The 72,089-nt window shown below is 34.8% G+C and overlaps 4 protein-coding genes across 10 annotated transcripts; 2 read left to right on the top strand and 2 right to left on the bottom strand.

The window, feature by feature from the left end:
- The first annotated feature begins 552 nt into the window (after positions 1-552).
- Positions 553-16,859, top strand: LOC107011581 (cation-chloride cotransporter 1). Of its 4 annotated transcripts, XM_015211133.2 has the most exons (13): positions 553-905; positions 2,853-2,999; positions 5,038-5,116; positions 7,752-7,843; positions 8,401-8,515; positions 8,795-8,895; positions 9,068-9,129; positions 9,331-9,558; positions 10,579-10,693; positions 10,847-11,041; positions 11,675-12,075; positions 13,094-13,255; positions 15,580-16,859. In XM_015211133.2, exons 1-13 carry the CDS (start codon positions 742-744, stop codon positions 16,656-16,658), a joined length of 2,940 nt encoding a protein of 979 aa, XP_015066619.1. In that variant the 5' UTR covers positions 553-741; the 3' UTR covers positions 16,659-16,859. The 4 variants fall into 4 exon arrangements, with proteins under 4 accessions (XP_015066619.1, XP_015066620.1, XP_015066621.1 ...); XM_015211134.2 differs by lacking the exon at positions 553-905 and having other exon boundaries at positions 2,869-3,006; XM_015211135.2 differs by lacking the exons at positions 553-905; positions 2,853-2,999 and adding an exon at positions 6,137-6,194.
- A 2,426-nt stretch (positions 16,860-19,285) lies between these two features.
- Positions 19,286-24,705, top strand: LOC107011849 (cationic amino acid transporter 1-like). 2 transcript variants are annotated; one of them, XM_015211513.1, is made up of 4 exons: positions 19,286-19,471; positions 19,938-20,368; positions 22,995-23,645; positions 23,721-24,705. In XM_015211513.1, the coding sequence occupies exons 2-4, from the start codon at positions 19,951-19,953 to the stop codon at positions 24,464-24,466; spliced, it is 1,815 nt and encodes a 604-aa protein (XP_015066999.1). In that variant the 5' UTR covers positions 19,286-19,471; positions 19,938-19,950; the 3' UTR covers positions 24,467-24,705. The 2 variants fall into 2 exon arrangements, with proteins under 2 accessions (XP_015066999.1, XP_027770569.1); XM_027914768.1 differs by lacking the exon at positions 19,286-19,471 and adding an exon at positions 19,578-19,602.
- A 1,732-nt stretch (positions 24,706-26,437) lies between these two features.
- Positions 26,438-29,006, bottom strand: LOC107010806 (cationic amino acid transporter 1-like). The gene is made up of 3 exons (XM_015210082.2): positions 28,948-29,006; positions 27,596-28,502; positions 26,438-27,502 (listed from the first exon to the last, which is right to left on the bottom strand). Exons 2-3 carry the CDS (start codon positions 28,494-28,496, stop codon positions 26,613-26,615), a joined length of 1,791 nt encoding a protein of 596 aa, XP_015065568.1. The 5' UTR covers positions 28,497-28,502; positions 28,948-29,006; the 3' UTR covers positions 26,438-26,612.
- A 1,800-nt stretch (positions 29,007-30,806) lies between these two features.
- On the bottom strand, positions 30,807-63,798 carry LOC107010976 (187-kDa microtubule-associated protein AIR9). 3 transcript variants are annotated; one of them, XM_015210261.2, is made up of 38 exons: positions 63,657-63,798; positions 61,868-62,798; positions 60,400-60,471; positions 60,018-60,083; positions 59,813-59,884; positions 59,659-59,724; positions 59,444-59,506; positions 59,296-59,361; positions 57,919-58,018; positions 57,690-57,791; positions 55,650-55,882; positions 55,449-55,563; positions 54,247-54,367; positions 53,953-54,128; positions 53,381-53,516; positions 51,724-51,824; positions 51,601-51,648; positions 50,816-51,000; positions 50,581-50,698; positions 50,364-50,491; positions 49,268-49,436; positions 48,431-48,549; positions 48,186-48,354; positions 47,871-47,955; positions 47,708-47,781; positions 47,516-47,647; positions 46,663-46,858; positions 46,422-46,543; positions 45,760-45,967; positions 45,436-45,509; positions 44,028-44,166; positions 43,468-43,649; positions 42,170-42,325; positions 34,696-34,827; positions 33,688-33,746; positions 32,887-32,919; positions 32,663-32,794; positions 30,807-31,268 (listed from the first exon to the last, which is right to left on the bottom strand). In XM_015210261.2, the coding sequence occupies exons 2-38, from the start codon at positions 62,768-62,770 to the stop codon at positions 31,092-31,094; spliced, it is 5,229 nt and encodes a 1,742-aa protein (XP_015065747.1). In that variant the 5' UTR covers positions 62,771-62,798; positions 63,657-63,798; the 3' UTR covers positions 30,807-31,091. The 3 variants fall into 3 exon arrangements, with proteins under 3 accessions (XP_015065747.1, XP_015065746.1, XP_015065748.1); XM_015210260.2 differs by lacking the exon at positions 63,657-63,798 and adding an exon at positions 63,363-63,635; XM_015210262.2 differs by lacking the exon at positions 63,657-63,798 and adding an exon at positions 63,363-63,634 and having other exon boundaries at positions 47,516-47,635.
- Between the last annotated feature and the right edge of the window lie 8,291 nt (positions 63,799-72,089).

The following is a 72,089-nucleotide window of genomic DNA, read 5'->3' as shown; positions in this document are numbered from 1 at the left end:
GAAGGAAATGAAAAAAAAAAGAAGGAAATTTAGTCATATTTTAATATAGCTGTCAAATACAATGTAGAAAATTAAAAAAATAATATTTTTTAAAAAATCAGTGTTTAAATGTAGAAATTTCAATTCATGTCTGGAAATGCATTTTAGTTTTGAAAAGCAATTTAGAATTAATTATCACTATTTTACTTTTAAAATCATATCCAAATACATAATAACATAAAATATTTAAATATTCTTTATGAAAAAAAAACAAACACAACTCAATTTTCATATCAAATAAAATTAAAAAAAATTTAAATTCAATGGCCAAACATGAAACACATACTAGCAAATCAAATGTACATTAAATTTATAAGATTATGTTAAACCAATTTACCAAACAAATAAAGTCAAAGATGTCAACCATGGTCAAACGAAATAGTCAACGAGTGTCAAGTTTTTTTCTATCCCATTTCCCCCTCGAAGTCTTTGAACCTTTCATTTTGGTCCAAAAAGTTATGACTTCGTCAAAAAAAAGCCCTCATATTTTCCCTCCGTTTCAATTTCAGTCTCCTCTCCCAACTTGTCTCTTCTCTGTCTCCCTTTCTATCTCTCTACATATAAATAAATCATGAATTGTCAGATCTCTTTCTCCTCATTTCCATTTTCAGCACTGAATCGCAGCTTAAAAACCCCTTTTCTCGCGTTTAACACTTTCTGGTTTGGGTAGTTCAGACTTGACTGCTTTGAATTCGGGAGGCAATGGAAGGTGGAGAAGAGATTGAGATTGCGGAGGAAAATGAGTTCCCTTCAGTTATTGGACGAAAATACAGTCCAGTGGTGGCTCATGACAATGATAGTGCAGTTATTGAGATGTCTTCTGTTCGTCCCGGATCTTCCTCTTCTCTCCCCAATCACGATCTCAAGTAATTTCTCTTTCTCTATGTTTTCTCGTTTTGACTATTATTGACTAGTAGTGTACTAATAGCTCTGGGATTTGATGGCGCTGAATTATGAAATTTTTTACTTTGTTTTTAAGCATTTAAGAACTTGAGAACAATTATAGAGACCGTAAGTATTGATGTTAAATTTATGTGTGAGCTTACTTCTAAGTGTGGATTTGGGTCAACATTTCTTCCATTTATCAAGTCTATTGTTTTCCACTTTGGTTGTTAGGTATGAAAGAAATTGTTTTTCATGAAAATATTTTCTAAGAAAATAAGTGAGTTTTTTTTTTTTGGTATTATATACAGCAAAAAGTATTATCTTAAAAGTGTTTTAATCTAGACAAATACTATATGGAGTTGGGGGTGGAGAGTGATGGATGGGGATGGGAGCTATGGGGAAGGGGTGAAGATGAGGTGAGTTGGAAGCGGAGAAAGGACACAATCTTGTGAAACTTGTTTTTCCTACTTTTATTGGGGAAGTCATTTTCCTTCTTTGTTTTTTCTATAAAGAAAATGTTTTCAAAAATACTAACGAACCAAACATATGAAAATTGGAAAATATTTTCGTCTGTACAGAGCACATCCTCAATGTACATAGTTTGTCTTTGCCATGGTTTGGACATTGTATTGTAGGTAAATGGGTCAGTGGAAATACTACTGAAATCTATGGTTAGGCTTTCATACTAGTCTAATTACTTCGAATGTTGTGGAACTATTTTCTCATCCATCCTCTCACTTATGTTTTGAAACTTCAAGGGCATAAAAGATTAACAATTTGACTCAAAGTCAATTCTCCTAATAAACTTTGAGGAATTTGAAATATTAAGTATCTCTATTTAAATGTTGAGTATGTTAAAATATTTCATTACTATTACTTATAAAAAGTTGCATTAATATGTACAAAGAGTTCTTTTTTTTTGAAATTGGCAACATGTTATATTCATCAACACCCCTATAGGCCTGGTATATCATATCTACAAATACAGGCCTGGACAAAAACATACAAAGAGGCCAAAAAGTCTAGTAATGATTCTGCATCATCTACTAGCTGTTCTTTACACCAAAAATAAAAAAGAGAAATGCAGGAACTCCTGGTCTTCTGTATTGAACTGCTCTTGCTCTCGAAACATCTTGCATTCCTCTATTTCCAAATTGTACACCATATGCAAAGAGTATTGGCTCAATTGGAAATAGTGACATTCATCTATCAGTTATTTATCAACTAAATATACTAGTTCGGATTTGCTTCATTTGTGCGTTGTAAAGTAGATGCTGGTTCTCTCTGGGAGTGCGAAACAAAAAAGTTTCATGGTAAACTAGACCCATTAGCTTCCATTTGATAACTCACATTTTAACTCTTTGATACTCTCTTAATGGAAGTTCTTACTTTCTTCGATCGCTCGAACATTATCACTTAGGGTTAAGAATATCTCAAAGCTTGCCTATGGATATATTTTTGGATGTTTGATAGCTTTCTCTACAAGTTTATAAGTTAATGTTTTAGATATTCTCTGCTCCTTGACCCCCCCCCCTCCCCCCCAAAAAACAGAAAAATCGTAACAGGGACAAACCAAGAATTTTAATTTTATGGGTTCGAAATGCCACTTAACCCCCCGACCATGGTTAAAAATTTAATATTTGTACACATTTAGTGAATTTCTTTATTCATGTACATGGTTTGAGCCAATACTACTGGTTCGGCTGTACCACTAGCTAATACTATAGATCCGTCCATGGTGCTCAACTGCTTTCTCACATGCTCCAATACTCTGGATAGTTAATATGCCAAAATTGGCTACATCTGCATGCCCACCATTTTTTTTAATATTAAAGGGTTTGCAGATTTCTAGACAAGAATTTTGTTTTGTCCCTTTCTTTTCTCTGGGAAATCATTTCAACGTTTATTCTGATTACACCATTTTTCAGGAAAGTCAAAGTAGGTGTCCATCCAAATATGGCATCTGAAGAAAGAGATGAGTCATTATCCAATCATAGTAGCAATGGTCCTCAAAGAGAATCCAAACTGGAATTATTTGGCTTTGATTCTCTAGTAAATATTCTAGGTCTCAAGAGGTAAGAGGTACAAATTCTATGTCTCTTTTGTTTTATTTTCCACAAACTTCTATTCGCTGGTATGATATATTTCAGGAAACTCGGCTCTCGTCATTTTTTACTTAATACCTTTCTTGAGATAGTCGCATTTTGACATCATTGGAGTAAATTTTAAGTTTTCTGGTGGGCAATGCAAATCAAAGTCAAGACACCAAAGCTCTTCCGTCTATCTAGAACGTACTTATTAGTGCTTCCGGCTACCATCTCTGTTAGTCCAGCATGCTTCCCTCTCAGCAATGTTTCCTCCAAATTTCGTATATCTTTTACTTTCTTAGTCATATCGGGCTCTCAAAACTTTATCTGCGGATTTTCTTTAAGTGATTATTTGAGTTTCCTCATTTGAAGGTTAAATTTTTGATATACAAAGTATTCTTTCTAGCTAGAAAGCAACTAAAAATGTACATCAATAGTTTTCGATCACATTCTTGTACATATTTTGGTAGGGTAAATTTTTGTGTTTTTACTCATATTTCCTGTTATTCATTTTATTGTCAAGACTCAAAATGGAGAGGAGAATGTCCTTTTCCTAGTTGAGATCATGCGAGATTCTAGAAGGCAATGCATGTAGATTCAATTGGTCTGAAAGAAGAATAAATTTTGTTAGTAAAATAAATTTAGGATGCAGAAATTTTTTGGGTTTCTGAACGCACTGAGATCAGTCAATATCTAATTCCATTCAAAAAATAAATGGAAATGCATTGTATCTCTATTTTTTTGGTGCAAAGAGCAGTGTATAGAGGACATAGATCAACTTGTAGATTTGTTAGGAACTTTGTTACTTTTTAGTACCCTTAATGCTAGGGATACAATTTACCAGTTTCACAAAACAAAACAAAATATGAATACAACAATTTATCAAAGCATATGCAGTGTATAACTAACTCGGAGCTCAACAGGTTTTAAAACTGTACTTGCGAATGAGGTTTATGCTCAACAAGTGTCAAAACTCAGCCAATGCATGCTAATCTACTCAAATAATAGTTCATGGTGTCAAATACACCCAAACAACTTACTACCGAACTTGGCTGGTTTGCTTTATGTGGCTGGTTACAAACGGTTCATGCGTCACTCAACACAACTTTTCGGAAAGAGGGTTATTTATATGCAGTAGGTGTTTCTCTACCTTCACAAGGTAGGGAAAAGGCTGCGTACACATGACCATCCTCAGAGCCCACTTGTGGGATTACACTGGGTATTATGTTGTTGTTGTTATATAGTAGGTATCTCCTGTGCAGCAGTGAGGAAGCAAACTGTGACCCCCCTCTTCTTCAATGCCTAGTGGCAGATCAGATACCATCACTATATCGTAATATATTCAGGATACCTTTTGTTATGGCATGCACAGTAAGGGAGCTATTTACCAGCTGGGTGTTGGGGGAATCAGAATATCATCTAGGAAGGTTTGGAACACAGTGCATGCGTGTGTTTGTTGGGTATTGTGGAAGGGAATGAATGCCAGATGTTTCAAAGGGAAACGAGGGGTGGTTTCAAGACCTAGCAGGCTCTTGTTTCTGTTGATTAGGATGATGAGATCAAATATAATAGATAGCTATCCTGGCCAAGAATGTGTCTGATCGCACCCTAGTTAAGAAAAAGCCATGGAGTCTACTGTAAGGAAAATGAACTAAAAAGAAAGTAGATTATGGTTTACTATCCGAGCTTGCTTGCTTTAGGTAATTTGGACAGACAGGAGTCAATCCTAATGGAAAAGCAGAGTCAACTGGTAGATTTTGATACAAATGCTCTTTTTATGGTCGTTTTGGTTTAACATTCTGGATGTATATGGTTTACAGTTTTTTTTTGGTTGCCAAAGCTCCGCTTTTGTTTTGTGGGAGACTGGATTTGTACTGCAGTATTCTTCCACCTCTTGTTTGCTTTTTGTATAAAATAAAAATGTTTACTTGTCAAAAAAAAAATGTCCTTAACAACTACTTTCTAACTTCAGTTTTCTCTCAATTTTTGTGGTTTTATAATGTTCTTATCGATCTTGTTGTTCCAGTATGACAGGGGATCAAATTCCCGCACCGTCTAGTCCAAGAGATGGTGAGGATATAACTCTCACGCTTGAGCAACCTAAGGTACTTGAACTATTTTGTTGAGCATCATTTTGATTTCCCTGAAGCTTTCTGTGCCATGCACAATTAAGACTGTATCATGTTCATAGAAGTCCTGAAGTAGAATTCACTTTCTTGATTCCCGTGGATTCATTTTCATCTCCTATGCCTATACCTAGTGGGAAAAATTGGGGACTTCCCTTTTCTGAATAAATAGTAAAGGACAGTAGGCTATATAGGGCTGTAAAATGGAGGTTATAAGAAGACAACAGTATGTAATACTTAAGGTTTTCGACTTAGAGTGTCACTATATAATTGTCAACTTTAAATCACACCATTCCAAATTCATTCTTTTATAGAAGTGTTAACATACAATTACTCCCATTTTCTTATGAGAGAATTTTCTTCTTATTGATTTATGAACATATTCGAGGTGATTTAAACTTCCTTTTCAAAAAAAAAGGAAGAAAACATTGGAGGTAATTTAGATGTCCTTATATAAAAAAAAACATATTGGAGGTAATTTAAACTTTAAAAGCTGGTTCTTTGATCCCTGATATAATACAAAGTTACCATTTTTTTTAAAGAAGAAGCTGTTTCGTTATGATAGCTAGGATCTTTTCCAGTAATGTGGGAAACAAGTGGAGAAAAGAAACAGGATATCTTTAGTTTAGCTGTTCCTAGGTTTAGATTAATGTTTAAGTTGTTTAGCTGAGCAGTAGTTTGCTAGTTTTTTCATTTTTTCTACAATTCTGTGGAGAATTTATCTTAGGTGTAGATTAATGTTTAAGTTGTTTAGGTGAGCAGTAGTTTGCTAGTTTTTTCATTTTTTCTACAATTCTGTGGAGAATTTATCTTAGGTAAGTTATCTTTTGTTTCCCTGGATATCTGTAATCCTATTTGTCTTAGGAGTTCAGTTATAATTCAAACAATTGGTTTTATCCTTATTAGAAAAAGGATTTTAGTCAGCTCATGAAAAAATATTCATATGGTGTTTAATTCTGTATGGGGAATTTTACTTTGATCTCCCAATGGTTTTCGCAGAACCTTTTATTGCTTCTTTGGTGCTTTATGCAACCTTAACTGAGGAGGTTATTCCTAGGTAATTCTAGCTTCTTTGGTTTACTGCTTTATTGCATAGGTGCTTGAATGCTAATGCTTGGTGAATCCCCTCTATCCTCCACCAGCTATTGTTGGCTCACACTGAACTTCCTTAAATCCATTCTAGATTTAAATACATAGCTACTGCTTAGTTCTTTTTTGTCATCCCTCTATCAATCAGCCATTTGTCTCGCACTGACTTCCTAAAGATTATTCCAGCTTTAGATATGTTGATAACTATGTTGTTGCATTATTCTTTATCTTGTAAAGAAGAGGAAGTGTGATTCACATGTTTGTTTCCAATAAGAGAGGATAGATGTGGAACTTGTTGATGAGCTTTCGGTATGCAGCTAATTGCTTAGTTGCACTTTTCATTCTCTTGCAAAGAAAATGAGAGTGACTGTCAGATGTTTGTTTCCACGGAGAAAACATAGCTGTGAATTTTGTTGATGTATTCATGGTTTCATTGATGCTTGATCATTGTGGTTGGCATGCTTCCTCTGCGGACACCATTTTTCCTAAATAAACAAGCTGAGGTTTTAGATTTTATTGCAAAGAGGAAGATGTTGGTAATCAGAAGAGAATAATAGAACATTCATAAATGAGTAACAATATGAGTGTTATCATACATCACTTTAATGACAACAAGGCCCCTAAAGGCATCTTTGATTTAGCTAACCATCTCTTATTATCACTCGGATTTGTTTCTAAAAGTAATTTCAGTATTGTTTCTAAAATTCTAAGTGATCGAAGCATCATAGGTTTCTTGTCCTAAAAAATAAAAAAATTGATTGGGGAGGGTCGCAAGCCTCTTAATCACACTATCAAGAAATAGAAAAAATTGCTTGAACTTAGAAACTGACGGGAAGAGGTATTTCCTGATTGGATGACGAGATTCTTCTTATGTTGTGCTCAAACGAGGATTTTTGGCCTTGTTGTGGTATTGGTATATAAACCCTTGCAGAATTCAAGAAAGACTCGAACAGATGTAACGGTCACAACAGGTCCCAATGCTTCTTTCCCCGGACGTTGTTGGTGAATGCACAAGGAGTAGTTTCTTAGAAAGACTTTGATATCATGTGAGGAAGAAGTTCTTTTGATGCTTTTACTAGCTTGCTTTGATATCAGATGATTTTTTTTTGGTTCAGAAATGGAAATCTCTGCATCCTACTATAGTGAAACACAAAATTTGAACATTGTTATAACTTATAGGTTATCTACCCTCTCTCTTGCGTGTTTCCCTCCGATTCTAGCTTCTTTTGCTGATGTTTATTTATGGAGTTACTTTTTCCTGCTAAATACTGAACACAATGCAATATAGAGTTGTATATATCTGCAGTTTCTCGTTCAATCTTCACTTAATTTCAACTTTTTATCTCCTATGCTGTCAATTTGTCTTATAACCTTCACATGTTCTTTTTATCTTGTGCGTCAACATTTAAAAATAAGACTTTGACAATGCTTGGACGTACCTGGACAGTTAATTTTTGTATTGATGGGTTGCTTAAAGAAGCTCTTGAGTGCATTTTTATCATCTCTATATGTGAATTTTTTGAAGCCAACTGCTGATAAATCTGGCACGCTGATGGGAGTGTTTATGCCATGCTTGCAAAATATTTTGGGGATCATCTACTACATTAGATTTTCGTGGTAAGTTTGCTTACTATCTAATGTATCATGTGATTTCTATCAAACTCTTTTTTGGTTAGAGTTTCATGCCTTAATAAAAGTGGACCGGTTCTGTATTTCTAAACTGGCACCTCAAGGACTATGGTGAACCTGCTTTTCAGTTTCAATATTACACATTTTGCATGTTATACTTGCATCTTGCTGGTTTCTCTTACTATATGGAAGTTTGGTGGGTGATGTTCAAGCAATTTAGTCTACATTACTATAGTACCAATCAGCTCTTCTCATTACTCCAGAAAGGCGTGGTTATATTGGTATCATGAAATACTCAAACTGATCTGCTCCTGCCCCCACCTTTGACATTTCCTAATATAGAAATTAATTACTGTGAGTAGAGATAGAAGGGGAGAAAAGTTATCTTCAGGTAAGATAAGGAAGTGAAAAGGAACAGGAGAAGGGAACAATGAACAAATGCACCCACTACCTATGATCTACTACTGTTAGTTTGATGATATCCTTTTCGCTCCAACTCAAATAACCACTCCATTTGTGTTGGTTTGTTTTTGTGTATACTGCAGGATTGTTGGTATGGCAGGCATTGGCGAGTCATTGTTGCTGGTTGTGTTCTGTGGATCATGTACATTCCTGACCACAATATCATTAAGTGCTATTGCAAGCAATGGTGCCATGAAGGTGGGGAAAAAAATCAGCAGATACAACTTCTGTGCAGATTAAAAGGACAGATTTTTAATTTCGTTTCCAGTATAAGAAGCTTGCTTTGATATGTGTATCTCTGTTGCCCAGCATTGGCTAGACAACAATATGGATGAGTTCTGTGTCTGTCATTCCATCTTATGTAAAAGCTCAACCCGTTAGAGAGAGCATACTTTTAATTACTTAACTATGTGTTTCAACGATCTCCTTGTAGCTTATTTGTTAAGTGATATCCTAGATTTGTTTTCTCTAATCTAGGGTGGTGGCCCTTACTATCTCATTGGTCGTGCATTGGGTCCAGAAGTTGGTGTCAGCATTGGGCTCTGTTTTTTCCTTGGGAATGCAATTGCTGGTGCAATGTGAGTATACATCTGATGTTATATTTTTGTATGAAGGAACTACTTAACTTAGCTGGGGGGTGGGGGTGGGTGGGTGTGTATGCCAATGTAGGTTAAGTTGCTTTCAACATTTCAAACTATCTACAAAAAGATTTTGTGTTGATGCCTGCTCTTATATGTTCCTGCCGGTTAGGTATGTACTGGGAGCCGTAGAGACTTTTCTAAATGCTGTACCAAGTGCGGGCATCTTTAGAGGTATTCCTTAAATGAGATTGAACTTTTATGATTTAGAAAAATGGCTTGGTGTTGTCTGTACTTCTATGGTAAAACCATCTGATATCCTTCTGGCTTTATCATAACATTGATACAAGTAACTTATTGTTGATTTTTGATGGATAGTACTGTATTATTTTCAAATTCATTTGTATATCTGAACTTCATTTGTCATCAATGCAGAAACTATCACACGAGTTAATGGCACAGATATTGCAGAGCCCATTACAAGTCCAAGTTTGCATGACCTGCAAATTTATGGGATTGTTGTATCTATTCTTCTCTGCTTTGTCGTGTTTGGTGGAGTAAAAATGATCAATCGCGTTGCACCTGCATTTCTTGTCCCTGTTTTGTTCTCATTGCTTTGCATATTTGTCGGCATCTTTTCTGCGAGGCATGATCATCCAGCAGGTTTATGTTGTCTATGCCTTATTCTTGTTCTTTCCTGTCTTACTTGAGAGGTTTTTTTTAAAAAGTGTGTTATTCTTATGTGCTATACACTTCCCTTGCATACTCCCTCTGTTTCATTTTTGGTGACTTACATTTTTTAATTTGTTTCGGAAAGAATAACAACTTTCTCGGTTTGGAAATTCTGTAACTTTAAACTTCCTATTTACTATTAATTACATTCTCTTATTGTGGGAAAATTGTCCGAACATGTTCAAGACCACGAATTCTCAAGTACTTTTGGTATGTGACAAAAGTTCTACTTTCTTTCTTAAATTTCTTGCCTAGTCAAACACCACATTCATCAGCTTTCGCTCTGTTAGTGGAGTCTATAGTGTACTGGTATTATTGAAATGGTTTTTAATTCTTGATCTTAATTTGATATCTCAACCTCGTGTATTTTCACTATTTTATGTTGCTTTAGTGATGAGCCTTCAGTAGTTCATACACCGATCTAGTTAATTTTATTAGCTCGAGGTCATCATGGAGTATAGTAAAGTCAAACATGTTGTTTCTTTCCTTTGAACAAAATTGCATCTTTGAAGCCATATATGGAAGTCAAGGGCTACATAGTATTGATAATAAGCTGTAGAATACCAATTAATTACTGGTTTTGCTAATAAGAATAATGATTCTGAAGAACTATGAATCCAGGCAAAATATAGCTAACTTGGAAAGTCAATCAAGTAACATCAAAATCGTAAAACCACTACAAAAAAACTAGAGAAAGTTACCCAAAAGTAGTATAAAGTAAAGTAAAGATGGGTTCCTGTGTCATGATATCTCGAGGACTGGTGTAAAGTAAAGATGATTTAATTTTTGTGAATTATCTCTTTATTAATGGATATAGAAGATTCATATGGTCAATCCCAGAGGTATTTGCAAAAGTGTTACGTATGTCTGTTCTCCCTGAAGTTTTAATACTCATGGTTGTCATTTCTCATGTGACACCACTTTTTTACTCTGTTGCTATGCATGGTACAGTGGGGATCACAGGGTTGAGTTTGGAATCTTTCAAAAACAACTGGGGGTCTGCTTATCAGATGACTAATAATGCTGGAATTCCAGATCCCAATGGCAACATATACTGGAATTTTAAGTAAGTCATACAATTATTTTTGTTGGTTCCTTCATTTTGCACCATCTTTTTGCTAGGATTAGTTATTTGTTCTTCTTTCTGCCGTTTACTTCAATGTGCATACTGAAAGCATTTAGAACCAAGTCTTAACATTTATTTCCTTCTCCATGTTAGTGCATTGGTAGGTCTCTTCTTCCCTGCTGTAACTGGGATCATGGCAGGTTCAAACCGTTCGGCATCTCTAAAGGACACTCAACGTGCAATTCCTGTTGGGACCTTAGCTGCAACTTTGACTACCACCAGTTTATATCTGGTTTCCGTGCTACTATTCGGAGCTGTTGCAACTAGAGATAAGCTTTTGACTGATAGGTAAAATGAACTTATGAAGTACTTAATGATACATTATCATACTTCTGGTACTGTCCTTGTTCCTATCTACACATTGCAGTTTTGAGTGATGAGGTTATTTAAAATGAGTGTTGGGTATAATTGGTGGAGAAAGATATAGTAACAACAACTCTAAGTCAATTCCAAGCAAGTTGAGATCGCCATATGGATCCTGGGTCCTCTTTAGCCATGTCACTCCATGTAGTGCAATTTCTAACTTTATTCTAAATTCAGTAGGGCTGGCTGGCTGGGGAGTGGGTAAAAAGTCTTAAGATACCTCTTCTTCTAAAGTGGAATCATCAAAATACTAAGATACTTTATTTCTTTTAGAAGTTCTAAAACTCGGTTTAGCGCTTGATGTGAGATACTTTTAAGAGGAACACCTCTCTATAGTCTCTCCATTTTTGGGAAGGAAAAAGAGGAAGGTATGAGGTGAGGAAGTTAAAAAAAAAAGGGAAGGTAAAGGTTATTTCCCTTTACGCAGCAGTTGCAAATGATGGCATTCTACCTGAAACTGCATCTAACTGATTATTTGAGGATGCTTAATGGTATTTAGTTCACTGATCAATAAAATTTAAATTGGTATTCACTGCATTACTAAAACTATTTGTGCAGGTTATTATCTGCTACAGTTGCCTGGCCATTTCCGGCTATTGTTTATGTTGGTATAATCCTCTCAACCTTGGGGGCAGCCCTTCAAAGCCTTACTGGCGCTCCACGTCTCCTTGCAGCAATTGCAAATGATGAAATTCTACCTGTTCTTAACTATTTTAAAGTGGCAGATGGACATGAGCCTCATGTGGCTACTCTCTTCACTGCCATCATCTGCATTGGTTGTGTTGTAATCGGGAATCTAGATCTTGTCTCACCTACTACAACAATGTTTTACCTCGTATGCTATGCTGGCGTGAACTTATCCTGCTTCCTTCTGGATCTGTTAGATGCTCCCAGCTGGCGACCTCGGTGGAAATTTCACCACTGGAGCCTCTCTCTTGTTGGAGCATTACTTTGTATAGGTATCTTCTTAGCTGCAGCTGTTGTCCAATAGTTATATTTTCTTAATTATGGATAATATAGATGGAAACAACTAAATCATTAATCCTAATGGGGATTTCATTGACTGTGTTAAGGGCCTCCAAAGGATTTCTATAAGAGTTTTGGTTTGCTTTGACCCCTTTGACTTAAATATTATGTAGAAAGTTCAATTCTAAGCTATTTACTGGTCGAAGATTATGGATTATCTCAATTTATAAGTTTCAAACAATTTTATTCTTTCGACCACGGACCACCTAAAAAGTTTCTCTTTGAAATTTTTTTCCCGTCTTAGCATTTCATGATCATCTGAAATGTTCATGTTTTTTTTCAAACCCCCCCTTCTTTTTTCTGGATACATACGCTAATCAAATGTCCCTATGGTCATTGTCACTTCCATACTTTTTTTAACTACAAGTAGGTCATTTTGATGATCCAAATAAATTAGACAGGGATCTTATTTATATCCTCATTGCTCTTCCTTCCTTTACTACTTTTATTTTGTGGTGTTTATTCTATCCTTTTCTCTTCTATTTGTCATGTGTGATACTGCCGGAGTCCTGCTCATCCTTTTTGTTTGAGAACCTTGTGAAATGACCTTGTTGCTCTCCCTTTCTGCCTCATATACTGTAGCATTTGGGCTGGCTTCAACAGAATTTATTATGTATTAAAACATTTAAATGTCATTCTTGCTTGGGTAAATCCTTGCCAGGAGAAGATAATTCATTCTGTTGAGTGGCACTTCCCAGATTATCAAATCTTCATCATGTTGTGACCTTCATTTGCTAAACTTGACTTTGCACCCCTGCTACCCAATCCTAAAATTGATTTAATAGTGAAGACACTCTAGTTTGCTTTCCTATGATTTATCCTATATTTGCACTTTTTGTTGTGAAGTTGGCTAGAGTAGGCTATAGGACAAGCTACAGAGGTAGTCACCATACCTTGAAATCAATGTTTTCACTCATCTGATTTCTTTTCTTTTCTACTGTTCATTTACAGTGACCATGTTTTTGATTTCTTGGGCATTCACCATTGTATCACTTGCCCTAGCAAGCCTCATATATTATTACGTTAGTATAAAGGGGAAAGCAGGAGACTGGGGTGACGGTTTTAAGAGTGCGTATTTTCAGCTTGCTCTTCGCAGTTTGCGATCTTTGGGAGGTATGTATGAGTATCTTTTTATAGTTTAGACAGCTCACATTTTTTTGTACTGCTCTTTTCTTGTTTTCTCAGAACTCCCTGTTTCCTCCCCTGTCGTGTCATCTATATTTGGGGAAGATCGAGTGAGGGAAATACAAAAGCTAAGATTTTCATTGAAGGGGCCATAATGTACTCATTGTGACAGTTTTTTTTTCCTATTAGTTTATGAGGAACTGCATTTTGTTACATGTCCAGATCGTTATGTTGCATTTTTGTTCCATTTGATATAAAAATTCAAAATTGTATGAGAGAAATATGAAAGGACATCATTATCAAAATAAGAAATATGAAAGGACATGTGAAACTCTCACCACCTCTCATTTAATTGTTGATAGAGTTAGGGCAATTGTGGTAATTTGCAGTTTTCATATACTCCCTTTGTCCAACAAAAGTTATCCACTATACTATTTTAGGATGTCCAACAATACTTGCCCACTTTATGAAATCAATGGATAATTTTTCACTTAGTTCCTGCTTTATCCTTATCATTAATTATAGTCATTTCCCTATTAGATTTTTCAAGACACTGTTTTTATTATATTCAAAGGGTATTATAGTAAAATTACTCTTCTATTTATAGTTTCTTAAGAAGTGTACAAAGTCAATAGTAAACAAGTATTGTTGGACAGAGGGAGTACTTTGCTTATGAGTTAAAAATCTGAAACTGTGTGACCTTGGGTCACTTACTTTGTAGTGGTTATTCCTCTCTAACAAAAATTCAATAACAACAGTAAAATCCCATTGCCCTGGTTCATATTATAATTAACTTGTATTACCTATTATATGGAGGTACATAAGCTTAAAAAAAGAAACAAAAATAAAATATCCCTTTTGTCACCACCGCTAAACCAAAAGAATAGAATTTATATTGTGGAAATTATATTTTTCAATTAAGTGGAGTCTCCATTTAACATCTCTTTATGTGGTTACAATAATCTTTCACCCAAAAAACATTCTAGGAAAACTGTACTTTCTGATAGAAGAACTTTGAGAGGTTTCAGAAATAATATAGCTCGTAATTTTAACAAGAAAACGAGCGATGCCACAATAACAGGAAAAAAGAAATATTAGTGATTAAACAAGAGCATAGATGTCTTTTTTATGGGTATAGTTTTTGCTGTAAAGTAAGGAAAGGAGCCTTATGTGCGCATATTAGAGCAAGAAGGGGTATTATTGTATGTAATGTTGCTAAAGTAAATAATTAGTACCTGTAGTTTAGCCAAAATTATATCCCTCTTTAGCTGAGGTACAAAAGAGTTGGAGGCCTAAATTTGTGAATCATAATTCTGGCTATGGGACCACTTATACTATAATATACCAATGATGTATCTATTTTGGAGATGGTGATCATTTTGTTACTTATCTGTTTCTGCTCTAATTCTTGTTCGTTGTGCGATTGTATGAAGTCTAGTTAGCTAATTAGCAGCGTGAAGATTAGATGACTTTTATGTTATATGTACAGGCATGGCTTATTTATTGGTTACTCCCTGTAGAATTCTGAATCATGGATTTTGGCATCATACAATTTCTGTCTATGAAATTAATGAATTAGCACCTTTTAAAAAGATTTAAGTGTCCGTTTGAGTTATTCTTGAGCCATTTCTGTTCTTCACGTAGACACTGCTTGGTCGGTCCTACTGCTATGTAGTGTGCAAATGAACTTCTAAGATTGATTAACTGAATGTGATATAATATAAGTTTTAGGGTAAGTACATCGTCAATCCCTTGAATCTGCTAATAAATATCATTTAGACACTCGGAACAATGACATGTTCCAATTGAGCACCTAAAGACATGATAAAGTGTTCCTATAAGATATCTCCGGCTCATTTTGAAAAGTTTCTACATGTGTTCACAAACATCCATTATGTAGATAAGTTGATCACATAAAGTGTGCATCCTTTTTTAATTATCCATATCAACATCGATGAAAATTGCATAAGGAATGTGTGAATATATTGGCTATTATTTGATTAAAAATGGAAAATAATGTGTGTGAATATATTGGCTAATACTTGATTAAAAAATAATAATAGGTACAGACTTTAAATGGCAAACCTTCTTTTATTCTTCACTTTTTGTATGGTTATTGGAATAGACTGAATCACTACAAATCCACATACTTCCCTTGAGTACTTTAATGTATTAAGTTATTAATTGTACGAAACAGAGATTGAAGACTGCAACTTTATCATTCAGGAATTTCTTTTCTTGGTTCACTATGTTTAAATATGTAAGATTTTATATTTGTATGATCCTATTGAAACATTATATTGCATATGCAGCAAACCAGGTACATCCGAAAAACTGGTATCCTATCCCACTTATATTTTGTCGTCCGTGGGGCAAGCTGCCAGAAAATGTGCCTTGCCATCCAAAGCTTGCCGACTTTGCCAACTGCATGAAGAAAAAAGGCAGGGGAATGTCCATCTTTGTCTCTATTATCGATGGAGACTACCATGAACGTGCTGAGGATGCTAAGGACGCTTGCAAGGAACTAAGTACCTATATTGACTACAAGCAATGTGAAGGTGTAGCTGAGATTGTTGTTGCCCCAAGCATGTCTGAAGGCTTTAGAGGCATTGTTCAGACTATGGGTCTCGGAAATCTCAAGCCAAATATAATCGTTATGCGGTACCCTGAGATTTGGCGACGTGAAAATTTGACTGATATTCCTGCTACCTTTGTTGGAATAATTAATGACTGCATTGTTGCGAACAAGGCTGTTGTCATTGTCAAGGGTCTCGATGAATGGCCAAATGAGTATCAAAGACAGTATGGTACCATCGATTTATACTGGATAGTGAGAGATGGTGGTCTCATGCTTCTACTCTCTCAGCTCCTCCTTACAAAAGATAGCTTTGAAGGCTGTAAGATACAGGTGTTCTGCATTGCAGAGGAAGATTCTGATGCAGAGGGATTGAAGGCTGATGTAAAGAAGTTTCTTTATGACCTCCGGATGCAAGCTGAAGTTATTGTCATTTCCATGAAGTCATGGGAAGCCGAAGGGGAGCAGCAAGAATCTGTTGAAGCATTCAGTGCTGCACGACGGAGAGTTGCCAGTTACTTGGAAGAAATGAAAGAGCAAGCACAGAGAGACCGGACTCCGTTGATGGCTGATGGAAAGCCTGTGTTTGTTGAAGAACAGCAAGTAGAGAAATTCCTTTACACCACTCTAAAGCTGAACTTAATGGTACAGAAATACTCGAGAATGGCTTCCGTCGTGCTCGTAAGCTTACCTCCTCCACCTCTCAATCATCCTGCAACCTTCTACATGGAATACATGGATCTGCTGGTTGAAAATATACCAAGACTCTTGATTGTTCGTGGATATCATAAAGATGTTGTCACTTTATTCACGTAGTTCTTGTTCATGTACTTGTATAATTTTGTTGCTTTAGCTAAGAACTCCCAATTTATTTGCCTTTAACATTTTCCTTTTTTTTTTTTACTGCCCTTCACAACCAAGAGGGGTATACAATTGTATAATTCTTTATATTAAGGGGCACACTGGACCAAAATTTTGCTAGCGATGAGATCTCAAGTGGACTATTTACTTAGACAATATATTCCTCATCCTGTATACAATACTCCCTCTGTTTCAACTTATTTGTCCAGTTTTGACTTGACACGAGATTTAAGAAAGTAAAAAAGACTTAAATCTTGTCATTCAAATTAAAGATATGTGAGATGTATCAAAATGTCTTCAATTTCATGATTTTAAACATGTTAGGCGGAAAGTTAAAACTAAAAGTTGTCAGTATCGATGTATTGATGATCTTATCAACAAGCTGAAGTCCAGATTTGTGACGAAAGGTCAAATGCTACAAGGATGCTTTTGTTCCTTTTTTGAACCAAGTAGGATTTAATAAATATTTATTAACAGTGAGTTGTATATTTTAACATTAAAAGGAAAAGGAAAATAACTAAATGGTCAACACAGTTGAATTGATAAGGTAATTTATGTCTTTTAATTTAAAAAAAGGTTTAATACGTAATAGGAATACATCTTAATTTGCGTCTGAATGTAACAACTAACAAAGAGGGTGTAAACATGGAAGTCTATGATACATGTTATTCCAACTGACTAGACAAGCATAAGTATTTCAATCATAGCTTCTCTTTGGATTTTTCTAATTTTTAATATTATTTCATTTCAAGGGATTTTGGAGTTGACTCTAGGATAATGGTCCTCACATGTTTCTCTTCCTTTTTGCATATCAAATATTTGTGTTTTATTTATTTTATACACTCTTATTTGATCTAACTTTTTATTAATATATGAGTATGTTCGTTTAGGAAGGAAAATATTTTACGCGATGATTTTCCTCTAGTAGTCCCTTATTTTTTTTTATTGTTTGGTAAGTAAGTAAGAAAATATCATCCAAAAACATTTATATCTTATCTAGTAAAATGTTATGGAGACGAATGTTCGGATAGGAATGAGGAGTGGTGGTTCGGGGGAATGGGATGGTCAAGGGAGTGAGGGTTGGGTGAGCACGGAGGAAATAACAAACTTGGAATGTCAATTATGAAACTTATTTTTTCTACTTTCTGGAAGTATTTCCTTCTATACCAAATACACCCATAGTGTGGCTCTATGCGGAATGTCACTTATACAATTTGTTTTTCCTATTTTCAGAAAATATTTTCTTTCATACCAAATAAACCCATAGTGTGGCTCTATAAGATCTTGTTTGGACATGATTTTAAATCAGTTTTTCAAAATTATGTTGAGTTAAAGTGAGTTTATTTGAACATTGTAATTTCTCTCGAAAATATAAACGCCTTATAATTTGTGAAAACTATCAAAACTCATACAATCTTTACCAAATGAACTAATCATACTCCATAAACAAAAGTATCAGAGTATTCTAAGTAGAGCCGTCAATATGAGCTAGGCCCGTTGGGCCGGCCTAGCCTAACCCGGGATGTAGTAGAGCTGGGCTATGATTTTTGGAGCCCATTTAAATAAAGAACTTTTTAGCCCGGCCTGAATAAACCTATTGATTTGAGGGGCTTGAGAAATATCGGTAGGGCCGGCCCGTGGGTCAAAAAAATTTAATTAAAAAATATAATATAGTATTAAAATTTAAAATTAAAGAGAGTCCCAACTCAAAACAATAAAGTTAATATTTCTATTTAGATATTTATACTTAAAAAACTTAATATTTTTTTTTAAATGGTAACTTAACTTAATAAATATTTTGTAAAGAGAATTTTATTTGTGAATTTGATTATAACATTAACATCATGTAATATTGTTTTGTCGATATTTATAATAATATTTTCAAATTATAATTTAATAATTAAAAAATATATAATTTTTTAAAAGGGAAACTTACATAAATATACTATAAATATCAAAATATTTACCATTTATAGCAATAATATTTCTTTTTCACTTGATCTCTTTTTATTCATTTATAATACAAGTTTAATTCATATTACAAAGAACAATTTTTTATTCATATATAATATACATTTTTAATGATAAATAATTCATTTATCACACATTTTAATTCACTTATAATACAATGTGTCAAATTTTTACCAAACAAACATAATATATTTAAAAAATAATTATAATTCATATATATTGCATACATAATTCACTTTTAATACATATGACATATTTAACATAGGATTGCTATAAATGGTAATAAATAAAAAGTATTGTAAAAATTAGTAATTATTTATTAAAATTTATCAATTTATGTAATTTTTTCATTTTTAAAAGTGGTCTGGCCCGGCAAGCCTGTAGTCACCTACTTGTGGATTGAGCCGACCATTTTCCGACCCACAAAAAAAAAAAAGCTAATCCAACCTGACCCATAAAATATCAAAACCTGTATGAATTAGCTCGAATGGGGTGGGCTAGCCCATATTGACAGTCCTAATCCCAGGACACCACATTAATAGATAAATACTCAACAAACTTGAAAACAAACACTGATTTAAAATCAAAATTTAAAATTTGGATACCAAATTTTACGGCCAACACCTACTCATATATTTCCATAAATATGCATACTTAGTTTCTTACCATTTACGGCAGAATAAAGAAGATCTTCTTCACACACACATAAATACCTCTTTATATATAGTACTCTCTACATACATTGCATTTTACCAGTGTGTCTCTTCAAATTAAATTCATTGCTAATTAATCACCAGGTATACATTTCATCTTCCTTTTATTCTCTGTTTTTCAATTATTCAGTGAAACCAATTAGGTACTTTTGTTTTGTTTTGCATATTTTGGGATCTGAGATATGATTTTTTTCCCTTGTTTTATGAGTTATGAAGTAAGTTAAAATTATTTCTCATAGTTAAAGTCTTTCTCCTTTCACACAGATTTTCTCGGGAAAACATCTTATTCTGTTTCTTTAATCACATGTCTCGAATTTTTTGTCTCTGGATACAGAGTAGTCTTTGTTAGGGATCTAGGAGTACCAAACACTATCCATGTGTTTGGCAGAATTCTGTTAAAAATCTACCTAATATGTATAAATAATTTATAAAAATTAATTGAACTGTTTTTTTTTTGTTAGAATCTAGAACTCATAAATTCAAAATTGTCGGCTTGTAATGTAATCAGTTTTTATGTAGTACTGCTAATTAGTTTTTGTAAATTATGCAGAAAGTGAAAGAGCATGGGGATAGAAAGTGAAGTACCGGAATCAGGAGGAGGAATCAGGCGAAGAAATTGTGTGTGCACAAAAGACGATTTTCTGCCGGAGGAATCGTTCAAGAGCTGGGGAAATTACGCGAATGCGCTGAGGCAAACTCCAACGAGGTTAATCGAACGGGCGTTGACGCGATCGAATGATGAAGCAGAGCTGGAGGCGAAGTCACGGAGTCACCATGAAATGAAGAAGACATTGACATGGTGGGACCTAATATGGTTTGGGATGGGAGCGGTGATTGGAGCAGGAATCTTCGTACTGACTGGGCTTGAAGCGAGCCAGGACGCTGGCCCTGCTGTTGTACTGTCATATGCAGTTTCCGGCGTCTCCGCCTTGCTCTCTGTCTTCTGTTACACTGAGTTTGCCGTTGAGATCCCTGTTGCAGGTATGTTTTGAAATCTCGATTAATTTGAATTTGTCTAAACCCTTTTCTTTCAAATTCAGTTGCTTTGGACCTTTGATTCATTTAAATTCGTGTCATGTAAGATTAAAAAATATTTTCACGCTTTATTCTCAAAACACGAGACTTCTAATTAAGAGAAAGTTGATTTCGTGATCAAGTTACCTTCAGATAAGAATTTTCCACTTATGGAATAGTAACTTAGAGAATAAGGCACGATTATGTAACATGATATAATAAATTTTACACATATTATTTTCTTAAAATCACTTTTCATAAGCAGGTAAATTGTTGTCAAGATAAAAGTTAATTTTTCTATAAGAAACTGTACAAAAGGAGTTTTGATTTTAAGTTGATATTTGTTATGACGAAAAGTTAAATTTTGTGAATATTATGCAAAGTTCTCCGTTGGACTTACGAGACTTGAAAGATAGTGACAACTGTTTGATTACTAAGGGCATTATACGTTTATAACATAATTTTTTATTTTTATTTTTGCCTGTATTTGTGTGTTTCTTCTTCTAGTTAGCCAGCGATGGTATTAATATAAAAGAAAGTTTGGATTAAGAGTGTTTCGTCGTTGTATAAATGAAAATAATACTGTAGTAAATTAACAGCTAGCTAGTGTACACATGCATTTGTCAATAATTTGCCTTTCATATTTAAAAATGTTTGAAGTTTATTATTTAGTTGACCGAATTGAAACAATGGATCCTAATAAGTAGGAGTAAATAATTAATAAAATGTCTACATCTCTTAATTAAATTATCCCACGCCCAGTCGCTCTCTGCAGGTCACCATGTCCCTGATGACTAGGGATCGGTTCGGTTGGTTTGAGAGATAAAAGTATATAGTTATGGATTTTTTTATTTAAGATAAAATTATAGTGTTTTGTTTGATTATTATATTCGAATAATATATCTCATCATTTATATTATTGCAGTGTGATAAACTATTTAATACACATGGTAAATAAATTATCTCAAAGTAGCTAATTCTAAATTAATTAATTTCTAACCAAACAATTAGTGAATGGTAGCTAAGGCATTAACTTAATAGGGGTATGTTGTCACGAAGCTATTAAGTTTGGATATTTCTTGCTTTTCCAAATGAAGTGGACACATTTGGTGTAATGGGTTAAAGGAGATAATCCTAAGAAAAAATTTTAGTACCCAAAAAATCATAATACGTTTTTTTGATTATTACGTTTGGAGTATTGATGTTGATATTTTTAATACCCATCATAACTTATCTTCAAATCAATCACCGTAACGTTGTGAGTTGTGTACAGCCCAATATGAAAATGTAATGAACCAAAAAGTTGTGGAATTGTCTAAAAGTTCTGAAATTTCTAAAGTCAGCGCCAGCAAAATAGAAATTTGAGTCTCTCTTGCAGTCCCCACTAAGCAGTTATGGCAATGGGTACTGGGGCCAGGGTTGAAGATTCAACGTTCCAGGTTGGAAACACAAGGCTAACGTAATATTTTCGGCTGCATTTTTGGACTTTTAGGATCGCTAGTTACATTTTACTCTATGAGAATTATTCTTTAGAATTAAATTAGTTTGATATTTTCAAATTTAAAATCTAAATATCCATAAAGTTATAATTATTCTCATATATTAATTCAGGAAAAAGATGCATCTTGCAATGCAATAACGTCATTTTACAATTAGGTCAGAGTTCATATAGATTTTCGTTGATTTTTCTCCTTTTTGTGGGACGACCATAGGATAAAACTGTGGAATATTGTTTACTTTGGGAAGCATGAGATTGAAATTTTGAAGCATTTGCTTTATTGGTAAAAACACATCATGTAATTTGCTTTAGTGGTAAAACACATCATGTTGAGTAAATTAGGTGCATGTCACAAATTAAAACGTATACGAAAACTTCATATTTAAGTAGAAAAAGATAGAGATGTGGATCAGTTATTATCTTCTAATTTAAGTAGAAAAAGATAGAGATTTGGATCAGTTATAATCTTCTAATTTAAGTAGAAAAGATAGAGATGTGAATTAGTTATTATCTTCCAGTATAAAATCCTATACTGTTAGACCTCTTGAATTTTTTTACCCTTTTGGCACATTTATATTCCCAGTGCACACGCCCATTCAATGTCAATTTTGTTTTTTTGGTATAATTTAATCTGTATTTTGTAAATTTACTATTGTCTGAATTATTTCGAACTAATTGTAAAATGTAGATACTACATTATGATCGACAAAATAAATCATTTTGTACTATATTTCATTGTTTTATCACTGGCAATCATTCAATACGTCTTATTAATATTGTATAATCTCATCTACTCTGTTCATTAAAACATTAGCTAACACATGCATGCTAATTATTATTATTACTACATGAACAGTCAGGGGTTTAAAATGAAGCCTTGATCAGATCAACTCGTTGAATATGCTCGATAAGTTGAAATTATAATCAGCAACTGCAAATTAATGTTTGTTTAAGTGTATGTGTATATGTATGTGGAAAGCTTAAACTTTTAAAATACATATACATCACACTTTTATTTACTTAATTATAATTTCAACAATGTTGATGTAGTTTTTATTAAGGAGTATGTACTAAGTTTTAAAATGATTATTTTAGGTGGTTCATTTGCCTACTTGAGGGTGGAGCTTGGTGACTTTGTGGCCTTCATTGCTGCAGGAAACATCCTTCTTGAATATGTGATTGGTGGTGCTGCAGTGGCTCGTTCATGGACCTCATATTTTGCAACTTTGTTGAACTTCAAGCCTGAAAAATTCCTCATCACGGCTCATGGTTTAGCCAAGGGCTATAACCAACTTGACCCAATCGCTGTTGCGGTCTGCTTCATCATCTGCATCATTGCCATTCGTAGTACGAAAGGCTCTTCTCGTCTCAACTATGTTGCCTCGATCATTCACATTCTGGTGATTGTTTTCATCATCATCTGTGGCCTAATCAAGGCAGATACCAAGAACTACACCCCCTTTACGCCATTTGGAGTTCGTGGCATTTTCAAAGCTTCTGCGGTGTTGTTCTTTGCTTATGTTGGTTTTGATGCTGTTTCGACTATGGCTGAGGAAACTAAGGATCCAGCTCGAGATATCCCCATTGGCCTAGTTGGATCTATGGTGATCACCACTACTGTGTACTGTTTATTGGCTATAACACTCTGTCTTATGCAGCCTTATCAGAGCATTGATCCTAATGCTCCGTTTTCTGTGGCGTTCAAAGCTGTTGGATGGAGTTGGGCGCAATATATTGTAGCTGCAGGTAGGGGCGGAGCTACATACTCATGAAAATTTTGAACACATTTAGCGAAATTTCTGACTTTGTCACTAATTGCAGGTGCGTTGAAAGGAATGACCTCAGTGTTGCTTGTAGGCGCGGTTGGTCAGGCTCGTTATCTCACTCACATTGCGCGGACTCACATGATGCCTCCGTGGTTTTCCTATGTTGATGAAAAAACAGGGACGCCCGTCAATGCCACGGCGGTCATGATGTCTGCTACTGCAATCATCGCCTTCTTCACAAAGCTCGAAATTCTCTCCAATCTCTTGTCAATCTCCACCCTTTTCATCTTCATGCTCGTGGCCCTCGCTCTCCTCGTTCGTCGTTACTATGTGAGTGGTGTGACCACAAACGCAAACCGCAACAAGCTAATTATATGCATATTGCTCATCCTCGGGTCCTCAATCGCCACAGCTGCTTACTGGGGACTTAGTGAGAAAGGATGGATTGGATACTGCTTCACTGTGCCTATTTGGGTTTCAGCAACTGCAGGGATTTGTATTTTCATTCCTCAGGCTCGTAATCCTAAGCTTTGGGGTGTGCCTCTTGTGCCTTGGTTGCCATCATTATCAATAGCTATCAACATTTTCCTACTAGGCTCGATAGATAAAGATTCGTTCATCAGATTTGCTGGCTGGACAGGTTTTCTTTTGGCGTATTACTTCTTTTTCGGGCTACATGCTTCTTATGACACAGCAAAGGAATTCGAAAAGAGCAAAGGGTGGAAGAACAATATTGAAGAAGGAAATGGTACTTCTAATGTGGTTGTTAGCAAAGATGTTCCTATTGCTCCTGGTAACTGAATTAGTTGTGTCTAAATGATAGCACAATGTTACGTTTTTAGCTATACTCCAATTTTATTTGTCTTGATATATGCCTATGATGTTAGTCCGTTCGTACAGAGTCTGTTTCTAAAGTAGACAAGTAAAAGTTGCTGCATTGTTCTAGTATTGAACATTGTGCAGACTATCTTACGATGGCTTTGTACCCTTCTGGCGTATTGGATTATAAAGGAGATGGGAAGGTTACTTAGATTGCGCAATAGCTTGATTCTGATTTTATATTCTCTTATGCGCTTGTCTTGTATTGAGATATACCAATGAAAGGGATTGCTAAATGAGGTCAAGCATTTGAAACACTAAAATTGAAAGGGTAGAAATCAAAGTAACTTAATCGAGCTCATGATGAACACATCAATAGCTATACTAGCATATGGAAGCCAAGGCATCAATGGTAATCCCCATACCCTAGGCGTTCGCAGCTTCCTTGAGTGTTAAATTTAGCCCCAATTGTGACGAAATACCAGACTCCAATGATCAAAGTGTTCTCACTGATTGCTCAGAAAACACTCGATCCAATCGAGGATAGTGAGATCAAAACCAAGAACAGGATGAGTTTGTTCCTATACTTGTCTTGTGTAGTACTCCACTTGCTCATTTTCAAACTCATGGTGTGTACATGTAATGAGTAGTGAGGATCTTGCACTTAAGAGATCCCTTTGCCATACAGGTAATATAGTAGGCGTTGAAGCTCCTTTGATAAATTCACCTTTGACAAAATTCAGTTAACGCGTTTAGAGACAATTTCATGCCATATGCATCCGTCGTAGTGTGTGATTAAAATATAGAGGTTATATTAGGTAAATTAATTAAAAGAACTTTAATGGTTATCGGAAGCAAAATCATAGCACCAAATTCTTGGCACACGTCGATCAATGAAGTATAGATATATAATCATCCAACTTAGTTATTAAGATTGTCCGTTTATAATCAATTATGTCATATTATAAGTTAATGAATTAGTCCAATGTTATATTATTGACACTTCTTTTTCTATGTCATATTATAAGTTAATGAATTCGTCCAAGGTTATATTATTGACACTTCTTTTTCAATCACTCAACTATGCATAGTTGCGTACAATACTACATATATACACCCCACACAAGCGTTATCGTGCAATTTTTGCCTATCAAATTTTAGACACATATCTAGAGTATTTCTACACCTTAAATATAATTTTTGTTTTTATTTTCATATTATTATTTATGAAACTTTGTTCGTATACCCGACTTACATTTTTGATAATTAAACTGTAATTAACACCTTATATTGTTTCAAGTTTGATATGATGGCCCGTATGTATCGATCACACAACAATATTTTGTTAAGATGGACACTGATGTGTCCGTGAAACAAACAATATGTGGGGATAGTGATTTCAATTTTAAAAAAGTTATCTCTATCATGTATAGAAGATTTAGCCATTTATAAAAATATTTATATATAATAAAATAAAAATTTACCTATACACACAGTACAATAATTTTTTTAACGTGGGGATGCAATAAGAAAAACAAATTAAAGTTTTGTAGACTAGATCAAGTCTGATGACTAATTTCTTGATAAATGAAGGAGAGAGGAAGCTACACTTAGTGAGCTTTATAAGGTCAACCACTACATAAGCTGTTGATGTAAATATAAATCTCGAAGAGCTTTCCTTCATCCATTACTAAGACACCTAGATCTCCGAGTCAACCCTACGGCTTGGCAGGCTTTCCTTTAAGCCGGAGTTTCATGGGCATTATCCCGTTCCCCAATCAGATATTTGGATGTAAGCTATACTCTACAAGGAGCCAAGCGGGTGTTCAATGGGGAAGGGGGCAAGTACATCCTTTGTTCTTAGTTCGTGGGAATTACTTCCATCACTAACCAGTTCAGCTCGACTAGTGGGCTTTTGTGTTCGAACCTCAGAATCCTTTCCTATTGAATCCCTAAAAATAAATGAGACATTTATTGGTAACTTGAAATAAATGGTAAGTAACCTTGTCCTTGCTTTGATAAAGCTAACAATTAAACTAAAAGGTTAGAAAACTAAGTTAGTATTTCACACAGGCATAAATACTTGCAAAATCAACCTACCACTATCTTTTATTCCTAATTATATAAGCTACTTATTGGCATTTGTCCTTGCACTGGCTTCAATGTCAGTAGTATTTGTACCTTTGCTCTCAATTTCCTTGGCTCCATCATAGGTAGCATGCAATCCTACAAGCAAGTAGTAAATGAGCAAAATCGCGGAGCAAACTGAAAATCTCACGAATGATGCACCATCAATCGAGCCCATGATGAACACGTTAATAGCTATACTAGCAGATGGAAGCCATGGCATCAATGGTGTTCCCCACACCTTAGGCTGTCGCGCTTCCTTGAGTGTTAAATGTAGCCCCAACGTGGTGAAAAACCAGACTCCAGCACAAATTATGCACCCTAACCAAGTGTGCTCGCTGATTGCCCAGAAAACACCCGATCCAATTGAGGACAATATGATCAAAACCAAGAACATGATGAGTTTGTTCCTATCCTTGTCCGGTGTTTCCCCTGACACGTAGTAACGTCTCACTAGAAGTGCTACGGGAACCAAAGAGTACACGAACAACGTGGCAATTGAAACAAGGTTTGCCAGTATGTCAAGACTTGTGAAGAAGGCTATTATGCAATTCGCGACAGTCATTACAACTGTAGCCGTGACAGGGGTCCCTGTCTTTTCATTGATTACGGAAAAAAATGGAGGGGCCATATGAGTTCTTGCAATGTGCGTAAAATACCTAGCTTGAGCAATAATATTGGCCAGCAGAACTGTTGTCATCCCTTTCAATGCCCCAAATGCAACTATGAACTTTGCCCAATTCATCCCTACAGCTTGAAAGGCAATGGTAAAAGGGGCATTAACATCCACTTGATTAAAAGGTTGCATAAGGCACAACGTCGCGGCTAGAAGGCAATATGTTATGATGACCACCACCATAGAACCTATTAGTCCCACAGGAATATCCCTACCTGCAGTAGCGAAGCAAGGAATTTTGTTTAAGGGTGCTTACGATAATATATACAAGTATAGAACTTTCAGTATTTCCGGCTCGATCTGCTTACCTGGATTCTTGATCTCTTCCCCTAGAGTTGTGATACCATCAAATCCAACATAAGCAAAGAAGAGCATAGCTGATGCTTTCAGGACGCCACGGGCACCAAAAGGTGCAAAGGGTGAAAAGTTAGCCACATTAGCCTGACTAAGGCCAACAACAAGTACAAAAACCATGACAGCAACATGTAGTATGGTCAAAATGGAGTTGAATCGCGAGGACCCTTTCATGCTCACGCAAGCACATGCACAAATGAGCAGTGTGACAACAACTGCTACAGGATCTAAGTGGTTGTAACCCTCAGAAAGACTCGAGACATTGATACGGAAATCATCAGGCTGGTGATTACATAGAGTCGCGAAATAGGAAGTCCAGGATCGCGCTACGCTAGCACCAACCACAATGTACTCGAACAGAATGTTCCCTGCAGCAATGAAAGCGACAAAATCGCCAAGTTCCACTCTCAGATATGCAAATGATCCACCAGCAACAGGGAGTTCAACTGAGAATTCTGTATAACACAACACTGAAAGCAAAGCAGAGAGGCCTGATATAGCATAAGACAGTAAAACAGCAGGGCCAGCTAAGCTTTTAGTAGCTTCACCAGTTAGTACAAAAACACCAGCACCCATAACTGCACCAATACCAAGCCAAATCAAATCAAACCAGTTCAACGACTTCTTCATCTGATGCTGGCTGCTATCGCGTACTTTATGGAGCTCTGATTGGTCCGAAGAACGAGATAATACGCGGTTTTTAAGCCTTGCTTTTGTCTCAAGTAATGCCTGACCATAACTTCCCCAGCTCGTAAACGATTCCTCTGGCAAAAAATCTTTTTTGCTGCATCCACATCCCCTCTTCGTCAGAGTACTATGCCTTTGATCAACATTTTCGTTATTGCTATTAATCATTTTGTCCTGCAAATTATGAATAAAACTAATGCCTCAATCAAAATCAGTTTGCTTCATAGGATTTGTTATCTAACCACTTAAGTACACCAATATTTCCTTTGAATATCATATCAAACTTAATTCTTTAAACAGAGGTCTTGGGTTCGAGAAGCGTTCTAAATGAGTCTTTAAGCTTTAATTTTAGCAAAAAGGAATAACCAGGTACGAGGTAACTCTATTCGCCTACGCTAAACAGATGAAAAGAGTGTCTCTTTGTCGATTACATACATGTTTAATTTATAAATAATCAACTCTCCACTTACAATGTATACAATTAATCATGCAATGTTGAGGATACTTGAGACCTATTTATCAATATATTTCAGAATTCACTGATAAATTAAGCTGATTAATAATAAAATACATTCAAACAAGATAAATTTATGAAGAAAAGAAGAGCTAATGACAAAACCTGGACTCAATATGGTGATCGTCTAATCTTCCTCAGGTTGTTAAAACCCTATGTATTAAGGATATTTGATTATATATATTTATAGCACTATGATTTTGTAAAAATAAAAGTTTGTCCTTCAAAAAAAAAAATTTATTAATGAACTAGTAAAACTAGCCGCGGTACGCGCTGAAATTTAGTATTCGCGCTGAAATTTAGTATCACAAAATTTATAAAATAATATTTAAAAATTATCAGTCATTGAAATTAAAAGACTATATTATCTTACATATAAAATTACATGATAACAAACATTAATAATATAAAGGAAAATTAAATTTATTGCATCTTATTATTTATCCTTAAAAACAGACGTATAAATTAATGATCGTAAAAATATATATCAAGATTTATAACATAAGCAATGATGTAAGTGAGTCAACATGAACAAAGTACACTAATATTTATTTGTGAAGAGGAGGAGGAGGAGGAGCTTTATAATTTTCGTTGTTTTAAAATGAGAGGAATGTCTCTATTTATAGACAACAAACGGTAGCATTCACAAATATTTATTGTGTTTTATCAGAAATGTCAAAACTATTTGGAAAGTTGCAACCCTTCGGAAAGGTCACAATCATTCATAAAAGTCACAACTTTTCACAAAATCGCGACTCTTAATCAAAGTCGCAACTATTTATAGAAGTCACAATTTTTCATAAAATTTACAAATCTTCATTGAAATCACAACTCTTCAAAAAAGTCACAACTTTTCATAAAAAGAGAAGCCTAATTTTAAAAATAAATTAATTTAAAAAAGAATTATTATTTGTGGTGGTACCACATAGACGGACATGATATTTTCTTTTATATATATATTATAGGCAGAGTTTGACTTTGTCAGGTATCATATCATTCTTTAGTGAGAAATTATCAAATTTGTTTCTTTACTAACCCAAACTAAAACTTTGCCCTTTATCAAACTTCTTATCTAATACTCCCTCCGTCCACAATTATTTGTTACGGTAAGGTCATTTAAATTATTTGTTAGGGTAAGGTCATGCATTTTTCTTAAGAAAAATTTAACACAATGTGTTATTTGACTAATATAACCTTTCTATACCAAGAATATCAAAAGTCTACATAACTTTTTTATGGAATAAAATTGAGTAATTATTAGGGATAAAATTAGAAAAAATGACTAATTATTTCTTAAATGTTTAGATTAACAATTAATCTTAAACATCTCTTTTTAATATAATTGTCAAACAAATATGGACAGACAAACTGTTTTAGAAAAAAGAATCTTCCAAGGATACGTATGTTTTTTCTTAATTATTAGAATTAATTATTGTTCTTGAATATAACTTGCTTGAAGTGTAAATGTTTCAAACTGTTGCTATTAAAACAATATTTTATGCTCTTGCTTCTATATCCTAAGATCTTACTAGAATTTTATTTCTATTTCCTTTATAGTAATACGAAGAATAAATCTACAAATTTTGAAAGTTGAATCCTTAATTAAATGTGTAATACGTTGAAGTCTCAAATTGAATTTTATCACTTTTTTACACACGCACATTAAGAAATCATAAAGATAATTTTACTAATTCACCCCTACACAAACTTCTTAAGAATTTTACTTTGAATAAAAAAATTCATTACAAGAGTAATATAGGAAAAAATTAATCATTGTTTCCTTGATTTAGTAAGATCGACAACAATTTTTAGTAAGATTAGCAACTAAAATGGGACGGAGGGAGTATATATGATCACTTTAATATGTGACTTTAAATTAAACGTTACGATTCACGGAGTGCAAAAAGCTAGTAAAGTTTTCCATAATCATGTATTGTACATTGCACACATGACACATCTTGCTAGTAATGCTGAAGTTGAATGTTCAATATAAAGTAATGACACTATTTTGGTGAAATATCACACAATTTCTTTGTATTTTCATGCACAAGGGTATGTCGCATTTACATAGACAATACCAAGCTGACTTACATAGGCATAATAAGAAACAAATGAAAGAAGCAAAATGCATAGCCAGATGAAACTCAATACCTCACCAGAAAACAGAAACAAAAAATCAACACCAAACTACTGGAGTTAGAGACAGAAAAAGACCAACTAATGTACATAACAAGGAACATGATATGATGCTAATTCTCTATCTTGAGAAGGGAATTGAGTGAGGTGCTGTTAAACCTCTGTGCAAGACCTCGGATGACAAGGACGACGATATCACGGAGGTGCCGAGTCTGTACCAGCAAATCCACTTCACTCTCACTGTCCACCACAATCCTCAACCGGTGTTGATCATTTCGGAACAGCTCCACCTGTACAATGGCATGGATGAAGAGTTAATCTTAAACTCCGATCATTATGCCTTATATTTCCTAAAACAACCCATTTGAGTACATGCTTCTAGATTGGAAACAAACTGAACTGTCATTTATTGAACTAGCATATGGACCTTTTACTTCCTTTTTGATACTGGTGTTCTTACGACCATCTTTTGCGCATCATGAATTATTCTACTAGTCACCAACACAGGTGTCAGATAACTTCGTACACTATTCAAGACTCGAGCAGATGTGAAGAAACAACCTAGTGATTTTCATCTCTACTGGAATGTGAACTTTACTTTTAAGGTTTGCACCCACTACAGTGACCTAACTAGGTCATACTCTTGAGTGCTATCTGAACCTTTACTACTGAATGGCTTATAGCACATAATCTTTCTAATGGGAACAGCATATATCTAAGGTCTTCTGAATGCAGGATGTGAGCCTCTTCAACAGTGATGTTAGTACCCAATTAGATAAATCCAGGCTATGCTCATCAGTTCTCTGTTTTTTTATAGGAGAACCATGCAACATCAGTCACATACATAAGACTCATAAAATACTATGGATAACATCTGATAGAGTAATTGTTTTATGGCGAAAAGTTGAAAAAAAAACAAAAAGAACTTCAACAAGTGCATGTGTTCTCAATCGACTAGGGTTCAAAAGCTTGTTGCCAGAGGAAACGTTCAGGAAAACCCAAAGGCACCTCGAACATTCAAGATCTGCCCAAGCCTGTAAAATTCCACAGCCCGTGGACTTACAGGCAGACTGATTTTGCCACTCTAGTATGGATATTTAGGACACCATAATAGGGTACTACGCCATGCTCATGAATCAACCACAAGTCTGAATGAGCAATAGTGAAGGCATAGCATCCAAGAGAATATCCTAGTGCGGTTTAGTTAGTTTGTAGTGTCTTGCCACTCCAACGTTGTATGAGAACATATATCAACAAAAAATTATTTTCCAAGAGGATAGTAGGCCTAGGTAACATATGTGATTCTCAAACAATTCTACTATCATGAAAAAGTGGTAGAGAAATGATTGAGGAAGTTGTTGAGATATAAATATTAAGAGGCTAATTGTAACTAGTTCAATAGAAGCTTCTACTACTCAACACTTTGTTACAAGTCAAAAGCTTATAGTTAGTAAGCTTGTTGAGATCAAGAGAAGTCGGTTAGTGAAAATGTAACTAGTATATATACTAGGCTCATATCTCTTTGTAAATACAAGTTGTTACTCAAATTTTAATTAAGTCATCTTCTCCCTCTACATTTTCTTTATTGTTTCATCAATTTACAAATTTCAGTAATCCCTTCGGAGGCATATGTCCAAACCTATATTTAAAACAGAAATCGGAAGTCAGATATAGATTTACTTACGTGGAATGGAGGGGCATATGTTCCTCGAACCTCAGTTGTGGGAAAAGAAGTCTTAGAACCAGGCTTCACCACCTTTACCCTCTTTTTGTTGACTTCCAGAATTCTTCTTTCAAGATTCCCCATAGCTGGAACCTGCAAAGTTGCAACTATAATTAGTTTATCCCTCATCTTTCTTACATATGATTTGGAAACTGAAATTGAATAATGAATTAAAAGACACTAACTTTCTTTGTAGATTGATCCTTGTCACACAAGGCCTGCATTAATGACATCAAAGTAATTTATGTCAACACCTATATATTCATATATATATATTGCTGCAAACATAAACAACTGATGATGAGATGTGATACCAAACTAATTTAAATTCCAGAGATGCAGTCTAATGCAAGATGTGAGCCAATCTTATTTGAATTGAAAAGGTGCTAAAACAAACAGACAGAGCCTCACCACTTCAATGCATTGGAGAAAAACTAGATACGCTCAAGCAATTACAAATTTTTCATCAATATAATATCATTGCTTTGGACAATCTACAGCATATTTGATTTGGGAACTTGAAGCCCTTTGCTCGCAAGCAGATGTTTGAATTTTGATGATTACATTCATCTTTAGCAACTTAAACATCCTTTAATGACATTATACAGGCTTTATCACAACCCCCGTCCTTCTTTTATCAATTTTCCTTGTGGTTTTTGTTTTATGTTAGAGAGCAGAGATATATTTTAGAATACAAGCTTGACATGCACTGTTAAATAATTAATTTTACCATATCTAAAGGCTGAAGCTACTCCCAAGGAGACATTCATTTACTTTTATAGAATGATTAAAACCTATTTTAAGACTTTTAACTATAGTGTGATAGCTGGTGAACCACAAACAACTTTCATTAAATTAAATCCCAAACTTTCAAACGATTCATATGGATTTATGTAAAAACAAGGCGTTGTAGGGAAGTTCAAAAGGTGAAAAAGAAGTCATCACACACAACAAGATCTGGGAAATTATTTCAAGAGATGTATCACCTCAAACTTTACAGAACCAGTCTCAAGCTTCTGCTTTACTTCTTTAAGAACATCAGGCTCTGCAATGAGGAAAAGGAGAATAAAGCCAAACATGAACAGTTGATAAAGAAGAAACAAAGACACCAATGTGAAAGAAAAAATATCTCAGTAAGATACATATGTAGAGGTAGCCCAAAATCATTAAGATAATAACCAAAAGAGCAAACAAATGATTTCATTTTCCGTTGAAATATTTTTCTTCCCTCCGTTGTTTTATAGGTTTTGATTTTACCAATGTCCACCCAGACACTGGAGTTAAACTTGATGAGAATGATCAAGGTTATATTGGTAATACTGCCAATTTAGAAACTTAAACTACAAGAATGAATGGTGGACTACTTAATATTAAGATGGCTTCTATGGAACAAAAAGTGAACGGAAGAGTCAGTATAGTGATTTACATGCTAATACACCAAAGTGTCTGAAGATTCACTTATCCAGGACTGGTGCAACAATACCAAATTGACATTTGATGAGGTTTTTTCACTTCTTGAAGAACTTAGTGGATCCTTATAAAGTCGAAGTTTCAGTACTTCCATATAATCCTACCTGTTTTTACCAATAATACTTCTTACACCTAAAGTATATGTTCAATATGTGCCAACAGAACAAAGAGAATCTGCCAGATCTCATGTACTTTAATGGGAGAAGAGTATTTGATTAACAAGCTTGCACAGGTTCAGCAAGAGAAATGCTACTTATGTGATTGGGAAAGTCAAGTATTTACAGCTATCATCCATCATCATAAACTTATGCTAATTAGAATTATATTCAAGACACAGAAATAGATGGAAAGATACAGGAAAGATAATTGCATTCAAAAAATCCAAAAAAACTGATGTTACCTTTATCAACAAAAAAGCCAAAGAAACTGTAATCAGCTACTAAAAGAATCCTTATAAAATTAACGATCAATAAAAAATAACTCATCATAAAATTACTGTACGGATGTTCTACACGATTATTTACCAATTGCAATTGGATCAGTAGAAGCAGAAACAGGATGCCCCTCAACTCCGTCTTCTCTTACTGGTGTATATATCACGACCAGCCTATAACCCACGTCATCAACATTAGCTTCATACATTCTTCCTGTCTCCCCTGCAACAAAACCATCTTCTTTTAGAAAGTTCCTATCAATTTTACATGGTGCTATGCATAGATGAGATTTCCAAATATAAAGGACAAAATATATAAATGTTCAAGAACTGGTTCACCCATTATTTGGTTTTGAAACAATAGTTTCCTACACCAAAGGTTTAATTGCTTGAAAGGTGACAAGGTAACAGTCTAAATAAATTCGTAGTTTGAATCTTGTCTACTAGATATTTATTTTCTTGTTACCCTCTCTAATAGATACTACCTCCGTTTAAAAAAGGATGACCTCCTTTCCTTTTTAGTTTGTTTCAAAAAGAATGACCTCTTTCCTTTTTTGGTAACATTTTGCTTTCAGCTTGCCACATGGCATGTTTAAAGCCACAAGGTTGAAGGCCAATTTAGTACATGTGACATAACTTTAATTTAGGACCAGAAGATTCAAAAGTCTTCTTTGTTTTCTAAAACTTCGTGTCAAGTCAAACCAGGTCACTCTTTTTTAAATGGAGGGAATAGATAGTTTGAATCTTTGAATCCTGTCAAATAGATGTGAGTTATTTTCGTGTTACCCTCTTCTGATGCTTACTTTCTCAGTAAACTCTGCCGCAAGTGAAACAGATGCAGTGGACCACGTAAATAATACAGCAAAGTACTAAATCAAATATAATCTGTTAGGTAAAAAATGCTCTCAAGAACATTCTCCAAAAACACTCTCCTACTTCCTAGGATAGGAGTGATCACTCTCTCTGGGGTAGGTTTCTGCCGCAGTTCTCCGCCTTATTTTCTCATCTAACCTGAGTTATCACCTTACTGATAGCTCACTCTTTACCTCTTCTTCAGTCTAGTAGTTTCATCCAGCAATGGGAGAAAATAGGATCTATTTCAATGCGGGATTCAAGTTGTTTGATGTTACAAGATGGAAATCGGAGAATGCAGAGTGGTATGAATGGGTGGAAAGAAGTCGTAAGATGATGAGGAGATCCTCCATTAGCCGCAAAATTATGGAGTGGATCTGTGTCATTCTTAGAGAAGCTTCCAGCGACAATAAGAAGATGATGAGAAGGTGGAAAAATGCTGAGAAAGGGGCTGAGCATTTCTGAACAAGAAAGTACAATGAACATGGGAGATTTATAAGCATTGTAACTATTAATAATGGGGGGAGTTCTGTCCTAGTTATCCCAGAGTTAGCCATTAATGCTGGATTGTTAGACATTGCATTTAAGATTGAGAATTTCATTAAATGTGCTAAAATGATGGAAGTTGTCGGCCCGCCGAGAGTTACTGATCCAAACTACACAAATGTGAGGGTTGTACGTGATAGTAAATAGCAGTCCAAAAATCTACGAGATGCAGACATCACAAATAAGGAGAGAAACATTGAAGTTGAGATGCAGAAAGATAGCCAGGATACTGGACTATTGAAGAGGTGTCTGGTAGAGCAACTGGAAGGAAGGAGTAAAGAAAAACCATCCTTGACAGAGATAAGAAGATGGTCGACTATGCTCTGGAAGAAGGCTTTCGGGGTGACCATTTATGAAATGTATGGTGATAAGTTCCTCTTTTTGAGAAAGGTAACATTCGTATGTATTGACAAAAACCAGTACATTGGGTTGTACTGAAAACCATAATTATAACTTATCAATAAAACAGGATATCTGAATCTAAATTTTAAATAGAGCCAAGGATCTCAATAATTGACTCAGTATCCTCTAAGTAAACTTCAATTTGATCTTCTGAAGATCACAACTTTTGCTCTCAAAACATTTAGCATTTCTCTGTCTCCAGACTGTCCACCAGATACAGTATGGGACAATCTTCCATATATCTCTGTCTGAAGCTCCCCCACCTACCTCTTCCCAACTGTATAGAAGGTGGGTGATTCTGTTAGGCATAGTCCAAACAACACCCATGAGGTGATAAGTTCCTCTCTGAATTCCCCAACAAGCACATGGCTGAGCGAACCTCACAAGGGAAGTGGAGTAGGAAGAATCAAACTTTCAGCTTGGAGTGCTGAACTTAATGGTAGGGTGTGTACCTAATAGTACGATTTCCACCGGAAAATCAAAATTGTTGGAATCCAATTGCATCTATGGTCACAAAAAGTCTTCCAAGAAATTGGAAACCTATGTGGGGGATGGGAGGCCACTGAAGAAGAAACAGAGCTGAAGAACCACATGAAATGGGCTAGAATCTTGGTTTCCAATGACGGGAGGAAGATACCAAAAGAAGTGGCAATATCCAGAAATGGTGTTAAGTACTATTTTCCGATATGGTTGGAAAGCAAAATCAGATTTGAAATGTCACCAGAAATGGATAGAATAGTTGCTGAAGAAGAAAGGATAGACAAGGACCCAGTTAATCCAGTTATACAGAGGATAATAGACTATTCCTACTGTTGTGAAGTACAGAATCCCACTTTTCTAGGGATCAACCAGCAACAGACTATGAGGAAGGGGTCAATTCAAAAGCTGCCAGTGTGTAAAAGAGGAGCACATGAGAAGCATGTGTCCACTTTAAATGAAATTGAAAAATTGGGCCAACTTCTTGAGCCCATAGTTTCAAGAAAAGGTGGGCCTGATTTCTCAAGCTTAGTCATTATTAATAACTTAAGCAATAGCAATGGATTGGAACAGACTACAGACATCTCTATTGAAATTCCACAAGTTCAATATCTCGGGGAACAGAGCCAGCAACCATGCAGATTAGAAAGCGATTGATAATCGAGGAGAGGGAGACAGCGTACGTGTCCAAAGAAGACATGTCGGGAGAGTAACAGTAAGATAAGAGAAATATATTTGGGAATGCCTCTAGGAGTTAAGAGCAAATCAAAAGGCATATGGAACAATGTACTGGAGAAATGCGAGAAGAAGCTTGCCAATTGGAAATGTCAGTATTTGTCCCTGGGTGGCAGAGCTACTCTCATCAACAGTGTTCTTGAGCTTTGCTACCTACATGATGTGTACCCTATGCCAGCAAGTGTAGGAGACAGATTAGATGCATTAGAAGAAATTTTCTTTGGCAAGGAAACTGTGATCCAATAAGCACAAGTTTCACTTGGTCAAGTGGAATGAAGTTTTAGTCAGCAAGAAAGAAGGGGGACTAGGAACAAGGAATCTGAAAATACAAAACCACAGCTTGCTAATGAAATGGCTGTGGAGATTTGCATCACCAGAACATACCATTAAGGCTAGATATGGAATGGAAACAAGGTGGATGAGCAACATAGCAACACAACCATATGGCACCGGAGTGTGGAGGACAATCAGGAATCTATGGCCAAAACTTATAAACAAGTGCACAATTAAGATAGGAGATGGTGGAAAAACTCTATTTTGGGAGGAAGTTTGGGTGGGACAAGCTTCACTTAAAGCTAGTTTCCCTGACCTATTCAGCTTGAGTCTACAGAAAGTGGCCATTGTCAAAGAAATGAGATATACTCAAGGTTGGAATTTAAGGTTCAGAAGATCGTTAAATGATTGGGAAGTGAATAGAATGGTTGAATTTCTAAATATCCTGGAACGATGCAAGAACTGAGTAACAGTGAAGACAAACTATCATGGGCTCCAGATACACAGGGGAGATTCCCAGTTGGAACAGCTTACAGAAACTCACAGAGGACACATACTAAAACCAAGCTACTGACCATGGAAAATGGTCTGGAAAGTTAAGGTGGCCTGTTTTACTTGGCTCTTAGCAAAACAGGTTGTTCTCACGCATGATAACCGTATGAAGAAGGGCCTCGATTTGTGCTCCAGATGTTTTTTTTGTGAATGTGAGACGGACAATAAATCATCTCTTTTTACACTGTAAGGAGACAGTGGAACTTTGGCAATTTTTCATCAATACAAGGGGCATCAGTTGGTCTATGCGAGGAAACATAAAGGAAGCTTTGGCATGTTCGAATCGGGATGGAAATCAGTCAGGGCAAAGGGAGAGATGGAAGATTGTCCCAGCCTGCATTTGGTGGACTATTTGGCTGGAAAGGAATCAGAGATGTTTTGAGAACAAGAGCTGCTCTATGGAATAGATGAAGCTAAATTGTTTAGCTCTTTTCTATTTTTGGTGTAAACATGTATATCCTCATGAAAAATGAGGATATCCCTCGTATCTTAGAATCCTTAATGAGTTCATAGGAAAACAACACTACTTTTGTATTTCTAATTATAAGTATTCCTGTGTTTATAATACAAGTTACCATTTCTAAAAAAATAAAAAGTAACAGTAGAAGTTGAGCAACATCTAATAGAAACAACTGACGGGGAGTTGGGGGAGAAAGAGACTGATAATATCGAAAATAGATTAATTGAGGTTGGGGAGAGAAACTCACTTGCTATAGAAGGGGAATTGGATATTGCGGAGGTAGAACTTCTGCAAGTCCAGCAACAACAATTGATAATATGCAAGGAAAGGGAAACATCATTGTGGATGAAGCAGAATATGATTAAACTGGGCAAAGTGCTCAGAGCAGACTATCAAGGACATGAAGAAGAAGCTCTAGAACTACTACTACAGGTGGATAGTTCTCGACAAGCCAGAAGAATTGAGGATGTGAGTTTCTGTAAGAAGACAAAAATTAGAGGCTCTCAGGAGCTGAAGAGTCTTTTGTCTTTTTGATGTCAAATTCAAAAACAACGGGAATAGGAGCAAGGGGAGAAGTGAAACAAATAGTAATTGATGAAGTTCAAACTTGTCTCATGGAATGTTAGGGGGTTGAACAATAGGGATAAAGGGAGATTAGTTAAGAGTTTACTGATAGAATGGAATGCAGATACTATTTTGTCAGCAAGAAACTTACCTGGAGGGGAATTCATTTGAGGAGGTGAAACAAATCTGGGGAGGAAGATGGGTTAAGTTTGCTTGCTTAGAAGCTAGTGGCACTAGAGGGGGTATATTATTGCTATGGAATTGCAGAACATGGAGGGGAGAAATCTTGGAAATAGGTGCTTACCATTAACCTGCAAATTTGAGGCACAATTGCAAGACTTCTCGTCGTATCACTGGGGTATATACTCCTAATTGTTACATAGAAAGAAGATTAGTATGGGAGGAGATAGGGGCAGTAAGGGGTCTGATGGAAGGTCCTTGGGGAGTATGTGGGGATTTTAATGTGGTCAGATTCATCTCTAAAAAGAGAAACTATCTAGGAATGATCAAGGGGTATGAGAAAGGAATCTGGAGATAACTCACTTGCAATATGCTGATGATACTCTGATATCTTGTGATGCTGAAGAGGATCAACTCAGGACCTTGAGGGTGATTTGGTACTTCTTCAAGGGATTTCTGGGTTGCAAATTAATTGTAGGAGAAGTTTCCTATATCCTATTAGTGAGGTGCAAAGCACGGGGATTTTAAATGCAATCCTAGGTGGGGAACTGGGAAATCTACCCACCATCTATCTAGGGATGCCACTGGGAGCAAAATCACAATCAACTGAAATATGGAATAGTGTAATTGAAAGGTGTGAAAAAAAATTGGCAAGATGGAAGACTCAGTATCTCTCCAGGGGAGGCAGACTAACTCTCATCAACTCAGTCCTTGATTCACTCCCAACCTACATGATGTCTATTTTCCCCATTCCAGACGGGGTTATTAATAGATTAGACAAGGTGAGGAGGAAGTTTCTCTGGCAAGGAAACAACGAAAGGAAGGGTTATAATCTGGTCAAATGGGAAGCAGTGCTAACTGGCAAAAGACAAGGGGAATTGGGAATCAAGAACTTGAAATTCCAAAGCAAGGCACTTAGAATGAAGTGGCTATGGAATTATAGCAATGAGAACCAGACCGTATGGAGGAATGTTATTTATGCTAAGTATGAAGAGGAAGACCACTGGACGACAATAGAAATAAGAAAACCCTATGGAGTTAGTTTGTGGAGGTCTATCAGAACATTATGGAGTAAATTCAAAACCAAAATTAAGATTAAAGTTGCAAACATGGCTAAAACCGATTTTTGGAAAGATGAATGGCGTGAGTCAGGAAGACTGGAAATTTTGTTCCCAGATATTCATGCATTAGTCTCTCACCAACAAAAGTCTATTGTAGAAGTTTGGACACCCCATGGATGGAGATTCAACCCTAGAAGGCTTCTAAATGATGGGAGATCCAAAGAGTTGCAGATTTCTTAAATACACCATCAAAGTAAGTAACGCTTATAGGTGGATGAATCAAACACCTCAATGCATAAGCAACTGGCCATGGAAAGGCATCTGGAAAAACAAAATTCCACACAAAGTGGCCTGCCTTATCTGGTTGCTAGCCAATGAAACAACTCTCACCCAAGACAATCTGATGAGGAGAGGGATACCACGTTGTCCTAGGTGGTTTTTTTTTTTTGTGGAGAAAAGGCTGAGACAGTTAATCATCTATTTCTTCATTGCAAAGTCACTGGACAGCTATGGAGGATTTTCTTAAATCTCAAAGGATCTCATGGGCTATGCCTGGAAAGATTACCGAAGCAATCCAGAGCTGGGAGGAAGCTGGTGTGCAAGCAAAAAACAGAGATAGATGGAGAATTGTCCCTGCTTGTATCTGGTGGACAATTTGGAAGGAAAAAAATGCTAGATGTTTTGATAGCATAGAGAATAGTATGCAAAAGATTACGCTAAAATGCATTTTACTATTATGTTTTTGGTGTAATCAAATATATTCAAATGACACTATCTCCATAATTGATGTTCTAGATTCAATTTAGGGAGGAGTTAGCAAGATTTTGAAGTAAAATTTGTATATATGGTTTTCAGTACTGTTTGTGAGAAATATACAAAGTTACCTGTTCAAAAAAAATATAATATGTTATCAACCCTTCATTATGCTTTTTCTTGTTCTTATTGGGTGATCAATGGGGAATCATACTTGAAAACTAACAGATATAAAAGATGAACCTCCATCGAATACCTTAAGAGTTATAAAATGCTCAAATTTACAGAGCTCCAGCAAGATGTATAGCATTGGGAAGGTGCAAAATTTTAGTTCCCTTAACACTTCAGATCATAGTAAGGATCAGAGGAACCTTACTGTCGAAGCATTAAATATTTGCATCTGCACAACTTGCTTCTCCCTTTACTCTTAAGACAGTAAAACTTTTTCTTTTTATTAGTTCTGTTTGGACACAACTGAGGGAAAGAAGACATGTTGTAAAACATCCTGCACCAAGGAAAATCTCCTTGTTCACACACTATCTATCATGAGAATCAGACAATTTCAGCAACTCTAATCATTTTTTAAATGAAGTAAGGTTTTGCATAGCTGGCATCAACCAAAAGCAAAGTTATAAAAGATATGTTAGTCCTACACAGAAATGGAAATGAGCTAAGAAACCAAAATCACATGGAACATTTTTTTAGCATACCAGGAATGGAGATGAGGTCAGGACTTCCAACCATAGATCTAAGCCACTGAATTTTACTTTTACCCTCCTTTCCGCCACTATAAACGCCACGAACAGCATACAGATTGGTGTGAAAACCTCTTCCTTCAATGTCCAGCTTATCCATCCGAGGGATACCTGAGAAAAGCAGATTCATAAATAAACTCCATAATAAGAATTATATAAAACTATTAGAATTACCCAACAGGACACATGATTGATATGCCAGGGAACAAGTTAGGTTATTCAATTTGTCAAAATAAATATAAGAAATATTTCAAGATATATTAAAGCTAAGACATCAACAAGGAAGAATATGCTTGGCCTGAAGAGGGGAGGGAAACACATACAAGGATGAGCCGGTCACAAGGGAGGAAGTATCAAGTAAAGGACAACAGCAAATCTAATGTTGGCCCAATTAGGCTAAATTTTACTTATCCAGAAATATATGAGTAAAATGAATGAAAGAAATTTGATGAGCTAAAACTAAGTTGAAGTATCTGCCTGGCAATAATCAAAAAAACTCCAGCAACCATCAGCACGAAAGATAGTATCCAATATTAATAATGGCATACAAGAAAGCTGCAGAAGATTACTAAAATGGCATGTCAATTTTAGGCTCTGCCTTAGGCATTAACAAATTTCCTCTTAACAGAGTGAAACAAATAAGAAATCAATCATAAGTTGCTGATACTTTCGGAGGACTTTCCCAAGCATATTGAACTAACTGTGAGAAGCACTCAAGCCTTGTAGGAAATGGAATGCTGGCAAGAAATGTAACCAATCCAAAATCGAACAGTATGCCTGGCTTACAAAAAAGGAAAGAGAAGGGTAAAAAGTAGACCAACTCATTGATTTCCTTACATTCGTTGGATAAAGCATGGATCATTTACGTTTTGGTTGTTTGGAGTGGGAAGGAAGTTGAAGAAAAGGATGTACTTCCTCCTTTTTGTCTAAATCATAGAGGGATGAAAATTATGACCTTCCACTTTTACTTGCCCACTTGTCCTCTTCTCAAACTAACCAAAGACAATACATGGTGACAGTGAGTGACTGCACTTTTTGACCATACACCTAATACAAACACCGACCACAACCAAATTTTAAAATAAAAGAGAGAAACAAAGGAAACCCAAAATACAATCTGCTACAAATTCATGTCAAGAGAGGAATGTCAGTACGGGACACTCCACACACGGCAACAATACCCATCTCACAATTATGGTTTATCTTTAAGTATATACAAGTGGAAACAAGATTAGAATTTAGAGCTACAAGACCTGGTGAAACTGAAGGAGTTTCAGCATACACTGGATCACTTGACCTTCCAAAAACATCAGACACGATGCATTCACATCTAAGAGAGCGACCTATGTCCTCAAATCGTAACCTGTATGAGCAAGAACGTTGTGATGGTAATGGCTCAAAGGACTTATTATTTCCTGTTTCAGTCGAAATGAACCTGCAGCAGCCAATAAAATATCAGAAGCTTCTCGATATACTCTACAATAGAACCTCAAGAAGCAATGCAGTCTCTGGATTATGCTAGATCACTCAATTGCAGTTTGCAATCTTGGATGCAGTAAATTATACATAAGAGTCAAGAAGTAAATCATATCAAGATAACACCAACCATATGTGCTTCCATATATCCAGATATTAGAGCAGTTTTTGGTTCCTTTTTCTCCGAATATAGAAAATTTTGCAAGTGTGGCAAGAGAAATCATCTCTATATTATCACTGTCTAACTTGACATGAAATAATATCTAGTAAACAATAATCAGCCACTAAGGAAAAACAGTTGATTCCAGCATATCAAATGATGAAAACAAAGAAGTACCAAGAATATTTGATATCCTTCCTATATTTTGCCCATACACGCTCTTGAATTTCACTCTTTGGAATAATTTCAACAGCAGTTAGTATATCTCCTTCAACAGCTTTCCCAGTAAGAGCCACCGTCTCAATTCTTGGAATATCTGTGGACATAGCGTCACTGTCAGAAAATGACCTTAGTAAACTTTTCACAATTATTGAAAAGGTCAGTATTCTAGATAGTGAATGGAAAAATTTTAAATGAAGAATGCTCTACAGAGAAGCAAAACCACTAAGGAATATTTGCTGAGCTAAACATATGACAGATAATCAAAAGGTTGGACTGTTGGAATTGTAGTAGAAGATTGAAAAACTCTTCTTTTCTGTTAGATTGTCCCACGTTGATTCAGGGAACTGTTATCTCCTTATATGGTACTCGTGATACTCATGTCATTGTATTCACAATTGTCTGCGGTGAGTTTTTATATTTTTTTAAAATCAATAAATATGACTTACTTTTATAGAGCTAGACTTTGCAAGTAGATAGATTTTTCGCTTTACTGGTCTAGCCTTTAGACATCCTCACTTGGTGACTAGTGTGTCTTTGTGTTTGTAAAAGGAAAAAGAATAAGGAAAGGAAAACCCAGATTTCATCACTCTGTGGTGAAAAAAGGGGGAAAAAAGGAGAGGCAAAAAGAAATATACAAGTAAAGATAAGAATCAGCCATGAATGAAGAAAAGGACTAAAAGAAGATCTAATCATAAAAAGAGTTCATCAAACAAGAGTGGTACCCTGAATGCAGAGGTAGTTGCACCTCCTACTTCTGTCTGTTAACCACTGCACCATTTGTCGATTGATGATCATGGGTGCTCACTAATTTATGTATCCATCTTTTCACTAATTACCTAGTTACCTATAATAAATCTAAAGTTTAAATTGGAAAATGTGAGTTCTTGGGCACCTAATGGTAACCACGTGGCTTCAACACCACTGAGAAGAGACTTGATTAACCAACAATGTACAAGAGGGATTCTCAGAGGAGTTTTAGAAAGTACTCTATACTTGAATAGAGAATATCCAGACACATCCTATATAGAGTATAGACTACAATGATATTTCACTTGCTCAAATTCAGTGAATCTAGATTTGTGTGAAGATAGACATGTATTCACTTTATACTCCAACAACACCTATAAAAAGGTCTGTGGTGCATTTATCAACTCAGCAGTCACCAGTACATCATTCTCTTATTTCATTTCTCAGTTACTTCTAAAATTTGTCGTAATGTCACAATGGCACCAAAACATTTAATTGTGTGAAGTTGAAGAGTAGCAGTGTCTATCTCAAACTAGTACAAAACCAACCCATTCATAAGGACCTCTACATGATGGACAAAATAGACGACTACCTTATGCTATAATAAGACAAATACCTGGGAGAATCACATGAGTTGGCTCGGATAACTGATGTTCACCAATAATTGAATCTGAACGAACTGGCGTATATCTGCAAATTTTGGTAACATGTTTTAGAAAGAAAAAGATAATATACATGCACCTCTTCTTTATAGTTTTTTCATGTCATTAGTTTATTTTCATTTTTTCTTTAACAAGATTATTCAAAAAAGAAAAAACAGAAGAAATACTCCTGCAGAAGACTAGAAATTCATCTGCATATATAAGCATCAACTACTATGCCCCTGTATCTTACAACCAAACACTTCAAAATCCAGTCCAAAAGTTAGAGAAGCTGTTACCCGAAAAGTAAACGACAACTGTAATCTTCATCTACAACTTCATAAGTTTTAGAACATGCTCCATTGATGAGAGTGATTGTTCCCTCATCAGTTTCTCTGTACCAGCTAAACAAGCTTGTTCCTTCATGACCACCAAAATATTCTCCTTCCCCAAGGTAACTACTGGATGAGAGCTCCTTTGCATGAACATTAGAAACTACTGGAAAAGCTGCCACATATTTCACAAGACACCTTCAGTACAACACTTCAAAATCAGCAAATACTCCCTATGTTCCATTTTGTATGGCATTCTTTCCTTTTTAGATTGAATATCAGGTAGGAGTCCAGCACCCTTTAATTGAAAGCTCTGAAATAGAATATACTATCTCATACTAAAAGAATTAAAAATGGAAAGTTTTTGAACGGTTTGAACTTGATTTTATAAAAATGAATGAGGTACCAATCTGTATAGAGGATTGGATCTCTTTTGTGGAGAACCATATTTTGGTGTAGGTTCTCTTCTTCTGGTGTATATGGATCGTATACGGGGTTTTCCCCCAAATGTTAATAAAATTATTTAGCTAATCACAAATTAAAAAAAAAACACCTTCAAGATATTAGGTTGTAATCAATGATGGGGAAGGGAGACATAAATCTGATCAGGAGTAGGAATCAGGGTCTACCTGGGGAGACTGGAGACTCGCAAACTGATGCTAATGGGTTCCCAGATTTGCCGTCGATGCGAATTGGCAACCAATATAATGACAAATATGCTCCCACATCTTCAAGCGATGGCGTATATGATCTGGTAAATACATATTCAAAAAGGATTACTCACAAAATAAACAAACATGAGATGTGTTCTTTTGAGTTTTTTTCAACAAGTAGTCAAAGTTAGTAATTATTACTCTTAAGAAGACTTACAAAGTCCTTGCACAAATATGTACATCCTCTGTAATGCTAGGCAAGTTCAGCAGAGCAGATTCATGAAGCTTATTCTTACTCCGATACCAAACATATTCACTATCACCTTCTTTCCCTCCAAAGTATCTCTGATTGGGAACTATTGTCTCGCCTTCGCAGCATTTAGGAATTGACAATTCAACACCAATTGGGTCCCCTATCTCAACGCAAGGTCAATATAAGGTAGAAGTACTTCATATGAATGATTTAACAGCAGAATATAAAGCACAAAGTCAGTGTAATTATGGTGGTTTACTGCATGGAGCAACACAAGAAAATAGTGCATATAAACTGTTAAAAGTTCGTGAAAATAAAAAGCTGTTGAAAATTGGAACATCTGAGGAAGTTCATATTCTAGCTAATCTGCTAATCACATTCCGGGATCATGAATAATCAAAGATATGTTATTTGGCCAAAAATATCCTGCTCAAGCTTCACCAAAACAGAATCAATTCATGTGATTGATTGCAGAGAACAAAAAGAAGCGGCATTCAAATGTCTGAAGAACTTGATAAAAATTCCTTAGTGGCAGAACGATCATGGAAGTAGAGACTTGTGATCAGAATAGTAGAACAGAGGCATACATCAAAACCTGAACTTTCAAAGTACACTTATAAATTTTGTTGGGAAACCTAAAACAGCGCCAAGGCTGACGCTTTCGCGTTATTTTTCACGCATTTGCATACCCAAGTGTTGCAAAGAAAAATCTCACTCGCTACTACATGAAATAATCAATTTCTAACTATGCTACAAATATGACTGGCACTGAAAGTGCCTTTTCTAACAAAAGATTATGCAAGAGCAAATGACATACCAGGAGCGACTGGGCAAGACATTATGCTCCTACAGCTTCCTTTTAATGTATCTTTGCGGATGGGAGTATAAATAAGCTCTATACAATTACTGACATCCTCAAGAGTCAAATCCAGAAACTCTGCCAACAAAACTGATTTACTCGACAAGTTTTTGCACCGTTATAATAAACTATGACAATATATGTCCTTACCATCACAGCTTATTTTGTCTTTGCCACCATCATGATTCACTCTAAACCATTCGTGTATACATTCTCCTTTCTCCCTGCGCATGAACACTTCCAACTTCAGAACAAACCAAAACGAATTCAGAGACTCAAGTTCTAGATGGATAATTTTAAGATGTAACTGTACCCTCCACTATAAGAAGCAACAAAGCTCACACGTTCTCCTTCAACCAAAGATCCTTGAAATTCAAGTGAATGGCAAGTCGGTGGCCCTGTAGTAAAGGGTTTTAGATATAACTCATATCTAAGTATCATTTTGAACTTAAAAAATAAGGCAATCAGTGGTTGCATGTCTGTCCTAAATAACTAGCAAACTGAGTAATCTTGTTATATGAAAAAAAGTAAGTAATCTAATTAACTTCCAAGCAACCAATTCAGAAGTTGAAAAACTAATAATAATTCATGTTGACCTATTCATATGCAGAGATTCATTTGGTAATACCTGGAACAATAGGTCCAACTTGTTCCGAGATAACTATAGGACCACGAGCCCAATCATTTCGAACAGGTTCACAGGATACAGATATAAAATATCCTATATCATGAATAGACAGCTTGTATGAGGATGTCATCTCATCATTGACTTCTATGTTTGTTCCACTTGAACTAGTCTGCACAGTAACATTCATACTAGTCAGCTTATTTGCTTGTAAAGAGGATTAAGCATTTAAAAGCGCATTTAAATACCCGGAACCAGCGGTAAATTGAATTTCCCTCTTCACCACCCCAGTATTTCTTCTCAATTCTTAATGTGGTGCCTTCAACTGCAGTTCCAGCTATTCGTAGAGAAAGCAATCTTGGAGTTCCTAGACCATGCAATATCAAAATAAGAAACTTCTTTATGAGTAACACAAAGAAAATATTAGGTGACAACTAATTGATGAAATCCAAGTCCATCAAAAAGCAGCATGAGATTTCTGCAACCGTATTACTCTAGTGAACCTTGAACAGTGTCAGAGTATTTAAATCTGTGTCGTGCTTGTTGGAAAAGAAAAAAAATGCAATACGGGTTTGAAAAGAGGACTCAGACTTTGCTAAGTATTGCAAAAGAAGCTGTCTAGCTCTCTTCTTAAAACCAGGTGATAACAGCAGAACCTGAATTTCATCAGATAGCAGTTAAGTAACAAATGATTACTAAACTCAAATAGTACAATAGAAGATCATGTTCATAGCTTCTTTCAAGAAGAATCTGGTCCCACTTTTCCAAGAAAGGTTAAAAGTACACTTCATCACAATCTGAGATTGTTTTACATAAACCCTATAATTCTATTATGTGTTTTTGTGAGGAACACCAGAAAATTGAATTTAATGGCACCCATGAAGTGATGTATACAGGGATCATAGCTAGGCCTATGCTTAACTCATGGATTTCTATGACAAGAAAATATATCAGAACCTGGACTGTAGCAAGCTCTGAGACCATCAGTAAGCATTAAGAATATGTATGCTCTAGGAAAACTACAGAAGACTAAAAATCATAACAATTCTGATAATCCGTCCCAACATGTGGAAATGTATCATTACCTGGGCGAATACGCTCCTGTCCTATACAAGTTTTTGGCTCGCCCACTGTCCCATCATCACGAACTGGGGTACATTTGAAAGATATGAATTTACCAATTGCATCTTTGGCAATACGATATTGAAGAAGACCGGAAAACTCGGGTATCATAGCACCTAAGCCATTTTCAACCTGCAGTAAGAAGAGCCGATCAATGATAGCTAAAAACAGCAACAAAAGAATGTTATATTAAGTTTAAGAAAATGTTGACATAAAATATCATGCAATCTAAGAACAGTTAGCTAGCCAGTTACGCTGTTATCCCCATAAGGCAACTACCTTAAACATTCAGAAACTACGATAAGCATGGATGAGCACACGGTATTCACAAAGACAATCTCTTTGCTCTAGCTTTTGATTTGTATAAAAACCAACGAAGTAGTCCATGACACATGTACAGTTTCAGTAATTAAGACGTAATGATAACCCATGTAATGTAACTATGTATCAAGAGTTCTTCAAATATAGAAAACAAAAATGGTACTTTCTTCATAACAGGTATATTTTCATTACAGCAACATAAATTGTGGAGCATATGCTTTCATAAGATACGACTCAAATAGACTTTGCATCAGTTGTACTTGTATCCAAAACAACAATAGAATCCCTGTGCTTTTACTTCACATTCTCAGTGCTCTGCATCCCTCGTATGATTAGTCAGTTTTAATGTTTCTTCCCTTTTATTTCTTGTTTTTTTTTTCATTCTGTTTCTTTATGGAAGTTGAGAATCATCCATGTTTAGACAAAGTTAATCACTACTCCCATAGATAAACGATTATCCAAGATTTACTTCCTCATTTGTTACTTGAATTTGATGAAATCCTGAAGCATCTAATTTAAAATTCATTTGAACTAAGGGATACTCTGCTTCAGAGAATATTTTCACTTATTCTCAGATCAGCACCATCCATCATTTGGTGTCTAATAACATATCAATCCAAGAGAGTAGGTATAAACATGATCAGTTATTTTTCTCTCTGCAGTCCGGATAGGATTCTGAAAAGAGTCTAGATAATACAGAGCCTACAATCATGTTGAGACAAAAACACAGCATTCTACCTCGTGAAGATACCAATTGTAAATACTTTTTCCCTCGTGACCCCCAATATAACCATAAGATGCGGTCATTATTCCACCTTCAGCGTAATCCCCAGTCAGAGATAAAAAGTTAAGGTTAGGTGGAAGAGCTGCAAAAAAGCATCCATGTTGATTGATTACTCAAAGTTAAGAACAAATGCACAAAGTAACAGATGAAATTTAAATGTATTATACTTACTCTCTGCAGCTCTTTCAGAAATGACAAAGACTGGTTCACCAGCTTCGCCATCTGGAGTCATCGGAGTAAATTTTGCAACAATATAGTAACCAACAGCTCCTAAAGGTATGCGGAACGCCTGTAGTAAACAGACATTTACTGATTCCAAACATCATTTTATGACTAAGTAATGGTTATTGATTTGATGCATCACACGCAGGACTGATATTTAAAACCTTAACTTAATATCTATTACCTTTGCAATTTTGGACGTACTCAATGCATCAAGATAGCTCTCACCCTCAAATGTTGATGAACTTGTTTTAAACCACTGAACTCTGCTGGCTCCTTCAATTCCTCCGGTAACGATACCAGTTACCGTTATTTTACTGCCTTCCTTTAGTTCACCAATTATCTTTAGATTTGTCACTTTAGGAGGAGCTGGAACAGTTATTTAGATTTATTTTAAGAAAACAATAAGATCCACAAACCGACATTGTTTCACTATGCAGAATACTGATAACTTATAGCCAAAATTATATCAGATGTTAAAGAAGTTACATATGCATTTTGGTCTATCAAATATGGCTTGTATAATTGGCTTCAGCAAACCTAACCAGCATGTGGCACTGGGAGGTGGTAGGAGCTGAAAAGACCAGAACAAGATAATGGAAGGAGAGAGCAGAAAAGAGTGAATTTTCTTGTGAAGTGGACCAACAAAGGGTCAATTGTCAACAAAAAAAAAATATGAGCGTCTGGCACAACTTATGTCAGTTGCATGAGGTATAATCTAAAATTTCTCCATATTATGTTGTATACTCTTACTTTTTGTATATTTATTCTTATATAGGAGATTTTTCTATTACTAGCATAATTGTTGACCTTAAACGAAAAACTATGACCGACACACCTAAACATCCCATCTTAGATTGACCAATTCGACAAAGTATCGTATCTCAATGTGAACTCATTCCCTGACAAAAGATTTATTACATGAAACAATCTAAGGATGTTAAGTTACGAGACATTAGAATAGCAAACCTTGCTTAACTTTCTGCGAGACAAGCGATACAGATTTCCCTTCCTGTCCTGCAAAGCACAGTCAGATGTAACAACGCTCATGGACTAATAAAAAAGATAAAATTAAGTTACAAAATATTACACCTTGAAAATTCACGGGTACATAAACAAAAGCCAAGCAGCAGCCAACATCCTCTTTTGTCAAAGTATATTCATTCATACCAGATGACACCAGCACAAAATCCCTGTCTCCACAACCCAAGCCAAAGAAAAGGATACAAGGCAAGTTAAAAGACTTATCAAACAAGATCAACCAGGTGAAATGGCGGACATCATACCACATGAAATAGCAGTATTTTGAAAAGTGTATGATTACCTCATCTAAAAGCTTAACCTACTAGATAGAACACATAGTTGTATCCTAATTAGTGTCTTCACCAGACTCCATCACGAGCAGGCATGTTTCTTGGTGATGGGTCAAACACAAAGAAAAGCTTTTTTTTAAGAAAAAGATCAAGATTGGCAATGAGAATTGAACCCTGGGCGTCTATTTGTTTCGACACCATGTTAAGAAAATGGACATAAGCACCCCAAAAGGTACCACAAATGGTAAGATTTCCAAGAGATATGGTGACTACAAATCACACATAAATCATGTGAGATTCTAACAAATAGTTCATCACACAAAAGTGTATTACATCAGAATGCAAGAGAGAAAGTTTTTGAAGGATGAGCCAGAATTGGCGAAGTGTACATTGTAGTTGTAGCCACATCTGAAACTATACAAACCAGCTAGGGTAATGCCTACTTAACTTTAAAAAAGAAAGGCTTTGCGACTGCTTTTTCAAGGTGAGACGCCAAGAAGTTTTGATCACTTCCATTTAGTAGTCACAACTGCGTAGACTAGAGGAATTTAAAGGCTTGGTTCACGAAAGTGCATCACAGTTGAATGGATGTGGTTTTATTATAGATTGCAGGATTTGAAGATTATGTGGTAGGTGTACTAGTAAATACTACTTTAGTCTTTATGATATATTTTGATTATCTGACTCAAAACAAAAAGGAAATGTTAGGGTAACACAAGACCTTTATAAACCGCTTTAGAAGCCCCCATTAACACTTATGTGGGACATATATAACTCAACCACAGAGCCAGCCTGTGCTAACCTGATTTGTAGTTTGGTTAATGCAAACTTACTTGTGTGGGAATAAGATTAATCAAGTTTGGTCTGATACCATGTGAGAAGAATATGAACATCCTACCCTAAACCTTAAGATAATGGGTTCCCAAAACCTTCATGAACTCTTTCGGAACCCTTCTAAAACCAATGTGAAACTGGAACATATATAACTCAACATTGGAAAGCCTTACACAACGATGTGTGACCTATATAAATGATCAATAAACTTAGGATGTTCATACCCCAAAAGAATTTAGGCCAGATAGTTATTTGCACCTGTTTGAATAGACAAGCATGACCAATCCAAAAAAAAAAACCAAAATAACAGTAATCTTCATGAATAACTAAACAGCAACAAACACAGAAGTGGGGAATGGAGTGTAAAGTGTATGCAAACCTTACCCCTACCTTATAGGTAGAGAGATTGTTTCCAATAGACCCTCAGCTCAAGGAAAAGCATATCAAAGAAGATTGAAAAGAAATAACGGAAGTGAAGAAACCATAGAAAATTACTATAGAAAGTACTCTGAAAAAGATAATTGACTACAACAAAATAGTGCGATTATCGAAGTACAAGAGACTGTAGATAGTAACATAAATTGAAGGACAAGACAACTTACCCTGTATCCTTATCTTCGCGCAACCATTCGAACTTGCTGGGTCCTTCTTTTCCTCCAAAATATCTCCCAATTCCTCTTATGGTATTTCCTTCAACAACATCTCCAGAAATTTGTACATCACCCACTGATGGGGGAGCTGCAACAGAAAATTCTAACTTAGTGATCGCATCCTGCCATCAGGCAGGTACCAATAAAACTAGTTCAAAAAAGACTGCTTTGTAAGATGGACCAAAATGAGCTCAAGAAAATAGGTGATATCAATCCCTGAAGCCACTGCTTCTGTTTTGCATAACTTAGAAGCTGCACATTAATGATATATCTCCATTTTTAAGAGGAAGTTATTTCTCCCATCAAGCTACCATCTTAACATGCAAAAAAACCCTATGTAGAATGTCATTGAGAAGCTCTGATATAATTGACATGGAAGTAAACCATATCCTATATTTATTGGTTAAACTTCTACTTTTCCTGATTGAGGAATGAACAGTTCTTCCATATTAAATAATTCCCTGTCATATTGCAGCCTTCTTGGAATCTAATGACCCAAAAACAAATGACTCCCAACTCCATACCAGCTTTCACATAATCTGTTATAGCATATTGAGGTTCTCCTTTGGCACCTTCCTCTGTCATAGGAGTATACATAAACATCAAACACGAACCAACATCATCAAGCATCAACTGATATTCCTCTTCTTCAGCACCAACAATGACCACTGGATTGCTGCTCCACGTTTTCCTTAACCAACTGAAAGGTTAAACCAGAAGGTTACTCCTCTATATCAATGGTGGTCAAGTTTTGGGAAAAATTAAGATTATCAAAATCTGAGGTGTGTTGTGACTGCAATTTAAGATGATCATCTTACCTTGAAATGCTTCTCCCTGGGGTTCCACCGCACCATGCGATTTCTGCACGGCCTCGAATTATATTTCCTTCTAATAAATCTCCACATACTTCAATCTTCAACACTTTTGGATGTCCAGTTCCTTTACCAAAAAAATAGAAAATGAGAAAAGGAACAAGATTCAGAAGAAAAGATGATACAACTGACAGCCAATAGAAAATCAAGAGACTATTAACTAACAGTAAGACATGCAAATAAAAAGACTTCAGCAGAAACACCAGCCATTGAAGATGACAGAGGCAACAGATAATGCATCTTTCTCGATACATCTACAGGATTGGATATACCTTCTTTAGCTAATGTTTTAATTTTTTTAACTGTTAGTTATACTTATAAAAAAAGGATTCAGAAAATTATCTTTGCATTGAGAGATTTGACTTGGTTTGTAATAATATGAAATATACACATTTTCTTCTGACAAGCAATTGCAGTTAACAGGTGCTTTAAAATCTGACAAATGAGATGTTTTTCTTGTTTTCTTCTCATTTTTCCCTTTCTGATAGGACACATGCAAAATGTAGTACCTTAGCAGCCCCTAGTTGTGTTAGTTGGACAGAGTAGAAAAAAAAGCATAAGGTCTAGTAGGATTCTCAGTAAATCCCTGTTTGATTCTCATTAACATTGCCCAAGCACTTAACAATCTTCCTATGTGACATTGGACATAGCATAAATTAGCAAGCAAATACATTTGTAAATTCAGAAATTGAAATAAAATTCCTCAAACATACATTTGCAATTCAACTATTCCCACTGTCTCCAAAATACTAACAGAGTACAGATTTTATGAAGGGTCAAAGGATCCAAACTCAATGTGAATCCAACAATCTATATCAATTTCTTTTTTTTAATTAAATAACACTTCTACATATTTATCTAGTGAAACTACATAAAAGTAATACAAATCACAATCTTCTATAGTTTAGAAACCAAAACAGAAAATGCTGTACCCAAAGATAAAACTGTTTCTTTTCCCAAATAATCGTCGTCTTATTCTTTTTGGGACAGAAAAGTTCTATATCAAACACAAACTCATTTTTCAATCTATCATATATTTCAAATATCTCCGATAAAGATGGAGTAGTCATTTCATCATTAACTCTTCTTTTTTCACAAGTCACGTCATCATTACTTTGTCATTTCCTATGTACAAAAAAATAGCATACCAGGTGAAACTGGAGAAGATATTGCAAAAATAGTGGGATATTCTGTCTCTCCCAGCTTCGGCGTACACTCAACTTTCAAGATTCTACCAATGTCTTCATGCTTTGGCCAATAGAACTGATCATAAAAAACTAATATCATATAATGATGCCTCATGGATATAGAAACACAGAACCTCAAATAGAGTAGCTAAAAACTATTACCTCCCTCGTTGCACCATGTATTTCTATGAAGTTTGATGGAGTTCTCTCTCCTATAAACCATTGGTATTTCAAGTCTATGTCTGAATCAGTACTCTCAGATTCATCCTTAACAAAATTGAAGTGGCAATAGCAAGCATCTTCCTCAAATGGATGGTCAATAAAGGCTTCTTTGAGCAGGAATCCTTGAGGAAGTTGTTCCTTCCATTGCTCAAGCAGAAAGCGAAAAGTTGAATCTGTGGAAGAGAGGAGTATTAGAGAATGAACTAGTCGAGGTGTGTGCAAGCTGGCCAGGACACCACGGTCATCCAAAAACAAAATAGTGATACAGAGATAAAAGCATATAGTAACTGAAAATCAGCTGGCATACACATAATTAATCAAATTTTAATTTAGTAGAAGGGCAAAATGGTAATTCAACTTTTCACTTTGGAGCTTCCCACTTATAATAATATATGATATGATTTATGCTAATTATAAGATGATAACCTAATACGGTTTAGCGCACTCTCAACTGTACACAGATGAAATGCAACTAAGCAAGTATGTTTGAAACCAAGCATTCATCAAGAATGCTTCAGTTTTTTTATTTCTACTTGTATTTAATGTATAAAGAAGAAATACCCTAAATAGCCGTCCACTCAATCATTTAAACTACAAATAGTCAGCTGATGTAAAATCTATGAATAATTTATGTATAATATGTCATGTGTATAACCATGTAGGATTAGTGTACTATCTTTGTATACCGGCTGGAAAGTAAACACTGAATCAACCAATTATTTGTGTAAGATCCCTTTTGTAAATAAACAAAAAGTGGAATATCCCCAGTATACAAGTATTAGATCACAAGAGCACTAAACAGAAAAGTTACATCCCAAGAATCTCATCCAATCATCTATGCAAGAAGTGATTGCCATTATGCTCCAAGAGTATACAAAATTAACACTGTATTCTTGATATCAGTCATCAAATTCCTTCAAGCTCTATTAGCACTGTTCTGTTATATATGAAAATAAATTATGGAGAGCACATCATGTGAGGTTACCCTCTAGGGCTAGGTTTTTTGTCTTATTCCCACACATTCTCCTGTTTCCAAACATCAAATACTATAATTGTGTCACTGAACTAATGTCCATCAATCTAAGTTAAGCACCACCAACATATATTCTCGTCAAGCTCAAAGACAGACAAACACGCACACACAGACACACAAAAACAAAAACAAAAAATCGGAGAATGTACATTGGTAGGAAATTCCATCCTGTCACAATTAGATGGCGAAAGAAACTTCCCATGCTGTTAACAGTTGTAAGAAAATTCTAGCTAAACAAAAGAACTCAGCATCTAGCTTTCAGGGCATGAGTTGGAGTTGAAATCTCATCGAAACAGCTGTGGTTGCTGACATTCCACACAACTCAAAGGATGACTGCAGGAATCATTTCCCAGACCTTCTTGATCGTTAGGTCAACTCTCCAAAAATCCAGCTAGTGTAAGCTTCATTGGTAAACCGAGGGAGGTTCCAGGATAGTCCACAAATAGATAGGAGTTAGGACGAAATTCTAGACTTAAGAAGTAAGAGGGCAGTGAAGAAGGTTATTGTTGAAGACAAAAGTTGGATTCTCTCTCCTATAGCCACTAACTTTTGTTTATATCTCCTCCCGAGACTGTTATACACCTTTATCTTGCCTCTCACCAGCAGAACTATGAAATGATGTAAACAAAAGAAGAAATCAAAAACAAAATAATTCCACGGCCACTTGATTAAACATTGTGTGTCTTCACATAAATAAGATTGGATCCCACAAGAAGACTAGATCCTAGCAGTAACAGATCACAGATGCTAATCCAATCACAATAAACTAGTCAAAGTTTAACTTTAAGCATGGATATGTACCAAACCAATCTTGGGTATACAACACAGCAAATCTTACACATCTGGTATCCATTCAACTAAGGAAAGCTTTTGTATGTGAAAAATATGCATACAGAGATTATCACTGAATCGGACAATAAAAGAACAGCAGTTCCTCGAAAACTCACCAACTGCTTGTTCTGGACGACAAAATTCCCAACCACCTCTGATGCACACGGGAGTGTGAGAAGGATAACGTTTAGCTAGAGCTATCTCCTCACGGGAGAGATCTGAAAGCATATAATTTCATTTAGAAGGAAACAACAAGCAATACTACGAAATGAGAATTCATATTTCAACAGAAATCATAAGATGCAGCTACCACAAGAAAAACAAGGATTGACTAAAGTATTGTACCTCTATCATTGAACTTCTTTAAAGTAGGACCGACAAGCAAAATGGAAGCTGCCTCTAGGTGAGGCAGCCTAAGTATAGGATTCTCCTCCACGCGTAAATGCTGTAGATTGTTGTGGAAGAAAAACAAAACTCAGGCAAATACAGCATTTGACATAAAAAAAAAAATCAAGATATGGAATAGTATGTGCACATTAATACAGAACATTTTTAATTCACATGTGCAGTCAAATGAAGAGAGCTTTCTGTGTCCTCTATCATTTTGTGAGTACCAGGAATGTACTGGATCAAGTCAGATCCCAAAAAAGTTATCTTATAAAGAAGATGACAAGTAAAATAGCTTCCTGTTCAGCTATACTATGTAATATATAAGTGATGCTGCAGTAACCTTTCCATTTTATGAGAATGTTACTGTAAGCTCAGTTTAACACTTTTAATTACAAGTGGTGCATATTATAGCTATGGATGTCGCTTTATTTTGTCGTATGACCAGTCACCAATCTAACACGAATGAATTAGGCAAACATTAAGCATACTTATGGCGTTATTGCATCCAGAGCCCATCAACACCAGATAGCGTTTTTTAGATAATATTTTGAGGCATCTGAGAGACTCGGACAACTTAAGTATAATTTATTGGGAACAGAGAGGGAAACACTTCTGTTATAGTTCATCCCTGTTGGCTCTATCTCCCCTCTTCCATAGCAAAAAGGAAAAAGGGCAAGCGAGGAAAATACAGAAAAACAGGTGATTACGTGTTCTTTAAATATGCCTATATCTTTTGCCATACCATCATTGATTTGATTCTCCAGTAGATGCCGAGATCCAAATAAGAAATAAAAAATCTAGTAATTCAAACTACAAGACATAATAGTAATTTTGATTAATCAGAAAAGATAGAAGTAGCAGATAAATGGAATTGGATACTGTGATGATATTGGGCTATGCAGCCGTTTTAACTTTTATGTGGATCGTTATTACCAGTAGCACTTATACCAAATTATGCTGTTTTGCTTTCATGATTCTATGAGAAAGGAGCAAAAACAAATGAAACTCACTAAGTTCCTTTATGATTATTTAAAAAGAGTAGAGACAGGGGTGTATCAGCTTGCCATCTGTTTATTTTCATAAATTTGCTACTCAAACTACCTGTTAAACTCAGTGGCAATTGGATTACCCAGTTATGACCCCTTAAAACTTTCTAATGCTGTAACTCCTTAAATAGTCTGCCTAATCAGGAACATGCATTGTTCACATACCTACTTGCCACCACTACAAACAACAATAAATATCACTCCTTTACCAAAGTAGAAACATAATGTCATCATTTACAAACAAATTTAACAATAATCAGAAATTGACTAGATGTTCATTACTAACCTCAAGAGAAGGTAAATAAGGGAATCCTTTCAATGTAGAGATTTTGTTCTTGCTAGCAGCTAAGACCTGCAAAGGAAAAATATATGTGATGTAGGTTCTAACCATACAAGCAGCAAGAAGTAAGAAAAGATAAAAAACAGAGATTAACCTGTAACCGAGGCTGACTGGCCATAGAAAGAGATTTTAACTTATTCTGAGCAACGGATAGGAACTGAAATTCAAGAGTCATAGAAAAAAACAATAAGCTGGTCTTTTTTTTCTCTTTGATAATCAAGAAAACAACAACAACCTAGAGTAGGCATTGAAAAACTGATAACTGCTGTGAGTATGAACAAGGAGTGAGGCAGATGTTTAAAGACTTACTTCTAAGTTGGGAAGTTCTGGAAGGCTTTTGAGTGATGTAATTTGATTTCCAGCAAGATAAAGTTGCTAAAAGGTCAAAAAGTTGAAAAAGAATGACAAATTACTTCCCGTTTAAGTCTTTAAAACAAAATAAGACATCAAGAGAAGTGCTGACCTGAAGGGCTTTGCAATTCTCAAGTGGTTCAAATCCAGGACCTTTGAAATCATTGAAGCTTAAATCAAGAACCTAAACAGACAAATATCAATATACTATGAGTGAAAATAACTAGACAATTGCATTATCTTCGCAATTAGTGACAAAACTAAAATTGAAGAAATATACTTTTTTAACTGTACAGAAATATACAAAGAAAACTGACCTTCACCCTAGTCAGTATCTCAATACCATCCAACACTGATAAGAGATTATCCCTGAGGTACACAAACTGCAAGACGAAATTTCGTTTATATCTTTTTGTATAATCCATTATTATACCCACATAATACTGTACGAGATCTCAATTTTGTTGTCAAATCTTGTCACAGAGAACACTCATGGAGACCCATATGGGTTTCATCGTTCATTCAAGTCTATGGTACTTGGACTCTTCAAAAAAGTCAATGGGTGTGTGTTGGATTCTCCAGAAGTAGTGTAGTATTTTGGAGAATGCAACAGAGGTGCGGCATCGAAGGTGAAGAGTCCGCAACTTAGATTCTAGTTACCTTATAAAGGTAAAATAAAATGGAACTAATGTTAGTTACCTCTAAAGTTGGCGACAAGTTCAGCCCACCGTCGTTGAGACTATGTATTTTGTGGCCCCTCAGATCCAAGCGCTTGATGAAATTAAAGGAACGAAGGTTCAATAGTTAGTAAGATTACTAAAAAACCTTTTATCTAATGAACATAGGGAACATATCCTATGTCGTAACCAGAAGACTTTCAACTGAAGCAAAATGGAAAACAAAAATTTTATAAACAAAATGGACCTTCAAGGTAATCATGCTGAACAAAGCACAAACAGCTTTAAAAGATTAGCATTGAACTATTTTAGTTAGTAAATCTGCAAAATATGCTCGTGTATTATGAAGAATACTTACCAGCATAAAATTCTCGCAATGATAGCTAGTTCAACTAAAACATAAACTATTAACAAAGATCCAAATAACTTCTCTTTTGCACATACAAAGTGTTCTTGCATATATTTTATTTTCCGAATCACAATATATACTTACATGAATATATTGTTTACTTAACCTATACTGTGACAGTGATGTTGACTTTGTATTGCTAGGTATTTTGATAGGCAGAGAAATGTCATCAATAGATAGACTGAGCAGCATTTTTCTATCAACAAGAAAATAAACATCACATTTGAGAGCATTTAACTAAATATACAGTCCAAGTTTACAGCTGATCAAACAAATAGATCAAGCACTACTTGCCACAAGGGAAGAGACCCACAATCATAAAAGTTAATAGAAGACAATCAAGGAAAACCTTCTCTCCTTGGAAAAAAAAGGTATCAGATGAACTTATTGTATGTTTAGAAGCTTTTAGGTGAGTGGTATAATTCAAAGCAAAAGAAATTCAATATATACTCCATCAAAAGCAATTGAAAATAGAGTGCACTTGTGTATGTGCTTTAAAGCTTTTCCTTTAAAACATATAACTCAAAAGCATATTTAGCATCAAAAATCATTATTCTATTTATATTGATAGGTAGAAGAGCCAATCAATATAGATAAGTGGAATTTGTGAGCCAAAGTTTTGTAATAGCTAAATAGAGATGGAGGTTTGGGATTCTTTAGATAAAGCATGTGATATGAAGATTAGTAAATGCATGGGAAGCCACTGCACAAGGATCTTTTTTTAATAAGGTCCACCCACAGCCCCAGGTTCTAAAAATGGAATACAGATGTATGCCTCACCATCGGCATTAAAACCATCGATTTGATGCTTGAGAACTGAGTAGCTCTCAATTTAAGCACTTTCAATAATATTGTTTCATGCTTGTCATAACCCTTACCTTAAATGCTTTGCTTTAAACCTATGAGGTTTGTTCTTAAAGAACACCTTAGAAGAAAAAGATACTAGCGGAGCAGCTTATATGAAAACGTAATTTATCCACCTTCAGGAGAGGTAAAATGAACTATTGTTTTCACTCATCTTCAATTTAACAGCAACTAAATTAAATTTTGCAACATGAAGAAATGAGACATAAGTTATTACCACATCATCGCCAGCTTTGATTTCCACTTGAGGAAGCATGATAAGGCGTGAATCCCGACCTTCAGGAGTCCCCCCTTTCTTCCTGCTTAATGAACTACTGCTTCTGTTGAACGATTTTGACAATGAACCAGCCTTCGTGGAAACAGAAGGTGACTGAGCAGCTGGAGAAGACAACTTCGTGGAGAACTTTCTAGTTGAGCCACTACTAGCAGTACTCTCTAACGATGTAGACGCACTCCTCCTTGCAGAGGATAGTGATGGCGATGATAATTTAGCTGAGGTCTTCTTAACAGATTCTAATTTGCTTGCATCAGAACTAACTGATGCTCTTGGAGTCTTTGCAAGGGGTGAAACGGGAACTGATCTTCTGATCTCTGAAATACTTGATCGAGTAGTTGTTCTGGTACTGGTTGATGGCAATGTGCTTTTCCGCATTTCGGGAAGCGATCGCCGCATAGGATCTGTTGCCAAAGAGTTGGTCTTTTTAGCTGTACCTGAAGCAACACTAACACTAGCTCGTTTAGTTACTGTTATTGGCTGCTTGTCAGGCAAACCGCCAGTGCTACTCCTTCTAGTGACTGGAGTTGTTCCTGAAATTCGTGAAGTGCTACTAACAGTCGATTTTGTCAGAGATGACTTGACACCTCTGAGAGTAAAATCAGTGCCATCTGGTATTCCAGTTCGCCTCTTCACAGTCCCAGCATTTGTTGCCCCATTTTGAGTTGTTAAACTTGGTCTCACTGTCCTTGATTTTTTCACACTCTCTGCTGATGATTGCTTTAGTGACTCTGAACTTTGTGGATGTTCAACCAAATCCTGCAGCGGAGATGGCTTCTCTATTATCTCTGGACTTTGGTTCTCTTCCACTGAGTCTTCATTGGATTTTAAAACTGAGTCATCCATTTGCAACCAATTCTTCAAGAACAATTATCTGTCCAATTAAAATTGTCAAGATCAAAACAAATAAAGCAAGCTAAATTAGCACAGAAGACATCATCTTTGTGGAAAAGAGAAGTACTGGCAAAGCACTATGCAGAGCAGCACCGACATTCAAAGAAAGCACAGTAAAAATTATAGAATCAAAAAGTCTCAATTCTCTAATCTAACACAAAAATGCTGTTCTTTAGCTGAAATTCAAGCACTTTCTGTCACATTCCCTCAGAACCCAGCCGTAAATCACTACTCAGAACAGAGAAACAAAAAAGGCAAGAATGCAGCTTTTCAGCCTAAAATTCAAGAACTTCTTTTCCAATTTCCAGAACAATTCAGTAAAACCCCACCACTAAAATGAACCAAACAGCAGCTTCTTTGCAGCTAAAATTCAAAACAAAAAAAAATGCAGCTTCATTTAACCAAATAGCACCTTTTCCCATACTCCAAAACAACCCCACTCAAAATACAAGAATGCAGCTTCATTAGAGCAAAAAAAATCAGAAACTTTTTCCACCATTCCAACACCACAAGACCAAGAAAACAGTTGGGTTTTCATACGCACCTAGTTAAAGCCTAGATCTGGTGAAGAAGATAGCAAAAAAGCAGTTCAACAACTACCTAAACCATTTTTGTTCCTTTTTCTTTAGGGTTTTTGTTGCAAGAAAACGAAAAAGGCACTATAGTAGTAGTATAGAATCCATATGGGAGTTTTCGAAGCGTGGGAAAAAGCGAGGTAAAGTGGGAGAGAGAGTGGGAGAGTAAATGTAACTGAAGCTGATAAGGAGAGAGAGAACCAATGAGAATGGTGACAGGTGAGAAATATATGGAACGGGAAAAAGACATTACAATTACATACATTATTATATATATCAATGAGAATTGTTTTCTTCCTGAAATCCGCAACCATTGTCTGCACGCTGGTGACTGAGCATGTAATGCCGGGGGAACATTCAAATTTTTACATTATCCATTTTCTAGAACTTAGTTCATTCTCGAGTAGACAAACATAGACTATTCATTGATCTTCGACCTTCGTATTCTCAGGGTCATATTATATTCATTTGTTCTCTAACTTATCATAGTCAATTTCTTACACTTTTTCATTAGAATATACTATGTGTTTATCTCTTTATATGTCTAAATCATATCAGTTTTCTTGATTTTCGATACATAAATTAAATTTTATGAACTATGAATTACATAATGCCAAGGGAACATTCAAATTTTTACATTATCCATTTTGTAGAACATGTTTATTCTCAAGCAGACAAAGATTGACTATCCATTGATCTTCGACCTTCCTACTATCTTGACTAGAGTCATATTATATTCATTTGTTCTCTAACTTATCATAGTCAATCTCTCACACTTTTTCATTAAAATATACTACGTGTTTATCTCTTTATATGTCTAAATCATATCAGTCTCTTGATTTTCGATATATAAATTAAACTTTATAAACTATGAATTTCATAATACATGAATTAATAATTGTAGTGTTATTCATTCTACCTGCAATTCATGTTGAAAGTTTGGTATATTGGCCTAAAATTGGAATATATGATACATACAAATGTGTATATGATTTTAAATTGAATGATCCATGGGTTCAATTATAACTTTCTAAATGCCTAAGTGCATAACAAAATTGATTTTGAATAAAGGACAATTTTATCATTTGAATAGTTTGTCTATGTATCTAATCATATTCTTATGCTACATTGGATGTTAAATAAAATAATAGAGTACAATAATTCTTGTATTAAATACTCCTTGTGCAAATAATACTAAATTTGAAATGACAATTAAAAAAAGGTGTAAAAAATAAATCCCCCCAATACTTGCAACCTCAATTACCTCAATTGTGACCTAAAGATCAAATTAACATAATTTCATGTCTAATTTTAATTTGCAATAGAAGGTAAAATAGCAATTAAGGGCAAGTAGACAAACATTCATCAAAATATATGAGTATATCGTGCATAATTATATACCTTAGGCAATTTCTAGCTTTCTACGTAACTTTGTGTACGAAATAAATGTCATTACGTTTTATACACATTTCTACCTTCAACAGATTAAAGATCTTTCTATATATAGCAATGTTTTGTAGCAAGTTCAAAAGATTAAATCATTTAAGAATACAACTATATCATCCATATGTTGATTTTCTAACACATACACATAATCAAAAGCAACGAAGAAAAAATAGAAATGTACCTTCAATCACAATTGTTCAAGTGTTGTGGAGAATCGTCTCTGTCTTAACAAATTTGTACCAAGAAATGATAAGCAAAATCTTAAAAATTTTCTAGTTTATGTCGACCACTGTATGTGACGGACTGATGCAGTCGCAGACATATTTATAGATAACCCTAAGGACTTTATCACAAAATATAATTGTCCTAAGGACTCATAATTAAAAGTTTATTTTTGTCAAAAGAACTTTGAAAATGCATAATTAGAAAAATATCCCCACCCCCACCACACGCGCATATATCCTCCCCCCCCCCAAATTCCTTTAGTAAAAATCTTAATTTCGTCACTAGTGTGGATCCGCATTAAATATCTCAAGACGTTCTTCTTACATTATCACTTGATCCACATATTATAAATGGCTAATTCTTTAGCGATAAACATATTAATACAGTCACATACTTTATACACTCGTAACTCATATTATTACATGAATCATGACAGTCATGTTGTTATATAAAATTCTTCTTTCTATATATTATGGTGTATAATGTATTTTAACAAAATGTTCAACAATATTATGAATGAACTTAATTAATATAAGTAAATTAGAATAAACTTCATTAATTAAATAAATCACATCATAATACATGAAAATTAAAATTTGCACTTGTTGAAGATAAAGGAAGTTGATGATTGGAAAATGTCAAAGGAACAGGTCCAACGAAGTTGACTGACGCATTTACAACATTGTTGTAGAGTTAGAGTCATACTAGGATTAGACTATTTGTATCAAGTAGAATAGATTACGAGTAGGATTATATTACGACTACAGTTAGATTATTTATAATTGCATTATTTTTATTATAGTAGTAGTAATATGTATTGTAGCATGACTGTAAGTATAGTTAACTTATGACTCTACAATTGTCTGCATATATAAGGAACTTGTAACTCAATATTATTTTTCATCAATACAATTCTTGATTTCTCTAATCCTAGACGTGAGAATTCTACATGGTATCAGAGCATACAAGTTTTCCCACTATCTGAGTATTGATAAAAAAAACGACACGTTCACTGCAATAGACCATTTTATCAACCCTATGTCGAGTTCTTCGTTTCACCAACTCATTGCCCCTTGCCCCTTGCCCCATTAAACTTGAACAACCTCATATGAAGGACACAAATATTCCAAATGATTCAGGTGATGAAGCTGACGTATCTCATCACATAGATTGAACCAAGTAAAAACAGTTGTTTCACAAGACAGACTATTAGGGAAGTAGTAGCGGTTAAGAAAAATGCAAAAGATAATGACACTATTGATGATTTCACGGAGAAATATGTGTTGCTAAGGAGTTGAATCTCAGACTATTTAATTGAAGGAAACATCTACCTAATTGTGGGCTGCTCAACTGTCAAGAAGATATGTGAATGCTTGGAAGAAGTTATCTTCAAGCAACAAAAGATAGAAAGTTTCAGCTTAAACAACTACAAAGTGTTAGGGTAGGAACCCAAAATATTGATAAATACATCAAGGAATTCAAAGTCATATTTGATGGTCTTGCAATTATTCACAAACGTGTGGATGAAGATATCAAAGTAATCAATTTGCTACAAGTTTAGGTCTCAAATACAAGATCTTTAGGAATGTCACGTAGGTAAGACACCATATTCCACCCTTAATTAATTTGTTAATGCTCTCGCATGCTTTGATATAGGGGAAGAGGAAGAAGAGGTGCCATGACAAAACCATAACATGCTATTATCTGCTAAAAAAGACAGGGAATGATGAAATAACAACATTAACTCTAGAGAAACAAGTTTCAAGTCTGCTGGACAGGGAACAGGTTACTAGAATAGTCAATATGGACCAAGTTCTCTGAACAATAAAAAAGTTTCCAAAGAGAAAATAAGGATATGAATAATATTGAGTTATGTCAAATATGTGGTAGGAATAATCATACTACTCTTAATTGTTATTGGTGGGACTACTTGTATCAATCTGCAGATGAACTATCACAAGCAACAACTAGACATTACATTCATGCTGAAGCATTGACAAAATAAGTTTTTGCTCTCTAGCTTGAGAGGAAGTGTTGAAGATGAAGGAAGCTGGTGATTGGAACATGTCAAAGGAACAGATCCAACGAAGTTGACTGACATGTTTACAACATTGTTGTAGAATTACAGTCACACTAGGATTAGACTAATTATATCTAGTAGAGTTAGATTACGATTAAGATTATATTACGACCGGTATTTTATTACGAGTAGGATTAAATTATTAATAACTGTATTATTATTATTATTATTATTATTATTATTATTATTATTATTATTATTATTACTATTATAGTAATGATAGATTTTGTAGTAGGACTCTAAATTTAGTTCACTTAGGACTCTATAATTGTCTCCCCATATAAGGTTAGTTAAAATGAGAAAGATTTTGATAATTGACAAATAGATGAACAGATGAAAGGAACGGTTACGTCAAAATGTTCCTTTCAGTAAGACTGGAACAAAGAGAACGTCAACCACTCGAATTAGAAGTTATTAAGCAGTGGAAGGATTGCTTTTTCAACAAGCAACCAGTACAGAAAGTTTCTTTTTTATATAGGAATCCTACAAAGAGAAAGAAGTGCATATTAAGTCAAAGTGTATACATAGGTATTAATCCTAAGAGTAGTAAAAAACATGATTAAAGAAGGAAATAAAGGGGTGTAGATAAAGAGTTCAAGAAGAAAATAAATCAACGTAAAGTCAAGGAAGAAAACTGAAGACAAGTTCGAGTTAAACTAAGAGTTCTAAACGAAGTGGGAATCCTACGCGTGAGCTTCTAGGTTTCAAGAGAAAAAGGAAGCAGACACACAAGTGAGATTTCTAATTGAAATAAGTTTTGGATTCAAGTCCAAATCTATAAATAAGACGATAGTTTCGCTGGAGAAAATTGCGCACTTACATAGAGAGAAGATCAAAGCACGATTAAGAGTTTGAGAGGATTTTGAGATTCACTAGGGAGTGTTGTCAGTTTGTGAGGAAAAATTAAGAGCTTTGATTACAATCAAGTGTATGTGTAGGATTCGTCTAACAAGTTTGAAAAACTTGACAGACGGTAGAAGACTTAAACTTGGGTTTTTTTGTTTTGGATAGTTAGAAAGTAAAGTTTATAATTTCTTAGCTAGAAATTAAAGTTTATAATTTCTTAGGTTGCATAGGTTTGTAATCTTTTGTTGGGGCTCAGAGTTTTATGAAGTGAAGTTAAATCCTACAGAGGTGTAGATCGTGTTTTTTACCCTTTATAAGTTGGGATTTTCCGCAATAAAATATTGTGTCATTATTTTAATTGTTTTACAAAAAGTAACTGTTGTAATCTGCAAAGGAACAAATAGAATATACTTGTTCCTTGGCAAATTTAGGATCAGATTTCCAACAAGATTCTTGTAACTCAACATTTTCATCAATACAATTCTAGATTTCTCTAATCATAGACGTGAGAATTCTACAACACTCACGTATAATAAGGATTGTTAGAGAAAAAAGCAAGACTATAAATCGTTATTAAATTTCATATGAATTACGTGATCCTTGAAAATATTAGTTGATTAATCTTTTGAATCATCAATCATCACAATAGTGCTAACACAATTGAAAATCAACATATTGCTTCTTGACATCAATCTTCATTCTACCTTATTATTTTGTTAACTATTTCTAATTCAATATATTTTCTCCGTTTATTTTTATTTATCCAACATTTCATTTCGAAATGTCTAATAATACTTGTTTCAAGCTGAGAAATTCTTTTGGCACCTTTTCCATGTGCATACCTTTTATATAGACCACAAAAGTTCGAAGTCAGAAATGAAGAGTTCTTGAAACTTTATCATTAATTAACTTCTTAATTAATTTTATCAAAAGAGACATGTTTCAATCTCTTGTGCCAAAAACTAGATGGATTTTCATCGATAACAAACCATTTAGTACAACTTTTTTTTTTATCATTTCAAATTTTGCTTTGCAATAATAGTTGATTTATTTTGAAAAAAATTGAATGACAATTGTCTCAAATTCACTTTTAAATCATGAACTTTATTGACTTTTGACATAAGTCATTAAAAGATTTGAATAACAATTATCATAGTTATCGACTTTTAAGTCATGAACATTTTGTATCTCAATCAATAAGGTGGACAAAATATTATTTTTCAAATTTGACGCCAATGAGTTTAAAATTGGGCAAAGAGGATCTACTGTATAACACCTGACTTGTGTATGGTTCGTTGATTCATTTATTCACGTTTACTTGTTCATATTTAATTTAATATATTTTTTAAAAAGATAATTCGAAGTACTGAAATTTTGTTATGTGCAAAATGCAAAGAAATGCTAAACCACAAAGATCGTTTCATAACTTGACTGAGTGATATTATAATCACATGACAATAATTTTAACAGTTATACCAAAGTTTTCTTTTTTACTTTGCACACCTCTTAAGAAGAAATAAATAAAATGATAGGTTCATTATATCACTCATAATTTATAAATCAACTAAATATTAAAAAATGAATAATACTAACAATGATAAAGTGTCCTTGAATTTTAATAAATATTTTTCTTATATAAAATAAACAAATAAAAATAGACAAAACAATATTTATAAATTCATTGAATTTTGCATTATTCCAATTCACTCTATAAATGGTGACACGATTTATGTCCACGCATAAATATCAAAAATAAGAAAATATTTTCAATAAAAAGGAGATAGTGAATAGGAAATAACAAGAGGATAAGTTTGAAAAAAATGATAAATATTTGAAATTAGTTTTTTTTTTTTTTTAAAAAAAATACTTGAACATGAATTAATTAAAGAACCAATGTGATGAACAAACACTTATTGAAATATTTTTCAAATATTATTTTAATTTTCCAACGCAAAATTTATGGATAAATGGTCCCTTAAGGTCCTATTTGTCATAAATTTGAGAAAATAAATGAATATTTTTTTTCACGAGAAAAAGGAATTTCTAAAATTTATAGCTATTTTAATGATATATTTTTTTTTCATTTATGAGATATAAATTTTGTAGTATGAAACATGAATTTGGATCAGCAGGTGTTAATGCTATTTATTTGACCAACTTATCATACGGAACCAAATTTCTAATGTGATAGTACTACTCATAATGTCTATTGTCTAAGTTTCGTTTAAATAAATAGCTTTTAAGGTGTCTTAACTACAACAAGAGTAAGGGAAAATGCACGAGAGAAAATGCACAAGTATCTCCTCAATCTATGTACGAAATTTTAAAGACACACTTAAACTATACTAAGGTCCTATTACCCTCTGAATTTATTTTATAAGTGATTTTTTACCCCTTTTCGGCCTACGTGGCACTAAGTCAACCAGTGCTGGGCCCACAAGATAGTGTCACGTAGGCTGAAAAGGAGTAGAAAATTATTAATAAAATAAGTTCAGAGGGTAATAGAACCTTAGTATAGTATAAATGTGTCTCTGAGATTTCGGATATAGGTTGAGGTATGGCTGTTCAAAACCGAACCGAAACCGATAAAACAGTTATTGGTTTATATTATTGGGTTATTGGTTTAGTGGTTTTGATGACGGTTTTGATTTGTTTTGTTATCGGGTTATCGGTTCTTAACGGTTTAAAGTTTTTTCTTAACGGGTTAACCGATAACCCGATAGTAAATAAAATATTAATATTTATACCATTTTGTATATAAAGTCCTCGACTTAGAGTTTAATTTCCTATTTTTATTTTTGGTTGTCTCAAATACTTGATTATTCTACAATGTAAAAGTGTTTGTTTTTGAGCAAGATGTAACTTGTGAACTCAAGTGCATGGTTTATTTGGTTAGTCACCTTGTTTCTAAGTCATTTTCAATATTTTTTCTTTTGTACCAAATTTAACGGTTAAACCGATAACCGAACCGATATCGATCAAAAACCAATAAATCAATAATCGATAAACCAATATCTTAATGGTTCTATAACGGTTTAGCGTCTGTACAAACCGATAACCAATAAGCCAACCCGATAAACTTCAAAACCGAACCGAACCGGCCGATACACAGCCCTAATTTATTAAGGGGGTACTTCCACATTATCCATTCTAATAACAACATTATCCCTTCAATTTATTGAATTATGCAAATATATAAATTATATAAAACAATTCAAAAGTCTAAGATTCACCTAACTAAAGATATAGGACATAAAATAGTTAAGAGATGAGATAACATTCTACTAGGAGAAAATAAGATATTTATATAATACAATTCAAGAAAAAATTATAAATGTTTTGATAATTTTGCCTTTATTTAAATTTTAAGATATAATTTTCTTCACTTCTATTCTACTGAAATCTTTATAGTCATTGAGAATAATTACTACTATTAAAGATAAGAAATAAAATAAAATCACATCTTAAACTTAAAAAATAACAAATAATTTAAAATAACTATTTTTATAAATCACGATAAATTATAATTTTTTTTAAAGAAAAAGTAATACACCAGTTATGATAATTTTTTTTTCTTACAATGAGACAAAGTAGTAATGCATATTTTTGTTTGGTCTATTTGACAGGTGAGCTTCATGTCCCATATTCATAATTTCCTTGACATTCTCACCTAAATTTTATCCATTAATAATTCTTGGTAGAGTCCACATGATAATTTATTGTAAGAATTTTGTACTTACTTGGTGTAAATTGTGTTTAATTATTGGGGATATTTAAATTATTATTGTGGGTTAGCATATATCTCCACATGATTATTGGTCTTGCCTAATTATTGAGAATGAATGGAAGGTAAGAAAATGACAAGGTCAAAATTGGACATCATAATTAAAAGACTTCTTTATTGGTTGGTTAATTATTTGGTCTAGATATTTTTTAAGAAAAATACTTAAGATATAAATTAAATATTCTTTTGCGATGATCCTTTTGGTTCTCCTTCGGTATATTATTTTTTTTTTGAGAAATTTGAAGTAGTTAATAAAGGATAGATATGGGAAAATGTCAATAATTTTTTTTAACTTTTAATAATTCACTTATTTTT

Source organism: Solanum pennellii, chromosome 2, assembly GCF_001406875.1.
Source record: "Solanum pennellii chromosome 2, SPENNV200".
Taxonomy (NCBI): domain Eukaryota; kingdom Viridiplantae; phylum Streptophyta; class Magnoliopsida; order Solanales; family Solanaceae; genus Solanum; species Solanum pennellii.
Note: the sequence above shows the minus strand (reverse complement) of the source record. Positions and strands in the feature narration are given on the sequence as shown.

What these genes read in the sequence shown, in the direction of transcription:
- LOC107011849 (XM_015211513.1), top strand. Translation starts at nt 19,951, where the DNA reads ATGGGGATAGAAAGTGAAGTACCGGAATCAGGAGGAGGAATCAGGCGA. An exon ending in CGTTGAGATCCCTGTTGCAG is followed by an intron (nt 20,369 to 22,994) that starts GTATGTTTTGAA and finishes TGATTATTTTAG; the next exon opens with GTGGTTCATTTGCCTACTTG. An exon ending in GCAATATATTGTAGCTGCAG is followed by an intron (nt 23,646 to 23,720) that starts GTAGGGGCGGAG and finishes CACTAATTGCAG; the next exon opens with GTGCGTTGAAAGGAATGACC.
- LOC107011581 (XM_015211133.2), top strand. Translation starts at nt 742, where the DNA reads ATGGAAGGTGGAGAAGAGATTGAGATTGCGGAGGAAAATGAGTTCCCT. An exon ending in AATATTCTAGGTCTCAAGAG is followed by an intron (nt 3,000 to 5,037) that starts GTAAGAGGTACA and finishes TTGTTGTTCCAG; the next exon opens with TATGACAGGGGATCAAATTC. An exon ending in CAAGCAATGGTGCCATGAAG is followed by an intron (nt 8,516 to 8,794) that starts GTGGGGAAAAAA and finishes TCTCTAATCTAG; the next exon opens with GGTGGTGGCCCTTACTATCT.
- LOC107010806 (XM_015210082.2), bottom strand. Translation starts at nt 28,496, where the DNA reads ATGATTAATAGCAATAACGAAAATGTTGATCAAAGGCATAGTACTCTG. An exon ending in GGAAGAGATCAAGAATCCAG is followed by an intron (nt 27,503 to 27,595) that starts GTAAGCAGATCG and finishes TCGCTACTGCAG; the next exon opens with GTAGGGATATTCCTGTGGGA.
- LOC107010976 (XM_015210261.2), bottom strand. Translation starts at nt 62,770, where the DNA reads ATGGATGACTCAGTTTTAAAATCCAATGAAGACTCAGTGGAAGAGAAC. An exon ending in TCAAAGCTGGCGATGATGTG is followed by an intron (nt 60,472 to 61,867) that starts GTAATAACTTAT and finishes AATTTCATCAAG; the next exon opens with CGCTTGGATCTGAGGGGCCA. An exon ending in CAGAACTTCCCAACTTAGAA is followed by an intron (nt 59,507 to 59,658) that starts GTAAGTCTTTAA and finishes CTTGAATTTCAG; the next exon opens with TTCCTATCCGTTGCTCAGAA.